Source organism: Elaeis guineensis, chromosome 15, assembly GCF_000442705.2.
Source record: "Elaeis guineensis isolate ETL-2024a chromosome 15, EG11, whole genome shotgun sequence".
Taxonomy (NCBI): domain Eukaryota; kingdom Viridiplantae; phylum Streptophyta; class Magnoliopsida; order Arecales; family Arecaceae; genus Elaeis; species Elaeis guineensis.
The window spans coordinates 46,917,790-46,989,878 of NC_026007.2; the positions used below are offsets into that span (position 1 = coordinate 46,917,790).

The window sequence follows — 72,089 nt, forward strand, 5'->3', positions numbered from 1 at the left end:
AGGTCGAACTTGAGAAAGTTCGACAGGTGAAAAAACTGACGCAAGTTGCTGAATCTGAATCGGATTTGGTTAGATCAGATCCGGAGCCCATTGTTCCTGCACTCTTAAGGCGGTCTGGTAGAGTACCACGTCAACCGGACAGATACTATGGTTTCTTGATCCGGGATGGCGATCCTGTCGAACTTGATAAAAACGATGAGGATCCGATCACCTACATGGATGCAATATAGAGATCTGACTCTAAGAAATGACTAGAGGTCATGAAATCCGAAATGGAGTCCATGAAGGTCAACGATGTGTGGACATTGGTTGACCCACCCGAAGGAGTAAAACCCATAGGGTGTAAGTGGGTCTTCAAGAGGAAGAGGGGCACAGACAGAAAGGTGGAGACCTATAAAGTCCGTCTGGTTGCCGAGAGATATCGTCAATGTTATGGTATAGACTATGACGAGATATTTTCTCCTGTGGCAATGCTCACATCCATTCGGATTATGCTTGCGATAGCTGTCCATCTGGACTATGAAATCTGACAGATGAATGTGAAGACAGCTTTCCTAAATGGAGAGCTGGATGAAGAGGTGTATATAATACAACCTGAAGAGTTCACATCCACAGATAAGTCTAAGGTGTGCAGGCTACAGAGGTCCATTTATGGACTTAAGCAGGCATCCCGGAGTTGGAACATATGTTTTGATAGGACGATCAAGACGTATGGCTTCGTTAAGAATGGAGAAGAGCCCTGCATTTATAAGTGGGCTAATTGTCCAGTAGTGATATTTTTTATTTTGTATGAGGATGACATTCTCTTAATCGGGAATGATGTCCCTGCATTACAGGGAATAAAGATTTGGCTGTCGTCACAGTTCTCCATGAAGGATCTGGGAGAAGCTTCCTACATTCTAGAGATGAGGATCCATAGGGATGATCTAAAAGGTTGCTTCGCTTATCCCAGTCCACGTACATTGATACTATGCTGAAGAGGTTCAGCATGAAAAATTTCAAGAAAGGCTATCTACCGATAGGCCATGGAATTTCTCTCTCGAAAAGAAATTGTCCGACAATACCTCAAGAGAGAGAGCGTATGAGTAAAATTCCATATACTTCGACAGTGGGATCTATCATGCACGCCATGATATGTACACGATCAGATGTGGCATACTCACTAGGGGTAGTGAGTAGATACCAATCTAATTCAGGGGAGAATCACTGGAAGGTTGTTAAAACCATCCTGAAGTATTTAAGAAATACTAAGGACCAGTGGCTTGTTTATGGTGAATCGAACTTGAGACTTATAGGGTTTACAGACTTTAGTTTCCAGTCTGATCACGATGACAGCAAGAGTGTGTCAGAATTTATTTTTATCCTTAATGGTGGGGCTGTCTACTGGAAGAGTTTCAAGCAGTACACTGTGGCTAATTCAGTTTGTGAGGCAGAGTATGTCACTGTATCAGATGCTGCCAAAGAAGCGGTATGGCTGAGAAAATTTTTCATCGAGCTCGGAGTACCACCCTCCCTTGTTGGTCCAGTTCTGCTCTACTATGACAGCTCTGGAGCCATAGCTCAGGCGAAGGAACCAAAGGCACACCAACGGACGAAACATATTCTGCATCGCTACCATCTTATCCGAGAAATTATGGATAGAGGTGATGTCAACCTTCAGAAGATCGACAGAAAGGAGAATCTGGCCGACCCATTCACTAAAGTCATTGCGGTGAAGGAGTTCGACGACTTCAAGTCGAAGATGGATATTAGATACTGCACCGATTGGCTTTATGTCAAGTGAAAGATTGTTGGGAATAGTGTCCTAAAGCCAATCGTCAGTCTGTTGACGATTATTTTTTTTCTTGTATTAGTATATGAATTATAAATTAATAAAAGTTATTTTGGTATTTTTCATCATAAATTGTTTCATCTTCTAATGAACTCCTGTGTTGTGGTGAAGTTCTTAGGACTATTTAGACTCGACAAAGGAGGATTTGTCGTTTAGTCCTTAAATCTATTCGCGATCAAATGATACGTTGTTACCAAGGACAACAATGTTTATCAGGCATAGGTCATTGTGTGCCATATGGGTTGGTTGTCCTCTTAACCAAAAAATATGAAGATACTGATATGGCATACAAGTGAGATGTAAGGGTACATCTGTATTGAACGTGACCGACTCCGGAGCTTTTTCTGCTGTCAAGATTTGCTCCGATGGGATATAGATATAACTGTTCCTCTGACCTGAGACTGCCACAGTGACTTGCAAGCAACTCACTGCACTTAGGCACTGGACTACCTAAATTTCTAATTCAGTGATGGAAGGCTGCTGGGTGTAGTCAAGTCTTGACTTGTCGGTGCGTGTGTCCAGATGGAATTGACCACTTCAGTTCAGGAGCTGTGTACAGTCGTATTTCAATTTAATAAAATCTTGACCAGGATAGTCCTAGTGAGGAGTCACAGGACTGTTTGAGTTGAGCACGATTCGGATAATCTGATCAGGGTTGACAGTTTAACCCTGAGTCGTCCTATACATAGAGGTCAAAAGGGATGAATTATACAATAACCATATTCGCGTAGGTTCTGAATGTTACGATTATGACTATTCGATCTATCCGAACAACGGGTACTATTGCTAGATGGTTACTTCGATTAGTACATAAATTGGTTTCTGTGCTACCGACTTAGGCTCGAACCTGCGGGGTCACACACATTAGAGGTTCCTATCAGATCTGATGGCTAGTGAAGAGTCCCACTGGACTGGGACTCTTTGACCAAGAGTCCTAATACTTGGAGACTCTGAGTCCTACGTGTCTGAGACTTTATGATCGAGAATCAGGATTCTCTGATCATGAGTTTCACACATTTTGGGTATCGGGGTGAAGAGTCCCACTGATTTGGGACTCTTCGATCAGGATTTCATATCGATGAACTTTGATGCCCGATTGTCCATCGAATTTGGACTCAGTATTTATGAGAGATTTAATTAGTGATTTGATCGCTAATTAACTCAATTTAATTGAGTAATTATTTTTGGATCAAGTCCAATTGAATTGGATTCAGTTGGGTTTGACCCGATTAGGTTAAGAGTTGACCTAATCGCCAAGGTGGTTTGGTCCCTGATCTGATCAAGGGTTGGGCTTAGTCAATTTCTGATTTGATTAAAATTTTATTGAGCCTAATTAAGTCAAATTATGTTGGGTTTAACTTAGTCTAATTGTGCCTAACCTATTTTAATAAGGTTGGTTCAATTAGGTTGATTTAATATTTGAAACCACTTTAACTTATCTCCCTGCGCCACCTCACCCACCTGCGCCTATTTGAATTCATAAGAAACAAGTTCTCATGAATTTTCTCCCACCCAGAAGCCTTCCCATGCCCTCCCTTGTGCGCCACTTGTGTGAATAATGATAAGGTTGGTTGGCCATTCAAATTCAAATAATGTTTGAATTTGAATGGGCAACTAATCCATGCGCCACCTTATCCTTTTATGTGTCCCATTCTCTACATGAGAAAAAGTTTCTCGTGTAAATTCTTTACGCACAAAGAACCCACGCCTCTTCTCTTCTCATGCCTTGAGTGGATGAGGATAGGTTGGTTGGCATTTGAATTCAAATTCGATTTGAATTCAAGTAAGCAACCACCTAGCTTTATCGTCTCACGCGGTAAAAATGCTGTAAAGACGCGGTCTTGCACCATTTTAAAAAGAAAGAGAAGGTGGGGCGTGCGCATATCTGATCTGAGAGAAAAAGGGTGGCATGAGAAAGGCCTTCTGCATGAGAAAAGAAAAGAAAAGAAGAGAGAAAGGGTGCAGGGTCTTTTGTGAGTACCCTAGGGTTTCTGCCTAGGGTTCGAAAAGTGAGAAGGTGAGCTACGAGTGTCGTGAGCCCATCAAACTTCAGGGAGAGCTTTATCAATCTCTCAAGTTCCTTTGTTGATGATCTAGAATATCTAAAGAGTCGACAGACATCGATCGAAGGAGTTCGATCAGCATCGGCCATCAAAAGGGTTCTACAACGAACTAGCATTCGTGAGGAACCGATCAGATCGGAAGCTTCGTGTGGATGATCCACGGAGGTCAAACATACTGTGTGACTATATTACGATGATCAAACCTTTTCGACGGTGATCAGACTGCAGCGATCGACTACCTGCACAAAGGTAATATGTTCTGAACACATAACAGTAAAACGTTTATTATAGAATTCAAAATTTTAAATTTAAATGCATGCTATATATATCATATTTAGATCTTTGTGTAGGGTTAATACATGTTAATTAATTAGATTAATTAATAATTTTTACTGTAAAATTATAATTTTGAAAAAATTTTAAAATTACCGTTTTACCCCTGCATTGAAATTCACTTCACTGTATATATATCAATTACAGCGGATTAAATAATCCAAGTCGAAAAAATTTTCTAGGCTAACCCATACATGAAAGCACTCACCCAAGCCCAAGTCTTGCATATTCTCACTCATGGACCTAATCCTAATCCAAACCTTGAGTTAGCCCCCTTAAGACTTTTCAAACTAAGCCTTAAGGCATCTAGGATCAAACCCAACCCTAGACCCAAACAAAAAATCCATCTCATTGCTGCACGTGCCTAAGTCGACTCAAACTGGGACTGAGTCGACTCATTTGAAACCTAGCCGATTCAGACTGGCACTGAGTCGACTAATCTGCGTGCTGTCTACAGTTTCTCCGAGATCCTATCTTTCTGTTTGGCCCCTCCTTTGAGACATAGTTGATTCACTCTGAGACTGAGTTGACTCACCTTCAACTTAATCGATCTAGTCTCAGAATGAGTCGACTAAGATCTGTTGGCTGGCTCTCTTGATCCTTGAGCCTCTCAAGGCTTGGAAGCACCACACCAACTCCTACAACACCAACCACCCCATTTGTCAGGACCTCTTTACCCAAAACAATGTCATTCGACTCCTCCTCAGCCATCTCACCTTCGAGGTTGTGCAGGAGCACAACAATTTCTCCATCATACCCACCTCCAAGGCTATGTCCATCTACTCCATCATCCTCACCATCACTACCAAAAAACCCAATTCTGATGATGATAGAAGCAGCAGCACCCAATTCCAATGCCATCCTAATGTGCGGTCCCAAATCTACTTCATGATCAATTCCACCATGGCCTCCGCCAAATCTTCCAAACTCACTACCACGGTAGCCAACAACACCATGCCCCCTCGAAGCCCCATCTCTCCTCCAGACTTAGAACCAAGTGGAGAGACTTAGGGTTTGGCTGCTCTAAGATCCCTTATCCTAGCCAAAAATCCCATCGTCACTGACATCAATCTTCTCCTTCGATCTCCCTCGGGTGCTTTCCTTCCTGTAGATCTCCAAAAAAGAGAAAAAATGAAAAGAAAAAAAAAAGAAAAAAAATTGATCAAACTATGCAGAAGAAGATCTTACCTTTTAATTTTTCCACTTTTTCTTTGTTTTCGTTGATTTTTCCTATGTTGTTCTCTGGCCATGAGTGCTGCTGAAATGGCCATGGAGATCCCTACCCCAATGGCAGCCCGATGGCAAATCTCCTCTACGATGGAGGATCCACCGCCTCCATTGCGGCCAAAAAGAAAAGCCCGCGAGAGCGAGCATCACTGACGATGGAGGAAGCAGAGGAAGAACAGCAAGGCTTCATCCTCTCCATCGATGTCGACGGACTCGTCGGCAAGAAGGGTCCATAATGCGGTAGTGGCAGCCTTCTAGATGGCAATCCATCAGGGGTCTGCCCGCCCCACATTCGCTTCGATCGCTCGAAGCCTCCCAACCAATTGGGACTCATGAGGATGGGAAAATAGAAGAAAAATAGAGAAATTAAGGAAAGTAATGAGGTGACTCGAGAAGGGTTTGAAGAAAGAAAAGAGAAAATAACATATCACGAAAAAAAAATATTATGGAGATTTTCAAACTTGACATGTGGCATATTAGAAAATTATTTTATAATCTTACATGTCAACACAAAATGTCACTCCTAATGCATGTTTATCATTTTATCTATTATTATATAGATGTTGCTATATTGTAATAGTGTTGTCTAACTTAGTTGATATACAATACTGTTACCTAACTCATCTCAATATAGAATACTGTTATAATACAATAATATAGTAAACAATACAATAACTGATTGCTTTTCATTAAGACACACAATACAGTAAGCAATCAACTCCCATTTGCATATGTAAACTATATTAAATACAAGGTTAATAGTCCACATGGATTTTGCAATGAATCACTGTAGTTTAACTACTCTAACAGTCCACAAAAATGTGGGTTGCTGCCTTCCTATCATCCTAAAGTTTAGGATTTGGGGTGGTGCAGTAATCCCCTACTTTCACTACTTTCAAATTCTTTAGATCCATTGTTTCCTTGCACTAAGGTTGCAAATGCCTTCCAATGTGTATGAGTGGTGGCCTCAAAAAAAATATTCCCAACTTCAATGGAGCAAAATTATAAAAAATTTTAGGGTCCATTTGGTTGTGGTATGTCAGATTACGGGGTAATCCGATAATTCTTGAGAATCATTTATCTGAAAAAATGATTGCGGTGGAAAATAACTTTACTATATTTGGTTGGTAAAAAAATTACTATGAAAAATGATACTGAAAAAAGATTACCATATTTGGTTGGAGGTAAATCCACATAGAAATATGGCCAAACTTACAAATATATCCTTTAGTATAAAATAATTTTTTAATACTAGGATAACATTGTCATCTCCAATTAATTTTTATGTCATGACTATAATCACATAGTCCTTTATATTATACCATCTCCATCTTAATTATTTTACAAAAGCTCTTTATTGAATGAATTTAGGAAGATATTAGAACAAATTTAATAATTATATATACAGTTTTATTGGAGGTATTTTTGTCAAATATGAATTACTGTCACTTAAAAATTTATCAATTACCAACCCTTCCATGGTATTTATTTTATCTTCTCTTTTTCAAAAATAAGCATAGGGCCCACCCACTTTTTTATCATATTTTTCTTTCCTTTTTCATACCAAATATGATAATCTGATATGAAAATCATCTTCCTATGCTATATTACCCCCAACCAAATGGGTCCTTAGAAAAAAAAATTATACAATTCCAAACCAGAATCGACTATAAAATTCATGAAATCCATCACAGTATCAATTACAAAGAAATTAGAAGCATGAAAATATAAGAAATCCACTGTTATCAAGCACAAACAAGTTTAAAGGGAAACGAAATTCCTTTCAAAATAAATTATCAAGCACAAATGCAAAAAATTTTAAAATCTATCTCTCGACCTCTTCCTTTCAATGAATCTATTGAAGAAACTATAACAACGAACCAATAGTTAATGAGGAATATGGCTTCTTCAAATATCTCGACGATCTCAGAGATGCAATTAGATGACCATCATCAATTAAGATGAAGAAAGACAATGGAATTCGAAAGGGCTCCGATGATTTTTTTTCTCCAAAAAAGCAATCTGCTCAGTAGACAAAAAGAGCAGAGGGCATTTTGGTCATTAACTCTTTTTCATTAACATTGTTAAAATGGAGATACGCGGCTGAGCCTCTTTACAATATTTTTACAGTTTTGGGGTTCCTTTGAAACTTTTAAAACTTTTGGGATCCAAGTATAAATGGGTCAAAATTTGAGTAGTGTCATTGTATTTTTTTCTCAATTTTTTATGAGGACAAGCCCAATATGGTGGCTTACCTTTGAGCCTTCACATGTCACTCATACATTGCAAAGTACTGGATCAAGCCAATTTATTGCAATCAAATCATTTAACTTTCAAAATATTATAATTACTTCTCTAATTACTTCCATCTAATAGCCATGATGAAAATGATCATGTGCCATCATGTGACAATTAATAGATGCTAATGTGGCATGAAACTAGATGATGTGAAAAAATTGCCCTAAACTCTTTCTTCTTTAGCTAGGGTATTTGCTTTTTGTTTTCCTCCATCGCTACTTCCTCCAAAACTCCTACCACCGACACCTCCAACTACACCACGGCTAGCTCCAAACCCTTTGCTATGTCTGCTGCCACCACCAAAGCCGCCACCACTATTACCACAATTATAACATGGCAATGATAGTGACAATAGCAGTAAGCATGGTGCAAATAGTACCAGAATTTCTTCATATGCTGGAGATGCTCAAGTCCACCCCGACAACCTTTATCTTTATCTACAACGTCAGTTGGTTCTATATTTTCTTCTCGTTTAGGCTAGTGTATTTAGTGCTCTCTACTAGAAGTGGCTAAATGGTGGTAGTTGTGCTGGTTGGAGGAATGCTTCTTCTTCTTCTTTGATAGACCCGCCACTTTGCAGGGAAAAATCTTTATAGCTAGTGTAATTATGTGTATTACTCCGCACAATTACTAAGGAAAGAATAGAGTGTGATCAACACAAGGGCCTCACTTCACCTCACTCATGTTTAATGCCTATATTATCATCAAATAACCGTTGTTGCTCATGCCCACTGCATATAGGATCACAACTTTTCCCAAGGTAAATGGTGGTGCCTCATTTGGCTTCAATCACTCTTAATAACTAAACCATAGTAAATGGATTAGTTTAAGAGATATTCTACTTTGCCTCAGTTGTCTAGATGTCTCCATGCAAGAATCTTATGATATTTAAGTAGGATGGATGAGTTTTAGGTGTATCATTGTGGCTTGCCAGCCATCCATAGCTAGTGTACTGAGATTTCAGCACAAAAAACCTATCTAGTTAACGATACTTCATAGTATTTACTATATTTTAAGCCTATCACTTTGCCGTTGTTACCACTTTCCATGGGTGAAGGGTGGTTTTAGGTGGGGCTAGAGGTGGTGGTGGCGGCTTCGGGAGTGAGATAAAATTTTTATAGTCGGACCGACCATAGAAAAAATTATAGTTGGACCGTCATCGTTTGCCACATGCATATATTGGGACATCCATAAAAAAAAAGAATGATTATGTGATGTTTATCTAAATTGTTCAAATATCCTTAAGATTTATTCATTCCTCATTTTTTAGTATCTTAATGCGCGTGGCCACCTATCTTTTGATGGATGTTTTCGAAGCATGCCCGACCATAATTCCTTCCATGGTCAGCCTGACTATAGAAGTTTTATCCTCGAGGGTGAGAGTGGGAGTGATAGTGGGTTTGGTAGTGGCTATAGTGACGTTCTTGGTGGCAGAGGTTTGGAGCTTGTGAGTATAAGCAAAGGTGTCAACAGTAATGCAGGGGTGGCTCAACATATATGGAGGCCCAAAACTAAATACTAATCTTCCAACGCACCTTTCTACTGCTTTTTTTTCCTCTTATCTCTCCTTAATCTTCGGCTCCGAAGTGGAAGAAGAGGAGAAGAATCAATGATGTCGATGTTGGAGAGAAGGAAGATGATGTCGGAGGATCGGCAAAAGGGAGAAGAGAAGGTGGAGAGGGAGCTAGACATGGAGGTCCCTCTAATGAGGCAGTCATCCATCTACTCGCTAACCCTGGATGAGATCTAGAACACGGTGTGCAAGCCCGATAAGACCTTCGGATCCATGAACATGGGCAAGTTCTTCGCCAACATCTGAAACATAGAGGAGGGCCAGATCGCCCACGTAGCCAAATCGGAGGTGTAGCCCAATGGCAGAGGGGTGCCGCCGTCGATGCCACTACAGCGGCAAGGGTCGATCACTATCCCGATGCTACTATGTAGGAAGACGGTGGATGAGGTTTGGATGGAGATCCATCGAGATCAGAAAGTCGATCACCTACAACAGCATGGGAGCGACCAATGACAGCGCAACCCCTCGCCAGCTCACCCTCAGGGAGATGATGCTCAAGGACTTCCTCATCAAGGTCGGAGTCGTGAGGGAGGGCTATGATCAGGTAAGGGCGGCTCAACACATGTAGAGGCCTAAAGCTAAATACTAATCTTCCAATGCATATTTCGACTACTTTTTTTTCCTCTCGTCTCTCCCTAATCTTCGACTCTGGAGTGGAAGAAGAGGAGAAGAATCAATGGTGTCGACATCGAAGAGAAGGAAGATGATATCGGAGGATCGGCAAAAGGGAGAAGAGAAGGTGGAGAGGGAGCTGGACATGGAGGTCCCTTTAATGAGGCAGTCATCCATCTACTTGCTGACCCTGGACGAGATCCAAAACATGGTGTGTGAGCCCGGCAAGACGTTCGGATCCATGAACATTGACGAGTTCCTCGCCAACATCTGGAACATTGAGGAGGGCTAGATCGCCCACGTAGTTGGAGCGGAGGCGCAGCCCAACGGTTGAGGGGTGCCACCACCGGTGCCACTGCAGCGACAGGGATCGATCACCATCTCGATGCCGCTGTGCAAAAAGACGGTGGATGAGGTTTAGACAAAGATCCATCAAGGTCGGACAGTTGACCACCTGTAACAGCATGGGAGCAACCAGCGATAGTGCAGCCCCTCGCTAGCTCACCCTCGGAGAGATGATGCTCGAGGACTTCCTCATCAAGGCTGGGGTTGTGAGGGAGGGCTACGATCAGGTCGTCGCTCTGTTGCCTCATGCGCTGCCTTCACTGATCTTGTGGCCTATGCTATGATTTAGCTTCCGACCTTCGGGGCACCTTTCATCTTCTCGCGGTGGATACGGTGGAGATGGATGGCTACAGGCTGCGAGTGGGGCTCTGGGGGCCTAAAGCAAGTTGGAGCCTAAAGTAAAGGCTTTGATGGCCTTACCTTTGAGTCGGTCCTGTGATCAGGTCATCGCTCCGTCGCCTCATGCGCTGCCTTCGCTGATCCTGTGGCCTATGCTATGATTTAGCTTCTAGCCTCCGAGATGCCGTTCGTCTTCTGGTGGGTGGATGCGGTGAAGACGGATGGCTACAGGCTACTAGTGGGAGGTCTGGGGGCCTGAAGCAAGTGGGGGTTTAAAGCAAGGGCTTTGGTGGTCTTACCCTTGAGCCGGCCCTGCAGTAATGTAGAGGCGATGAGGGTTTTGAAGGAGGTGATGGTGGAGGAAAATAGGAAACAAAAATCCTAATCAGAAGTGAGGAAAAAAGAAGAAATTTAAGATAATTTATTTTACATCAGTTATGACGTACTACATCAACATCCATTAAATATCACATGATAGTATATGATTATTTTCGTTATGGGTATCAAACAAAAATAACAACTAGAAAAGGAATTGTAATATTTTGAAAGTTAGATGATGTAATCTTAACCAATTGAAGTTCATCTTGAAAATTTTTTTTTTTTAAATATTTAAAATTTAAAATAAGTATAAAAAAATTAAATGGTTGGGTTGGACCGTGCCTGCAACTCAACCGTAATGTGGGTTAGCCCCTAACGGCAAGTCCCTTCGTTAAAACCAGACTCGGGTACTTAATTTCCAGTAATTTGAGCAAAATATCCTCCCAAATTTTATTGTTCTCCCAGCGACCCAGACCCACCCTTAGCCCCCCGTCTCCGCCCTCTGGTTTTCCTCGCGTCCTATTTAAGGTGGCGAGGTCGCCCATCGTTTGATGCCCTAGGACTGCTGCCGTAAGCGACCCGAAGTGGAGAAATAAAAAGGGCTCGAGTGGGAGCCTCCCCAGGGAACCAGAGAGGGAGAGAAAGGACGGTCGAAGATGCCGGACTACGGGGAGAGATACGAAGGCAACGGCGAGGGATACACCGAGTACGGAGGCGCCTCCCCTCTTCCGAAGAGCAGCGGCTTCGACGACTTCGGTGATTCCAGATCGCAGGTCTCCCTCGCCTCCAAACCCTCAATTTCTCAGTTTAATCGCTCTTTTCTTGCCTTCCGTCCATTTCTGTGAAGGAAAGATGTAAGATTTGGTAGAAACAATGCGTTTTTGGTTGAATTTTTCTCGTAGTTGATGTTGTACAATTGTTGCTGGAAATTGAGTTGCAGGTATTCAAGGTTTTGGCTGGAATTGGCTTACGTCTAGGTCTTTTGGGAACCCTCCAGTGGATTTGTTGAATATCAGGGTTTTTGCCACGAATTTCAGTAGTATCAGGATATTTTGACTATGGAAGACCTTTTTTTATTTTAATTTAATAGCTCTGATTGCGTTAATTGGCAGGCTAGAGTTTTGGATTTTTTTAAAAAAAATCGTATTGTCGTGTTCCTGATTTGCAGGAGAACCAGCAAAAGTTTTTTTTAAAGATATTCTGGATTGGGCTTGTATAAGGGTATTGGAGTTTTTATGATTTTCTGGGGACTGCTTGTTTTGAGCTTGCCTGATTTTTTTTTTTTTTTTCCTTTGGAAAATAATTTTGGAAGCCAGTTTCCTATCTAGCAACTAATCGTGGTTTGTTGCATTTTGTTGTATCTTTTTATATGAAAAAAATTACTTGTTGCTTTTGAATGATGTGTTTCTTGGTATTCATCAAACTTATGTTTTGATTAAGCTTCACCAACACCATCCCATGTTTGCAGTACGGTTCTCATGAACATGAGAAGGTGTCTTCACAAGGCAGAGACAGGGATAGAGAAAAAGAGAGGGACAGGGATAGGGAGCGTGACAGGGATAAGGGTCGGGACAGAGATAGAGATAGGGAGAGGGATCGCCATCACAGAGACCACCGGGACAGAAGTGAAAAAAGTGATCATGGCCGAGATAGATCTGATGATCATGACCGTCATCGTAGCCGAGACTACGATAGGTATACAGCTTTACAATTTCTCTCTTTCATGCATTGTAACATAATACACTTTTTTCTTCATATGCAAAATGAAACAGTAAACGAAATGGATTTCCATATCCTCCTGCCATGCATTGAAATGCAATGGAAATGGTAGTTAATAAAATTAAGATAAAGCAATGGGCTTTTCAATCATGAGTATCTTGCACAGGTTTAGCTTCGTCTTATGCATACTTTATTGTCATTATTCATTTTAGCAGTAAAAGCTATTTGCATCATAAATTATTGGGTGTCTCATCCAAGAATATATTTAAATATGCAACAGTCAGTATTTGTAAATGGTTGATGGTATGAGCTGCCTTTTGCGTTAGTTGATATGCAAACAACTACCTTTTGGGTTAGTAAATTTGTGAGATACACTTAATGTTCCCTCTTTATTGTAATATTTTTGAAAATTATTTGGAGTGCATTGTGGATCCAGATGTCATGAACATTATTCGTCCTGGCATAATAGCAGTCATTTGTAGTTTGGTTAACTCTATGTAAATCAGAAAAGTTTCGATCACCCTGCCCCCTGAGAAGAAGAGCCCACACATTTTTGCTTTTTTTTTTTTTTTCTGTCGGGCGTGGAGAGAAAGTTGGGGTTTGAGGGGGGGGGGGGTGTTGGCACGCGGTGGTGGTAGAGTAATCTGCAGATAATTATATATTGTCTTTGTTTGAGAGAGCAAGACACTGCACTTTCATATAACCATTTCCTTCCTGAAGTCTTCTTTGCCTTGTGATTTCCTTTTTGGATAGTCTATGCTTTCATGAATGGAGAGGTGCTGGAGCACATGAGGCTTTTACAACTCTACTGTATTGGTCTCAGATAACAATCAGCTCTCTCGCTACACAGCCTGCTTCCTCCATTCAGTAGATTTGAAATAATTATTATTAGGAAGCCATTACTTGGCTTTCAGTCCTTATAATTTATCCTAGGGATCCAGGGGGTGGGTAATTCACTAACTTTCTGGTCCTTTTCCATTAATCATGTCTTGTTCAAAGATTGATAAGCTGTTTCAAATTTTTATTTTTTTAAGATAGATTCAACCTGCATAGTGCCTAATGCCACCAATTCATGTAGCATCTTAATGACTCTTTGATCAAGGTTTTAAATCCTATGGGACGGGCTGTCCCGATTTTTCTATGGAATGGGACGCACCACCATCCTGCCCCGTTCGACATTTGGGATAGGGGATGTCGCTAAGGTTTTACGTCCCGACAGGATGGGGGGCTCCCGGCCATCCCATCCCATTCTTGTGAAAAAATGGGACCGAGATGGAGTGGGACTCAAAATCCATCCATGAAGGGAAAGAAGAAAAAAGAGGAAAGAGATAATGGAAGATGGAAAAAAAAAGTGAAAGGAAAGGAGAAGAAAAATAAAAGAAAGAAAGGAAGGGAGGAGAAAAGAAAGAAAGGAAAGAGAAGGATGAATAAAAAGGAAAAAAGAAAGAAAGGGATGACGAAAAGAAAGAAAAAAGAGGAAAGAAAGGAAGATAGAAGAAAAAGAAAAAGAAAAAAAAAGAGGGAAAGAAAGAAAAAAAGGTTAAAAGAAGCAGAGAGAGATGGTGGGATATTCACAGGGATGTACGTTCGGGACGACTGTTGGGACGAGCTGGGACGGTGGGGCATTCCGTTTTATGGAGATATCGGGACACCTTCATCCCACGGGATTTAAAACTTTGGATGTCGTAAGACATCCTGATCTGGACGTTGGGACACTAGCGGGACAGCCTTATCCCGACACATGGGATGGTATCCCATTTCGATGTCCCATAGGACCTCCCGTTGGGGCCTGAATTCTTGCCTCTAATCAAGGTAGTATGCTATATCAATACCCATTGCCTCTTAATTTATATATAAGATTCCAAATATCACTTAGATGAGAGCATTGAAAAATCGAATTTGCTAATCTCATGGCTGAGGTTTTATTAGGTCATTCCAAGAGCTACTTTTGTTTCGAAAACCTTAGTGTTTGTTGAAATGTTAACCTTCCAAATGTTCTTTCATGGCAATTAGAAGTTTCTCTCATAAACTTGTATCTCCTAAATGCATCTACTGGAAGTTTATCAGTAGAGGCAGAGGCCTTATCCTAGCACAATCCATCACCCAAAGCAGAAGGTAAGGTGAAGCTCCAATGGGTGATGTTTGGTGGATAGTGAATTATAGATTAATATTTCTATTCCTATTTGGGTAATGAGGGGCAGGATTTGATCACAATTTGAGGATGATATCCATTAAAATGAGTATGTTTTGTGAACCAAGATTTGTGTATTGTAGATGTATCTTTTCCTTATCAGGAGCTCAAACAAAACAACTTATGGAAATTATGTCACATTTATCAGTTAATTTATTTTTTTAAATCTAGCACCAACCTCTAATTTGATGCTTACCTTTCAAAGTAGCAGGCAGTCTGTGTTTGATCTAGAAGTTTGATTCCTAATGCACCTTGACATTTTATTGGGCGATTTCTTATTAATCAATGAAGTAAGAGCCCTGCTGTATTTTTTAACAAATTCTAATTAAGGTTTTTGGATTTTTCTTAATAACAATAGTTGATACCCAAGAGCATGGTATTGAATTTGAAGACACCATGTTTATGATAAAATTTTCATGAGTTACCTGTATAAGGAATGATTATGTTTGCCATCCCGCATTTTTGCACCCAAATGGTTTGACTTTGATAATTTGGAATTTTGGATGAATGTCCTTGCCGGTAATCACTTGAGGAAATATTAACATGTGTCATACTCTAATTCAGAACTGATAGCATAAGACTTAAAAATTTATGAACATTTTCATACCTTGTCTCCCAAAATCTTCATTGTTATGCATCTCAATCACGAACCAATGTGCATTATATATCTCAATCACAAATTAATGTGCATATTAATGACTCCTCTTTTATAGCTTGACAAGTAGGGATCTGTTCAAAGAAAAAAAATGAATGAATGTAGATTGTGGTCCTAAATAGTTGCGTTATGTGATCACAATCTAGAATTACAAGAGTTCTTTCAACTCTTTAGTTCAACTTGAAACATTTTTAGTCTAGGAGGTGTTGGTTTTTAGTGGATGCCTTGGGTGCATCTATGAGAAAGTCCAAATAACTTAATATGCTAGTCCTAGAGACTCTATAATTGTGCCAATATTTCTTCCATGTGAGAATTTGCACGTCTCTATGCCCCTTCTCCATTCTGAAGATAATCATCTTTACCTAAAATAACAAGGACAACAATCCAAAATTGCTCTTTTTGTTAGAAGCAATCAATATTAGAATATGATGATCGGTTTTCCTATGCACGAACTTTTCTCTTCCATGGTGTATTCCTGTCTTTGCTCTTCTTGTTGATGCTCCAACCATTGCATATTCCCTTCCCATATGCACCTTATATCCTTTTAACCTTGCTTAAGTATTCATGGAAATATAGACATAATACCGAATTGAGCGAACATGTTGTGATGTGGGTTACTGTAGCCACTTATGGTCCAAATCACTTTTTGACATAGGTACAAATTAGGTCGGCAAATGGATTGCAGTGTAACTTGATTCCAGTTTGGAACTATCTGAGCCAAAATTATTTGGATTAGGCTTGGATTGAAACTAGGATCCATTTTAAGTAGGAATTGGCTATCAATTACTAATTACCTGGATTTGAAATTACTCCAGCCCAAACCTAGCAAGAACTAATACGCTCTATTTATCACAATTTTTCATTAATTCAGGAAATTTACTTTCCCTCTTTTTGCCATTGGCTTGACTTGCATATGCGGGTGCACTTCAACTAGTAGATAGAAATGTTCAAAATTGCGAGCATGAATCTTTGAATGTTAGGTTGTGTTAGAAAGGAGAATTGAAGATTTGCCTAGTTGCTTTTGCACGTGTCAGTATGGCAAATCAAAAAAATTAAAACAAGATGTGGATATGGTGGGGAACCAGTAGCATATGCATTCACTTTTTTATTTCCATCTGTACTGCTAGATGGACTAAATTTTCTTTAGTTTTAGTTCCAGATCTCCTCGTTGTTTTTCGATGGGCTCTTTCTCTCATGGTTTGCATGCACACGATGGTTAAAGCCAGAAGGGGTGTTATTTATCATGATTGATTTGAAATCAGAAGTTGCTTGCCTTATTTGATTCAACCTATCACATGACAACCCCAAAGAGTATTTGAGATGTTCCTAGGATGTATCTTGAACTTGTCCTTGCCATCTGGGATGTATCTAGATTGTACCATGTCACTGTATACCTGTATATGTGTGAATCAGTAATTCATGCATATTAGATATTGATACATCTAATTGGTATCCAATCTTCTTATTTACAGGAAGTTGAATACTTTAGTCCTTTGATTAATGCATGAAGTTTCATTTTTGCTGAATTTGGTTCCATATCTTATTTCAATAAAAAGGGATGTGATCAATACCAGGCTTAAATGAATGTAATTTGTTGGAGTTGTTTCTGTGGTGTTAACATCAGCTTAGATTATAGGCTTAAACTGAGATCCCATATTCTGGCAAGTTTGTTTCTCCAATGTGTACTGACTGAGTTGATTATGATACCCAAGAAATTGTTATGTTATTATGTATCACAACATGTGGCATTGTTCTAGTACACATTGGTTTTTATAGATAATTACTTGTTGATTATTTTATACATTGTTCAGTTTTTTGATAAAGTATTCGTTGTTCATTTACCAGCTGAATTTTTTAATTGTTAATGTTTGCTGTGACCATAATTTTCCATTTTGAAATATTTTTTCTTTTAATATTTGACTTCATATCATCATGTTCATTTCAGGCGTAGGGACTATGATCGTGATAGAGAACGGCGCCATAGGCATCGTTCTCGATCTCAGTCTCAATCAAGGGGTAGATCTGATCATAGATCAGGATCTCGTTCTCGTTCCCGTTCGAGATCAAAGAGGTAAAAGCAATATCATACCGAATATCTGGTATTTCCTGGATAGATTTTTTGCCTTGAGTACTTTGTTTTAAAATTCTAATTTTACATAAGTTGATAACCGAAGGTTCTATGTTGTGGTGACTTTAATGAGTAAGAATTGTTGTATGTGAGACATATGACAGATTAAATATAGAGATTGAGAATTGCAGGTTGTCTTGCAATTTTGTGATAGCCTAATACTAATTTTAGAATATCTTGGAGGGTTCAAACTATAGCTTGTGGAAAAAGAGTCATGATATCATGCTTTTAGATTTCATGATAAAGTTTATGGTAACATGATATGGGTTTGGCATTCTTTGCATGGAAAAGAATAAGCAACTTAGGTGATTTTGTTATTCCGCCATTATGGGTCACTATCATGATTCTTATTTAAAACCTTTTTTTGTCTATGGGCTAATAAAGATGTCAGTGTTTCAAAACTTCAATGAAGCAGTGGAGTGATTAGTATTGCTGGACTATGGAAAGAGTGTAATAGGTGGCAATTTGAACACAAGTTTTAGTTGCTAGGAATTGGGAGAAACAACTTTGGAGGACGAAAAAAATTTATATGTTTGTTCTTCCAAGAAAGTGGCCTTTGTAGTTTTGAGGTTGATTATATGATTACATTTTTTTGCTATTATATGAATGTAAATAGTCAACTTTGTTGCCTCATCTAGCCCTTAAATCAAAAGGCAAACATAGTAATAGTGCTCTATTTATTTTTGTGGTCCTTAGAAGCATGGACCACAAACTCATTTCATCCAAGAAGATTTCAAATGGCATTATCACTCTTGGAGTCTTTCTGTAGAGCTCTTTGAATCAAAGGAAACAAAATGCCCCTGGATCCCTGCTTGTGCACCTTTTCCCATTCCTTTTTCTAGCTTGTAAGTCTGGAGGCTGATTGCAGGTGGATTGGTCCAACTTGTAGACCCGTTCATAGAGATCATGTATATGGTCATTCATATAAAATGTTGCTCAAATAGAGCGGTTTGAAGTACAATTGCTGAGTAAAACCAAAACAAATTGAAAGTAAATGCATTGTTTGGCATCACTTTCATTTTTCTATTTTCAGAAATAGAAAAATAAAAATTTTACTTCTATTCTTTTTCTATTTTTTTTTTTAAAATAGACATGTTTGGTGTAGTCAATTGTTTTTCAAAAATAAACATTATCAATAATGATGGGCTCAGTGGTAGTTGTAGTGGAGGCAGTGGAGGTGGTGATGGTGTTGGTGGTTGGTACTGTGGTGGTAAAGCGGCGATGATGGTGGCAATGGTGTGGTGTAGGCGAGGCAGTGGTGGTAGGCATTTGTAGTAACAATGGTGGCACTGAGGGCACTAATGATGTGGTGGAGGCAATGGCTGTAGCATCTGTGGTATGGTGGAGGCGATGATAGTAGTGATAGTGATGACAATGGTAGGGGTAGTGGAGGTAGCAATGATGGTAGGTATGGTTTGACAGCAGCGGCGGTGGGAAAAATTTAAAATTCCAAAAGTAAGGATTTGTTACTTTCATTTTTCTAGAAAAAATCAAAGTGACTTTAAAAAATTGAAAACAAAAACATTAGTACGAAATATGTTTTTATCTCTTGATGAAAGCAATACAGATGTGGAGTGTCAGCTTGCTTGTACCATATGTATATGTGCTTCTATGTTTGTGATGCCTATTTCATAATAATATTCATTTTATCATGACATCTGAGCTAAATGCAATGGGTTTAATGCTAGCCATGAACTTCATTGGCAGGTTCCCTTTATTTTTCAGGTACTTGTTTCCAATATTTATTGTCATTTTTTTCCTACTTTTCTACCATGTACTTTCCTGATCTTTTTTTTATGGCCACATCAATATTGGTTTCTCCTCCCTTCTGTTGCTGACACTCCCTTGGACTATGTTTTTTTGTGTTGCATTCTATTGTCACCTCCCTCTTCCCCTCTTTACAAACACCAGCCATGGAAGGTAAACCAACTATGCACCAGAGTGATTAGGCGAGGCTAGTTCGAGCCTAAGCCTGAATTTTAGTGGGCATGCTGATCTTGTGTCATTGTGTAGAGCTCTGATACCATGCTTAGTCCAATCCCAGTGCACAGTTGTAATGCTGGTCTTCTTATTGCTTGATGGGTAACCTAAGAAGCAACTTTTTGAAATAAGTTGTGTGAAGAATTATCATTGTATTGCGATGTCTGGTCTGAAACTCTGATGAGTAATTGTTGGAGGCTTGGAGCCCAAAGGATTACTTTTCCCTTTTTCTCCCTTAATAACCTAGCAGTTAAATTAAGAGTATGCTTGTCAACATTGCCCTATGTATATGTTGAAATCAGATTCATGAATCTTTAACTAAAACATGGGAAATGATTTGTTTATTGCAACATTATGGGTTACGACAGAGGTAGTCTAATAGAAATGCCTGGCAAATGAGGATTCAAAAAGCTGAGCCCAGATAGTTGGGACAAGGTTTTGTGGTTATTGTTATGGGAGATAATTATGCATATTGTGATATATTATTTAAATTTCCGACCCTTCTTATTTTGTAAAAGATATTTCTGCTTGTGGATGTCTTTTGATAATATTGGTGTTTCTTAGCCTACTATCTTCTTCCTTTTATTTATTCAAAATGTGTCTTTGTTTAATCTTCTACATATTAATCTATTTCTAATTGTTTCTTGCCCAAACAGCAAACGTATCAGCGGTTTTGACATGGCTCCACCTGTGTCGGCTCTGATACCTGGTGCAACTACTGCAGGTACATCTATTTTGTAATTATGGTTCATGGTTTTCCTGTCTGCAGTGTTGCTTACTTTGTTGTTAATGAGGGAAATTATATCAAAATTCATGGTGTTTCTTGGGTAAGCGGTTTTCATTATGTACATACCTTGTAGGATACTAGAAACTAAATCTGTTATATCTGGACATATTGTTTTTTCCTATCTATATATTTTTACTTGGAGAGTTAATTCTGAAACTGAGCACAATTTTGGTTGTTTCTTGTTTTTGGTGGCTGTTTGTTTGTTTTGTGTATATATGTTGTTGTAAGAAGGCAATGTTGGGCCACTTGTCCCACTGTGCTGCCAATGGGTGTGAGCCGACTACTGTAGCTTTTGTGTGCAAGGAGGAATCAATGCACCGGTTTGATATCTTGTTCGTCTTCAACCAACAACTATTTCCTTTTTGGTAGTCTTACAAATATTATCTTCAATACTTCAAAAATTGTATGATCATTTTTCTTTATGACGTGTTCTATTGAGGAGGCCATATCAAGTCTGTCTGTGAGGGCATAAAACAATGGTGCTGCATATATTTTTCTGTTGTTATTATCATAGGGATACTATTGTGTGCTGTGATTTAACTTACTTTGCTTATATAGGTCAGCTACCTGTAACCACACCAACCATTCCCGGAATGTTTCCAAATATGTTTCCTCTAGGAGCTGGCCAGGTGCTTTTTTCTCCCTTCTCCCTTTTCTTTTTTTTTTTTGGGTACATGCGGGTGGTCACACCACTCTGGTGTGAGAGCAGCCCACCCTTCTCCCCTTTTGACTCATCTAGAACTTCCTGTTATTACCACGTGCTTTTGGTGCACATTGGTTTATATTTTTTATCGACTCCAATGTTTATGTATTTTTGTATTTGCATTCATGACAGTTCCCAACTCTTCCTGTGATGCCAGTGCAAGCAATGACACAGCAGGTATGTTCATTTCTGATTTATGTGTAATGTTACATGGTTTATTCATGTTATATTTTAATCTATATGTTGGTACCTCTAGGCAACTCGACATGCTCGGCGTGTGTATGTTGGTGGCCTCCCCCCTACTGCAAATGAACAGGTTATTTACCCTTGGCATTTACCATAGTTTACATATATTCTTCTTGACTTAGCATAAACATCGAATTTTTTCTTATTTTTGAATTTCCATAGATTTCTTTTCAGTTTTGCCTGAAGCTATATTGTCCAAATTCATGAAATCAGTAATAGTGCCTTCTGCATCTGAAATCATTTATATGTGTATTCATTTACTTGTTTAAGTGTACTATGTCGACAGATGTTTTTATAATTCATACTTCTTTACTACGATTATTGATCATTACTCATCATAAGTTAAAGCGGTCAAATATTTGTTTTACGTGTTGCTAAAAGAAATGTCTAGTTAAAAAGTGGTGGAAACTTGTTCTAAGGAGAATATATTATGGTAACTTTACTTCGTGATTAATTTTTTTTTTTTTATTTAGAAAATCAAAATTAGTCAAATTAGCTGTTTCGGCCTTTAGGGTGTTGGTTGAGGATGCAAGTATACCATAAAATTATGGGACTTAGATGTTTATCTTGGTAATCCTTATGGTAATCTCATAATTTGTGAGATATTCTACTTTTATGTTAAGAAATCAAGTCAGCCAACTCAGCCTTTTAGGATGTTGGTTGGAAATGCAAGAATAACATAAAATTGTTTTAACCAGATGTTCCTTTTGGAAATTGTTATGGTGATTTCAAGGTAGACATTTTGCATTTGAAATTCTGATGTGTTGGGAACTTTGGATTTGTATCAGAACTGTTAACTTTTTAATATGAGAAGAATGAGGTGTTATATCTCCATGTACGATATTTTAGTTTACATACTTATCCAGTTTTTGCCCATTTCATTTATTTTTTTCCTGTTTATGAACAAAGTTCTTTGTAGAATTGTTATGAATGGAGCATATCCGGCTTTAGTTTTTCCCTTTTTTTCATAAACCCATCTTTGTTCTTGCAAACATGGTTTCTCTCTGTTTCAATTCTGCAGTGCACGAGCATCCCAAAGATGGTTATCTGTTTCTCTTGCCTATAACATGGATTAGCTATCATGATCAGGTGATGGTGGATGTAAGAAAAAGAATCAAATGAAACTGTTTCTTTATGTTTCAGCAAATCTCATTTAGAGACCTCAGTGAATCATCAAACTAATATCCCACAAGTTTGACGATTTAGTTCTCTTATTCATTCGATAAAGTCGTGGTGAACTGTATCTGGAGTCGCCTATCATCATAACACAATAAAAGCAAAATTGTGTCATTATTTTAAAATCTAGATCAGAATAAGTATGTTAGTAGGTGACTTTGAATTGATACATATACATACATATATATATGTATATACTCTTGAGACAAATTCTAGATCAATGGATATAACTTGATGCACCGCGGGGAGGGGGGGGGGGGGGAGGTGGGGGTTCACATCAGAATGAGGTTTAATATCCATATTACAAGGTGTACAAAACAATAGATAATATGTCATGCTTGAACAAGGAAAATTGCTGAAGAAATTTCACTTGCCGATGAAGAGGAAGTTTTCAGGAATTGCATGGAAGCAAACTCGGAGCAATTTGATCCCAAAAATATTTATTGATTGCTGGAAGTTATTGTATGATTTGGGATCTATTAGTGCTCATTTAGTTGAAAATTGTTTTAATACCAATTTGTGGACCCCAGTGGGTTGCAGTACTTTGTAATTGGGCTACTAATTTCTGAGTTGGCCCGGAAACAACTCACATTAGCTTATACTCTTGACAATTTATTTCAAAGTATTATGTTCTGGAAGTTGAAGCTATGTAATTTTTTGGTATTGGAATGAAGGATAGAGGGCTGAATTGATTGGCAGGTTGGCCTTGGTGTCGAATGAGAATCTGTTGTTTTCTAATCTTGGACTAAGCTTATGCATGAGATAACGATGGAAGTGGGAGTCAGGTTTTGTTTGAAGAGGTCCAGTGTCATGCAGCATGCACATATTTTGGTTTCTGGGCTCAGGAACGCCTTGTATGATGGTCGTGTTGTGAAATTCAAGGAAAACTTTTTTTTCGGAGATGTGAGGGTGCAGATGTAGTGGTTAGGCTACTTCAATACTATGTTATGTTTGACTCTGCCTTCTTTGGATAATGATGGTGGAAACCTCCTAGTACCTAGTAATTTGGGTTTTGCAGCGCGGTAAGGGATTGTGCAGTGGGTGCGTGTGTGTCATGTGCGGTGGGTGTGTGTGTGTGTCATGTATGTGCAGGTAAGGGAATTGCATCTAGAATGGAGAGTGATGATAAAGTTCAAATGTTTTTTTGATATTTTGGTTGGAATGATTTATTTCGACAAATATTGTGTTTATGGTTACTTAGGATCAGATTGTTTCCCTATATTATATATGTTTGTGTTTGGGAAAGTAGACATATAAACATGCTAAAGCACTCATATAATTGCATTTGTGAAATGAAGTCTGATTTCTCAAAGTCCTTGGTGACTCATCATGCCTCTTGTATGGTGATGATCATGTCCCTTTACTTTTGCGAAGACAATTCTGTTTGAAATTCTTGAGACCAAGTTTGAGGCTGTTTTTATACTTTTGAATGGCATAAATACTAAGGGATGACTGAGGAGCATGAAGGTCTTGGTTAGCTATGACAGAGGGTGTGACTGGATGACACTAGAAAAAGAAAAAGGACCTTTGAACATAATATGAACCGGTGGCTATTGCATGCAAATGGGTGAAACTGAATAACATCCAAAAAGTAATATACCTCTAAACATTTAGATCAACTTCAGCTAAAGACAACGGAGAATGGAACTGTTGGTGTTGGCCGAAGTTTAGAGGCAAAGATGAGAAGCTTTTGGATAAGTTAATACTTCAAGCCTTTTTATGAAGTCATAGATGTCACGTGAAGACAACTGTCTCTATTTGCATGCTCAACATCATTTTTCTTTAATTTGTCAGTGATCTGTTCAAGAAATAATGTCTAAAGTTTTAGGAGTAGGCTGACATTTTCATGCAGGTCTGTGGTAGAAAGATTTCTCGCACAAAGACTTGTAATGGATGGGTTTTTCCCTTTTACTTTTGAGCTCTAGATGAGAATGCATTTTTCTATTAAGGTGTGTTAGTAGCAAGGCAGAACTTTAGTGATTCTTGTTCTTGTTTGATGTCAATGAATGCTATCAAGCTGGATCCTGGCTCAAATATGCATTATAGTCTCTCTCCCTCCCTCCCCCCCCCCCCCTTCCCTTTCTCTGTCTCTCTTCCTCCCTCCCTGATTCTCATAAGTTGTTGGTTGGTGATGTGAACTTCCATTCTTTTATCTGATTTTGCAATGCCAGGCTGATGATTTTCTTTTTCCTGAATACTTATCTGCAGTCAGTTGCAACTTTCTTTAGCCAGGTTATGTCTGCCATTGGAGGAAACACGGCTGGTCCAGGTACTCAATGATTGTGTGCATCTAACATTTTATCACCTTAGATCTTTATCTTAAAGTCAAAGGTCGACTTCTATTATTTATTTGTTTATCTATTTTTGTTATTGAAGGTGATGCTGTTGTGAATGTGTATATAAACCATGAGAAGAAATTCGCTTTTGTGGAAATGAGATCTGTTGAAGAAGCAAGCAATGCAATGGCCTTGGATGGCATCATTTTTGAGGTTGGAGTTTGAAAAACTGGAATTACTATGGAAACATCTTGATTCTTTCACAGTTAAAGTATATTAGATGAGTATCTGCTGACATCTGAACACTTGTTGCTTTATTCACCCAGGGTGCTCCAGTAAAGGTCAGACGGCCCAGCGACTATAATCCTTCTCTCGCTGCTGCACTTGGCCCCAGCCAGCCCAATCCCAATCTTAACCTTGCTGCAGTTGGGCTTACACCAGGTTCTGCTGGTGGCCTTGAGGGTCCTGATCGCATTTTCGTGGGTGGACTTCCATACTATTTTACAGAAGCACAAGTAAGGGAATTGCTTGAGTCCTTTGGACCTCTTCGAGGTTTTGATCTGGTGAAGGACAGGGAAACTGGTAACTCGAAAGGCTATGCCTTCTGTGTCTATCAAGACCTCTCGGTTACAGACATTGCTTGTGCTGCTCTTAATGGCATCAAGATGGGAGATAAAACCCTGACTGTAAGGCGTGCAAACCAAGGTGCCCAACAACCTAGGCCTGAGCAAGAAAGTGTGTTATTGCAGGCACAACAACAAGTGGCTTTGCAGGTAAAGTGCAAATTACACTCGATTAATTTAGTTTAAACAACAAAATTTGGAATATTTCAACCTAATATTTATTATGAGTCGGGAGCAAAGTATGGGCAGTGGCTTTAATTCACAAGTTTTTTTTTTTAGGTGGCTATTAGATGCACTTTGAGCATGTTTGCCATTGACTCTCTTAACGGAGAATATACTATTCTATGTTAAATTGTTGCTTCTTGGAGTATTACTTCTAAAGTGTATTTACATATGAAGAACTTTCCACTATGTTCTGTTTGTAATAAAGTTAAGCAAAGAGAACTAAAGCATGGGAAAATTGGAGTCTACCTACGTCGACACAATTTCACCTGCATTTTCTGCTGTTTCCTTTTTCTCATATAGCACTAGACAATTTACATGTGTTGACTTGTGCTTGGTTTTCCTTATTATCTGTCTGCTACATCTGATGGTATCCCATTTTAAGTGTGTGTGTGTGTGTGTGCGCGCGCGTGTGTGGTATATGTTGCTAAAATCTGTGATTTATTGTTTGTTGAGGTATTTACATGATGGATAGAGAATGTTATAAAGTAAGAATATTTTAAAGAATGTAGATCCTGAATGCGAAGCACCATACTTTGAAAAGCAATACCGTCATCATTTTGATTACCATCATCACCGACCAGCTCAAGTTCTAGAGCATTTCTATTGGGTCTTTAAATTCACTTACATTATGGGGTCTTAAATTGCACACAGTTTTACATGTGTTTACAGATGTGATTTTTGTATTGTAGCACTCAGCTGCTGTCCTTTTTTACCATTTAGTCTCTTCTTTTATCCCATAACTGTAACCAGCAATCTATGTTGCAACTGGTAATGGTCAGGTTCATGAATCTCATTTGCTAAATATTCCAAATAAAAGCTGAATCATGGTTTGCTATATCTGTCATATCCCTCCCTCCTCTTCCTCTGCATGGGTATCTCACCTCCTTTCTTTATAGTGCCATCTAAAGGAGCTTCACCATGTTTATTCCTCAAATTTTTTCAACATTCTTTATTTCGGTCAGCACTTTTCCCTAGAGTTCTAATATTGTTCCCTATGACTTCCTTGGAAAGTATACATGTAACACTATTGTGGTTCGAGCTGTTTTGATTTTCTCTTTTTTTAAGGAGACTTGGTTTTTATTTTTTATTTTTTAATTTTAAACCTTTTTGGTGCAGAGGCTTGTGTACCAGGCAGGGTCCCTTCCAACCAAGATAGTGTGCTTAACGCAGGTAGTTAGTGCAGATGAATTGAAAGATGACGAGGAATATGAAGACATAGTGGAAGACATGAGGGGAGAGGGTGGAAAATATGGTTAGAACTTTTTTCAGAATTCTTTCTGTATATCTGAGTCATTTTGATGGCGACGGCAAATTCTTATTTCTTCCTTTTTTTTTTGTTTTTGCTTTGTTTTACAGTCTTTTGTTGTCCAAACTTATGCAATTGAGAATCCGGCCTAACCCACAGAAGATCCTATTCTCTGTGTTCTAACCTGGGACCATCTCTCTAACTTTTAGTAATTCTTCTTGCTGATCTCACAACCCTGTACTTTTTTGCAGGGAAATTAGTGAATGTTATCATCCCTAGACCTGGTCCAAATGGAGAACCAGCTCCTGGTGTTGGAAAGGTTGGTCCATAAATATTTGAAATTTAGATCGTTTTTCTATTATAACATGAAAGGAACTCTGAAGGCCTTGCAGATTCATGAATCCATGCTTACAAATGCAAGCAGATCCTCACCCTGTGCATTCCTTATTTTTCTTGGTAAAACATGAGTAGTCTACACTTTTGTACCTTCTCTGGTCTCCCTTTTCTAGTTTGTGAAAGTGTGGGTGTACCCTCCGGCTTGTTCTGTATTTGTGAACACCTGTCACATGAGGCCGAGTACATTTGATCTCCCTGTGAATGCTGCACACATCATGTACATTATGTAATAGTTCTTAATCATCAGTTCCTTTTCAGGTATTTTTGGAGTATGCGGACATTGATGGATCCACAAAAGCCAGGCAAGGGTTGCATGGAAGGAAATTTGGGGGAAATCAGGTTGTTGCGGTTTTCTACCCAGAGACCAAGTTTGCCCAAGGAGAATATGATGATTGATGGATAGTTACTTAACATCATTGTTTTCTAATACTTTATTTCTTTTTACTTTAAGGTTGTATCTTAGACTTTTTTTCTGCAGAATTGATGCTTTACTTATCGTGATCGGACATTTTAGACATATTAGGGAGATATGCTAACGAGTTAATTAGTATCCAAATTTGGTTCTCTTATATGTCTAGTATACTCCAATTATCCACTTGATAATAGATTGTGTCAGCAACAAGGAAATTTGGTAGACTGTCATGGTATGTGCATGCAGCATCTGATTCAATGATGTTCAGCCCAGATGGCAAAGTGCATTGGGCCATCAGAATTCTGAATTGGTAGTTCACTGTATCTTTCTTATGAGGTATACACCAGAAGGCACCGACCAATATTCATTTACTGTCTCCCACCTCCTGGAGTGCAAATAATTTATGTTTAGCCACCGTAAAATAATTTGTTTTGCACAGCAGGAGGCACGCATGAGAAGTTTTTGAAGCTTTTGATCTTTGGCTGTAGGCTCTTGGATGATGCAGGGTGGAGTTAATGGTGTCCATCATTGGTTTGGAAGGTTGGCATGCATGGGCAATGCGAATCTGTAGTAACTAATGTTATCATCTGATGATCTTATTTTGGACCAATCACTAAGTTTTCTTATGGATCTCAATGATTTAGAAAATGACAAATTGGGCGTGTAATTTTATTTTTTTTTTAAAGGTGTAGTTGTACATTATATGGCCTGATGCATTGTTGAAAAGCTTTCCTTATAAGTTCCGTGTTATTTTCTTATACAAAAGCTACTGCAGATGCCAATATTTTTTGCGTGTGATGCAAGGGAGCATTCGGATGATTGAAGGAAATGGAGGGCTGATGTCTTTAGTTTTACATCTGAGTGATAAACCAATGCTATTCATTCTTTTCGCCGTGTGAACTTTGACCAATGCTTTCAGAGAAATGATTGTAACGTATGGCAATGTTCTCTGACCTGTTGGAAGTTTTTGAATTGTTTTAAGATTTTTGATTTTCCCCTGGGTGGAATGATTGCAGAATTTTATCTACATTAACAAATCCATCCAGGACTAAATTATTCTTCAGTTGTACATGAATTTTGCGATCATTCTCGAGTTGTGGAGACCATCTTATAGAATGTGACAAGCTAATAATTCTATATGTTGTTGCGGATGATTGTTTATAAATGAATTTTTTTCCTCGCATGCTATTCCCGAATTACCATACTAAAGTGAACAAGTATATTAATGTTTTAGAAATTTACTGTTTTAGGTTAGTTATTTAAGTCATAATATTTCTTTATCAAGAGGCCTTCCAAACTTTTGACTTTTTTTTAAAATTTTTATTTGAATTCCTTTTTTTCTTTTAAGCTTTAGCCAAATTGTTTCCAGCCACTGCGCTTGTGACTGTGCAAGAAAAATTGGTACGCTTAAAAAGAAAAGAAAAAAAAAGGCAGCAGTGTTAACAGGATGTGATGACAGTTTCTAAATTCTCAAAAATCTTGCCTTCTGAAGTTGCGGCATGATTAGCTTCCACCAGCTGTTTCAGCTAGTTTCACAGCAGCTCAATTGTGGCCTCTATTTGCAATTTGCCGGTTCCTTTAAAATAGAATTATGGAGGTAGGAGATGATTTAGAGAAGGCAAAAGTGGAATGGTTGGTAATGGCAATGATGAAGGTGAACTTGTGGCAATAATGACGGCGAGTGGCCTTTTGCTGGGTTAAGCGGTGGAAGTGAATTGAGAGGTAATGCCTGGTTTGGCTGCAGCAGTTGGAAAGGTGATGGACGAAGGGATTGCATGATGGAGACTAGGTGGAGAAAAAGAGTGGGAGGATCCAGGGGTGAGAAGAGGATGGGAAGGAGAGAATCCAAAGGGTGAGATGAGATTAGCGACGTAAAGACGAATGCTGAGATGAGATGGATTCCGAAGAATCTTCCCCTCAAGCGTTGTTTGGATGAAATTTTCCATTGTACTTTAAGCCACTTGTCCTAGATGTGGTCGGGGACGGGATGCTTTTCGGGTTATAATTGGACAGGAGAGCTCCATGCGATGGCTTAAGAATTAAGATTAAATGGGTCCACCTTAGAAGCAGGGCACTATCCCATGTGTGGTGGCCAGGTCCATGAAATCACAAACCATCGTGAGATGCATGTATTAAAATAAGGGAAGAGAAATTACCGTCCGCCTTCCATCAGCATGGAAGATAGTGATTACTTTGTATGCTATTGCGATATCCTCGCGAGATCAAAAACGGGATCTTTATTTCTACCAAAAAAAAAAAAAAAAGCGGATCATTTATGCCTCTTCAATGAAGGGTCTAAGCAACCAAAAGTATAGAGAATTTAAAGAGTATTTTGATGTTGGTCCTCATTTGACAAATGGCCACATCATCGTTGATCAATTGTGTCATCCTACCACATTATCTTTTAACCAGCCATATGGCTTGCTACATCAGTGCACCAATATGTTACCACCACCACATGACAACCATGGTAGTCAATCACGTGGGTAGATACATTAGCCCAACGTCAGCATTTTCAAATATATTAACTTCTATTTGTTTCATCGATATGCATGTCAATATACAGCGTAACAATATGGCTAATAAGGAAAGTGTACTCAGACTAATAAGGAAATATTAATCATATTTATATTAGTGCAGTAACCAGATAATAAATATGCTCAACATCCTCCCTCAAACTTAAGGTAGTAAAGTAGAATACAACTTGAGTTTGAAAATCAAATCACAAAAACATCTAGACACTAATGTGGTAGATCAAGAGCTATCATAACAGCTTAGAAGCTGACACGGTAAACTAAGGCAGCAAGCTAATGTAGCAGGTTAGTGAACTGACATGATAAGCTGATGAGTTTGGAAATGCTAACATGGCCTCCCACATGCCTAACTAACATAGCAAACTAGCATGCCTATCTACATGGCTAAGCACATGTCAAGCTGATGTATCTACTCATATGGTTGATTGTCATGGTAAGCTGACATGTCTACCCGCATGACTGACGTGGCAAACTGACATATCCACTTGACTAACGTGACTTACTAAAGTATTTAATAATGTGACAAATTGATATTGCTGATTTATGTATCCCCCTAATATGGACTACTATGTTTGATTACTGGCTGCCATGGCTGTTGTGAGGTGGTAATATAGTGGTATGCTGATATAGCTGTCCTATGTGGCTCATTGATGTAGTGAAATAACATATCTATCCATATGGTTGAGTGATGCAATAGATTAAAATATCTGCTAATATGTGTGTACCATGATAGATTCGCCATCATCGAGGCACTTGATGGCTTTGGACTGAAAGGGATCGAGCTCGAAAGGAAACTCTTTGGTCAGCTTGGATTTTTCATCAGATGTGAGGAGTTAGATGTAAATGCTATCCTCGTATGCCCCCCAAGCATGGTGACTTGGCAAGCCATGTGACTGGTAAAAATATGTAGCAGAATAACATAGCTAATGAATGATGATATGGCAGGATAATGTGGTCGCTTATACATTAGATGAGGCCCAACATCAAAGAACTCTTTAAATTCTCAATACTTTTGGTTGCTAAGAGCCTTGCTTGGAGCTATATAGATGACATATTGGTTTCACAAAGATATAGTAATAGCATACAAACTATCTTTTATGCTGATGTATATGCTAACTCTATGATAGATTTACCATTATCGAGGCACTTGATGGCTTCAGAGCAGAAGAGATCAAGCATGAAGGGGAAGTCCTTGGCTAGCTTGGGCTTCTCATTATGGGTTAAAGGTGGATGGCTGAGTCGGAACATAGCCTTTAGGATAGGAGATGTCATGGAGGCAAGACACCGGCTCCTTGATATGGGCAGGCTCCACTCCTCCCTTATTGCCTTTTGAGACTAGCAAGGTCCACGACCAACTCTTCTAGGGTTTTTTTCTTCATCGATGCCATTTGAGATAGAAGGAGAGAGAGAAGGAGATTTGGGGGTGATGGGGAACTCTAAAAGATGTGACATTGGTTGGACTAGAATACATTTAATTGAATTGGATCTAGGTTTGGATTGGATTCTTCTTCTGGATCTGCTAAAGGGTCCAATTGATTCTAATCCTTCTTCCTTATAATTAGGGCTTGGATCTAAGCCCTCATGAGGTGGCGGCCTGATAGTAGTGATGAGAGCTTCGCTGAGGACAAAGTCATCAAGAGCTCACACCTGCGAGTTGTGAGGTGGTTATAACGAGAGAACAGGGGTATCAAAGGCTCGATGGTGGCGTGTCGCTAGATGGTAGTGATGAGAACATAGAAGACGTCATTGTGAGAAGGCGACGTCGATGATACTCAGGCTCTATCATAGGTTCAAGGCCTCACTATAGGTGTTGGGCTTACTTAGTAGGAGCTCGCCGAGGTGTCAAGATGTTAATATCTTATTAGAATTGGAGGAACATTGACGATGTAAGTGAAAGACATGCTAGATTTGAGTGGAGGAATATCGTCTATTAGATCCATCAATATCATGATGATAGTTTTTGTGGATATCTCATATGGGCGTAGGGGTCGGGATTGAGGAGCTTTTCAGAGAAGCTAGACGTGGAGAGGAGCATGAGCAGATTGCTGAATGCAGAGAGTAGGACATGGACATTGACCCTCCATATCCCCCTCCCCATAACACATGGGCCAATGTAGGCCACTAAAGAGAGGGCATTGATGTCATAGTGAAGGGCATCGATAGGTGAAAGGAGGATGAAGTGGTTGCCCTTGGGCTTAGAGATGGACAGTAGTAGATGATGACAAAGATCAGATCAGCAGTTCTGATACCATGTTAAAATAAGAGAAGAGAAAATGTATATTCTTTATATCTTCTGTATGTTATACCAATATGCACATCAATATATAGCCTAATAATATGACTAGTAAGGAAAGTATACCAAGATTGATAAGAAAATCTTAATCATATTTGGACTAGCACAATAACCAGTTAGTAAATATGCTTAATAGAATGAATATTCCAATCTTGCTATTAGGGTGTCTCAATGTCATGTCCTTACACATGAAATAGCTCATGATTACATGGATTTATTTTAAATATAAAGCGTTATTCTATGTGTTAGAAAATTCATCACATGGCTTTTCATTACGCATATAGAAATTTCAAAAACTAATTACATAGCAGAAGAAAAATTTTAAAAACTATTTTCAACATCGTTTTAGGACAATCATACAACATAGCATTTCACTGTTATGTCAAAGCAACTTTATATCAAAATAATGTTAAAATTAATGTTTAATCAGATCTAATCTTAACTAGTATACAGAGAGATTATATCTCCACATAAAATCAGGCATCATCATATGTACAAGATTAAAATCTATACAGAAATAAAAATCTGATTTTTACCTTTGCACAGATAGATCTTCACCACGATCCGATGATCCGTGGATGTCTTCAAGGTCTATTAAAGCCGCGATCCGATGATCCATAGATGTCTTCAAGGTCTATTAAAGTCGCATAAGTGTCTGATCTCGACAGATATCTACTCAAAACTGATCTGATTAGGAGATTTCAATCTCACTGAAATAGTAGCTCCCTTGCAGAGATCGCTCTTTTGATTGTTGAATCTTTTTTTTCTTTTGATTCTCTTCTCAAAGGAACCAAATAGATCTGTAATAAGAGAAAGAAATCTTCTCAAAGGAACCAAAGAGATCTGTAGTAAGAGAAATAAATTAGATCTAATCTGATTTCTTTTCCCTTTTTCTCTTATCAAGAGAAATGAAAGGAGATCTAGAGAAGGAGGAAGATGAGAGATTAAATCTTTCTTCTTTTTATTTCATCCAAATCTTAGACTGAATTTGGAGGAGAAGGAGATGAAGATGGCATGTCCAACTCTTAGACAAAGAGAGAGAGAGAGAGAGGAAGGGAGAGGCATCCAACCCTTTAGACATTTTGAAGGGCAAGAGGGAGAGAGGTGAGGTGTTAAACTTTTTAGTGCCCCGCCCCTTATGTGCATGAACTCTTCACACCCTCCTTCTTATGCTACGCCCCTCTTTTTTGTGCATATGCTTCTTTCTTTCTATCTTACATGCTAACCTCTCATCATCTTCTCTATAGAAGTACCCCTTTTATCTCCTTTTAAACCACACATCTTAGGGTCAGTTAGGGTTTCAAGAGATAAGAGTCCAAAAAAGCTAGGACTCTACGAGAAAAGGTGCCGGCCCTTCACTTTGTGCGTCCTCCTTTATCCATGCAAAAATAAATCTCATGGTAATTCTCTATTGTGCATGGATTATCTTGGGGCATGAGGCTTGCTTGGACCAAGTCACTTGGTCCAAGTCCAACTAGATTTGAGTTTGAATCCAAACTGATTTAGGTTTCCAAATAAGTTAAAACTTAATTGAGTTAAAAACCGTTTTGAATTTATAAAATCTAATGTGATTCAAACTCAGATCAAGTCCAATTAAATTAATTCTTAATTTAATTTGACTAAGACTGAATTTCATTATTTGATCAAATCAAATAATCTAGTAATAATTATAAATTAGTCCTTTTTTAACTTACTAACTCTTAGCAAGTCCTTCATGTAACTTTTACAAATTAGTTCAATCGTCAATCATATTGATGATTGAACCTTTTTGAGATTCAAAATCATAATTCAATTATCTAAACAGTCAGGATTTCTTTAAAGTGCGACTCGAAGACTCTATTCTATTTAATAGTGAGATATATTTTAATCTCTATCAAAATATCATTGAAATTTTTTTCAATGGATTGGAATAATTCCAACTCATCAATTAAAAATTATTGACCATCAAAATAATTCTCTATCGTCTCACAATCTACCAGTGATACCTAACAATATGTACGTAGTGACAACTTAGCAGAACAGAAGGAATGAATCTCTAGGTGTAGTTATCGTGTGATTAAATTTTTCTATCGTAAGTTCCGACAAGATGAAAATTATAAAAAACTCGTCAAATTTTATCATCTATCATATATAAGATTTATTTAATTTTTTTATATAAAAATTATAGAAATACTTTTCCATCATTCACTCTATCCTGGTCAAGATCTTCTAAACTCAATCTCATAAATCATATGGGACTTGTCCTTTACTATTAAGGTCGATAGATCATTTCTAAGTATGCACATACTCCTATAATGAACTTACTACAGCCAACATACACTGCAAGGATCCATATAGCTAGGAGACTAAGTATTTATGCAGTCAAACTACAGCAACCCTATTGTGAGTAACCGAAGCACCATAGGTCAAAGAATTACTCATACTACTATAGCATCGAGAAAGTCACTGATGAGTGAGTAGATATCCAAGTGATTTCTCATGTTGGTTACGTTTGGTATCTTTGTTCTTTAACCTCTTTGTTTTTTAACCAACATCTGTACTCTCGCTTCAGTATCTCCACACTGTAGACTCGAGACTCGTCTATCTAAAAAGAAGTAATTCGTGCACTAATCTAACCGGATTAATTACCATCTCTATGATGATCCATCGATCAGGAGCAATTTAAGAATTAACTATCAATGATACATACCTCAAATTCTCAACTCTTATGAATATATGTTATTATCTTATTAATTTTCTAGATGATTCATGGACACATACACTACATGAATGATAATTAACTATCATAATTAATTAGGTTAAGTACAAAATTATATCCTACAAAGAATTAATGTGTCAGTTTGATTGATTTCTAGGATATACATCTAACACTATATATAGTGATTAATTATAAGCCATCATATGATACACGACTACTTGTGATTGTTAGAATGGATTTCTAAAGCATAGTTGTAGGTTAGATAAAACATCAACCTGAAATCTTGGAGCGGGATACTCTCCAACTCATGAATAGATTGAAATGTGCAATCTTGTAAAATCGGGCATCTCTATGCAATGTTTTTAAAATTGGATCGAATAGCAAAATAGCAAGCTGTTTGGTTCCCGAATCAATTGGTCAAAGTGGTTGCTCTAATTGGTGATGTCATTATAACATCATAATCATATTTTTATTTTTCAAAAAAAAAGTCTCAAAAAAAAAGAAAAAGAAAAATAAAACATAATTTTTTATCCACTACCTTCTTTTTAATTTGCCTTGGGATCAAAATTTATGTTCCTAAATTTTGCTTTAGATCTTATAGAAGCTTTAGAAAGAAAAGAGATAAAAAGAATGGCATCCAACTTAGTAAACGCCATTGAGCGGAAGAAAGAGGAATACCACCATCACCATCATTAGCTCTCATTGCCATAGACATGGTCCTCCAACTCTTCCTCTTGCGGTCGTGGCTCAACTTTTACTGTCCACAAGTGTTGTTCTGCTCTAAAAGCCAAAATGTCATAAGATATATTTAGTGGATTAGTGAAAATATTTTTAAACAAAATACTTGACTATAGAGATAAATATATAATAACTTTATGCAGTAAGCATAGATAGAATTAGAGAATAGCATTCTTAGAAGCTAAAACCTTATCGATTATTTTTTTTAGTGAAAGCCATGACAACCCACCATCCACTATCTTTTTTATTGCCTCTGCCATTTTCCTCACCCTTTTTATTGTCTCCGTTCCCTTCTCCCTTGCTAACAATTCTCTCACCTTCCTCTCTATCTCCTCCAATATCACAAGTCCATAATGCATCCCATCGCTCGCCTAAATCCTTAGTCCAATTTTAAGCTCATCAACTACCAACTTGCATTGAGTATCTGCTCAACCATCATCAACCATGCAAAAACACACACACCCATGGACATTGCTTTCTATCATGGAGTCCATCCATAGTGGATCATAAATTTCTTTTGAGACTCCTATGGTGAAGAATCATCATTTGATCACCCATCCCCAAAATCCACTCTTTTTGCTCAAACTAGTAAACCACTCATAAAAAATATTGCAAGGAAGCCAATGAAGCATGAGAAGCTACAGACGATTGGAATAGGGGGAGAAAGACTGGGGAAGAGGGTGCTTGCATGAAAGAAGAAGACAATAAAATCATGTTGCTTAGGCCTTAGGGTTTCTGTTTCATTCAAGAAAAAATCAAACTAAATCGGATTGGCTGATTCGATTAGTTTTTCTAGTTCTTCTGGGTTTGATCAGGTTTTAATCACTTCTAAATTTTTCTTCAAACTGAATAGAACAATGATCAATTCTCGATTCAACTAGTCAAATTGGTTAGTCCTGTTTGATTTTTAAAATATTATTTTTATGTCACATGATGGCCCATAATTTCGTGAGGCCTTTCCTGATTGCTGGACATGGTCTCATGTATAATAACAAGAGCCATCACATAATATATGAATGTCTATGATTATAAGATTGGACCTCTCCATACTATTTAAGAGCTAGAGAAAATTTCAGAACTTTTAGTTTGGGACTGATTGTCTTTAAAATATTGTTCTTATGTCACATGATGGCCCATAATTTCGTGAGGCCTTTCCTGATTGTTGGACATGGTCTCATGTATAATAGCAAGAGCCATCACATGATATATGAATGTCTATGATTACAAGATTGGACTGCTCCAGACTATTTAAGAGCTAGAAAAAATTTCAGAACTTTTAGTTTGGGGCTGATTGTCTCCCTAACTATGCCAACAAGTTAGCCTAAGTATTTAGGTTGTTCATATTTTCTCCTTAGTTTGTGTTTTGAGCTTAAGCAGAGTTTAATATTATTTGCTCAAGCTTGGGTCAATTAAGTTTTAAGCTGAGCTGTGGTCTAGTTGAATCGATCTTTTGCATTATTTTAGTACAACATAAGTTTACAAGCTTAACTTGTTGATGAGGCAATCTATGAAATATGTTTGAGCTTCATTTATTCCTAGTTGGCTAAGCTCAAACGAGTCGTGCTCAAATGAGCTTTTAGTGAGTTGAGGCCAAGTTGTTTATGAGTAGCTCATTTTTTCTGTAGACCTACATTTCAGTTTGTAACTAGGCTAAAGAGGTCCAATCCTATATGAGCATTCTATATCATGTAATAGTTTGTAATTATATTGGCCCTACATTAATTATTAAGGAAAGTCCTATCCATAGCGACAACAACCACACAATCATAGCATTAAGTGATACGCAAATGCTTGTAGTTGTAACATTAAATCTCTTCGATCTACGTTGAATGAAGGTAGCCTTATAATATATTAATGAAATTTTTCAAACATATTTTTCTCTAGGAGAAGAGATCTTCAATATAGTTTGTTTTACTTTATATATTGATCTTTAAAGTATAACCCAACAATCAAATCATCCTTCACCCTTCTCGCTACATCAATATCCAGTTCATCCTCCCTCGGCTCACTAAAGATAATAGAGGTATCATTTTCACTATCCATGCTATCATTGCCAGCTAGCTTCTTTGCATCATTTTTAGATTTAGTAAGTCCCTTTCTTTTATTAGTATTTGCAACTCCTTCAGAGGGTCTCTTCCCTTCAACTGCAATCATTTTCTCAATAGTTTTTTTTACCCTTCCTTTGGTTAATCACCTTAACATCACTTCTTTTTTTGATCCCCTTATTAGTAGATAAATCAACCTAATATTTATCAACATCAACTCGAGCTTGTTTACATTCATTAACTTTGGTTTGTTTGTATTGCCTTCTTGAACATTATTATCGGTTGCCCCCTTTTTTAGAGGCACATGATCATCACTAGTATTCTTGGCATCAATACTAGAAGTAGTTACTTGTGAGATCTGAGTGTTATAACTTCTCTCCTCAGAATTACATTAACTTGTGGGCACATCGGATCAACCTTACCTTAAGTTAGCTTTTCATAAGAATTGGTATCAATTATCTCATCAACCTCAATATCAATGACTATTGGCTAGGAGGTTGGTAATAGAATTACAATCTTCTGGTTCAAATTTGTTTCATCGATCTTATGTTCAATATAAAAACTTTCATAGTATCATTTTCTCTGACTATCTCTAATATTTCTAATATATCCTGTCACAGTTCAAAGGTTTTAAGCCAATCTCAAAGCTCTCTCAAAATATTAAATAGTAGAATTTGGTATAATTTTTGTACCCTATTTGCTCCTTCATATCCTCCATCTTTATTATATTCACCTGGGGGTCATAATTATGGTAGTGGCTCACGAATCCTTCACTATAGTATATGTGAGAAAAGAACTTTACGGACCACCATGGTGGAGCTTTATAGTGAAGCGATCAGTTTTCATCCTTGCAAGCACTGACAAGACAAACCAGATAAGGATTGTTAGTGCACAAGATCCAAGATGATATTACAATACAAGACTAGATAGATTCTAAACAACATGCATTGATCACACTACAGGGACTGCAAAATAAAATAAAATAGAAGTGGGGCCAAAATATTATTCTATTGCATGAAAGTCTTTATGTGAAAACAAAAACTCTTTGTTGTTAGTTGTTTATAGTCAAAGTACATGAATTAAACAATTGAAAGACTTAAACAAAGAATAACATGATGTTAAACTAACGTGGCAATTATCTAATACTTTTGAACCATTTAGAACTATTGTTTATTGTCTGCAAAGAGCTCCATCATTATCATAGGATATATAGCTTTGTAACCAATAAATTTTTATAGTCATTAGAAGATAGTGCCCTTCTAATTATCAAAGAGAAATGTCATGCCTTCGATCCGAGATTATGAGTCAAGGATCATGGCAACCACCACATACTTATGAAGAACTCTCTTCACAAGCATGCAAGACATTCCAAACACGACATTAATGCATCACAGCAGAATTCATAATAAATTTAGTCCAAAATTTAACTAATTAAAATTAACTTTAATCTATCATAAAATTTCAACAATATTTAAAGATCTTACATCAATTATACTTCAAATAATAATCCTATAAAAATATAATAATAAATCTATGTTGTCGATTCTTGCTTCTAACTCACTCTCAAAATAGTGCCCATATCCATAATTAAAAATTTGAAATTAAAAAGAAAGGAGAAGTAATGAGCTCGATAGCCCAATAAATCATGAATATCTCAACTAGATATTCCAGATATGTTCATAAAATATGACATTCGAAATTAAATGCCATGAATATCATAAGAACATATATCTCATGCTAATTAATGTAAATCAAATCTTTTTAAATCTTTATATTTATATATAATCATAAGTCCAATTGAAACAAATCATATATATTTTATTAGCCTTTGACTATGACTAATGTTTAACCCCCATTGATAGGTCCACTGAATACGAATATTTAACCTTTATTGATGGGATTTACTAAGTACCAATGTTTAATCTTTATTGGTGGGATCCACTGAGTACTAACGTTTAATCCCTATTAGTAGAATCTACTAGATACCAATATTTAACCTCTATTAGCAGAGTCCACTGAAATATAGTTAGGCCAAGAGTATAAATCTGATCCATATCAAAATACTTTTATAATATAATATATAGATTTCATAATTTTATTAAACATATACATATTTCATAATAAATAAATAAACTATAATATTTCAGAAATCTCAATTTTCAAATCACTTGCCATTCAAAATATAAATTCATAAATCATACATCATTCAAAGGATAATTATTTGATTTCAAAATAAATTATAAAATATCTTGAGAAGATGATTCATTACTTATCTCTACGAAATACTGAACAGATAGATTTAATCAATTTTAAAAGCATCCTTCAGAATCTATTATTCAAAATATATTCTTCTATCAGTCTTAAGCCACAACCAATAAAAATTTTAAGATTTGATACTCTTATAAGGCTGGCAAAAGTTATAGCATCCAACATCCCAATCGATCTAGTCAAGGCAATTTTATCAAATCATGATCAAAATAGAAAGCAGATGGTTCAACAGAGATCAAAGATGATCAGATCAGTAATATTCGATAAAAATCAAAGTGGAGATCGATACACTGATTGACAATCGGAGATCAATTTAATCAAGTAACTTTTTTTAATTAGGGACTTAAAATAATAAAGATTTGATAGAAATCAACAAGGATTAGATCTTGTGATACTCAACAAAAGCTCGAATAGATATATTGTTCGACTGATTGAGCAGTTCAAAATTCTGTACTGAAATCAACTCAGATTCAAAGTAATAGATCATATTCACTGAGTTCATAAATCACATAGAGAATATCAAAAAAGAGAGAAATTTATAAAGTGGAATATGGCTAATTAAACAATACTGTCCGACAATCCGATTGATCTAATCAAGATGATTTAATTAAATCATAATTGAATTAGTGTACCGCTTGTTCAATAAAAGTCATAGATGATCAAGTCTAGAGGTATCTAATCTGGTCAAGATGGATGCTAGCACACTATCCGATGACAGTGGATCAGGACTATTTTTGTTAAGATCAGATCAGAATTATTGAAATTTTTTTTTTTTACTGGACCGATCATAAAGAGAGAAAACTCTATAGAGAAAAATAATTTTAGAGAAAAAATTCGTACAAAGTGAAACTTCTAGAGAGAAAAAATCAGACTTTTATAGAGAGAACATGGAGATGCAAGCTCAGAGAAGGGAGAGAGGGAAGAGAGAGAAACTCTCTCTTCTTTTTTTTTCTTTTCTCTTTTTCTTTTCTTCCTTTATTATTATTTTTTTTTTTTCATGGAACAGAAGACCTGTGTCCTCTTTCTTCTTCCTCTCTTCTTAATGGATCAATAAAATTCTTCTTTTTCTTATTCCCAATATAACGGAGGCTCTCCTCTCAACCAAAAATACTCATGGCTGAACAAGCAGGCCACGACGGTGGCTACTGACCCAGGTTTGGTGACTGATGATGGCCAATGGCATTGGAAGGTCAAAAACAAGGTGCAGAAAAATAGGAAAAACCAAAAATCAGTTTTTTTTTGTGAATTTTTAGCAATTGTTCATCCTAAATTAGTGATTCCGGGACTTAGAGGGATGTGGAGGAGGATCAATTGAAAGCTTAGAGGATCATTACCTTCATCCCGACGATTGATGATCCTGATTTTTGGCGAATACAATGAGCTTAGCCAGCGGTGATCCAAGAAGAAAAGAGAGAAAAAGGGTAATGAATGGCGGCATTTTCGATGGCTATTTCAAGGGAAGGGCTGATCCTTTATATAGAGAGCGAAATCAAGGGTTAGAGGCTAGGAAAATCAACTTCCAAATGGATCAAAATCCTTGTTGAAGAAGGAAAGAATTCCTTCGTGAGTTTTGATTTTTTTCTTCTATCATGATTTTCAGTTTCCTAGCACGTGCCCATTTTTTTTAAATTTTATTTTGATGCTTTAAAAATCCTGCCTTAGGTAGGTTGGGGTATCACAAGAAAGGTAGATCTCATGACCACTATCATATGGTGAGGTAAAATCGAAGCATTTATGGGAAGACTAAGAGGTTTTATATTGAAGCCTATGAGCCTACTAGTAGGGATGATGGTTGGCCATCTCTACTCAAGTCTATAAAGCTTTTCTATTTCATACTCTATTGGCTTTTGATTGTTAGTCAGGGATAAAAAAATTAGAATATAATCTATTGGTGTTTTTTTTTAGGTTGGCATAAAAAAACTAAAACACTTTCTCGAGTATCCAAAATCCTAATGCTTTTCGACTACATTATATTGAAATAAAAGAAAACAAACCATATAACCCTAAGTACTAATTAAGGATCATTTTGCCGATATTAGGGCTTATACTAGTTGGTCAATGGCACGATTTGATAAATCCTTGTGTAGCTCTATACCACGCTCGTACCGATACAACAGAGAGGGTGGGGAAGAGATAGAATAGGGGAGAGAAAGAGAGAGGAAGGAGGGAGGGAGGGGGGAGAGAGAAAAGGAGGGAGGGAGGGGGCAGAGTGCGGTCCTACATGGTAGAGAGGGTGGGGGAGAAGAGAGAGAAGAGGCAGGAAGGGGCAGCGAGAGGGAGGGCTGTGACCGCTAGTTGAAGGGCTGTCAAGGGTCAAGGAGGGCCACCCTCCGTCTCTCTCCCTCCTCCCTCTCCATCCTTTCTCTTTTTTTCTCTTTCTTTTTTCTCTTTTTTCATCAGTTTCTCATTTTGAATATCAAAACTGTCCCGATTTGCTACCAATATGGCTTGGTGTGCTCTGAATCAGTTAGTTCAGGATAATTTCTCATTCTTTGGTACTAATGAACGCTGTATTAAAAAATAGCTAAAAGTATTTATAAAAAAGCACATGTGCAGTAAAAATATTCACTTCACTAATAGCATTACAGGAGAGATATTCACCCATATCAGAAAGGGGGTCACATAACTCAAAGTCCTAATAAATCATGCATAGAAAGTATGTCAAGACATCAATAAAGGAATACATATAGAAGTAGAGAAGCATGTGCATATTAATCGTAAAACCTAGGTTATAATTCATATTGCTCAATTGAGCTTGAAAGACTTCAATAGAATAAAGCATTGAATATAATATAAAATTAAGATTTTAAGGAGAAAATTAGAGACAGAAGGTTTACCGTTTGAAGTTGGGAGATACACTCTTCATGGCTCAAAGAAGAAGATTAGATGGTCTCTTATAATAGTTGGATGACTGATTGAAAGATCATTAGCAATGGCTAGATGTCTGACCAGATGATTGCAAGCAAATACTGGATGATCATTAGAGAAGAGAAGATATAAGCGGAAGATTGATTTGGAGTGATGTAATTAAGAAGAAAAGGAAAGAACTTTGAAGAATGGTGAGGAGGAGGATACTTTTGTTTTTCAACATAACAAACTAAGGCTGTTGGGTGCTGGATGAGTCGTTAGATCGCATTGGTCGAAGGAACTAGTAAAAATTTTTTTTAACACCAAGAGAATGTTCGTAAAATTGGCTAAACTAGTGAGATGTTTTTATAATTTTTTTTAATTTAAATTATAATAAATTATTCTATTTTGTAGTAAATATGGCTGGATCAGACAAATCATTTTCCTGCGCAAGTAGTATGTGGCTGAGAGCTTTTTAGACAAAATGGACGGCTCATGTTTTACTTTCTGGACAGGCCAATGGATACCACCCTTTGCTTTTCGACTCTGAGTAATCTAAAATAATCATGCTGGCCTGATATGTCCTCATGGGGCTCGGATCACCAGAACTCTAAAATCTCCGGTGCAGGTCAAGTAATTTGTTCCTGCGGAGAATCCGAACTGCCTTTATGTTCCCCTTATATAGAGTAGCGAGAACGAGACATGAGACACCCGAACCGAACTTGAGTCACTGTTACTTAGCGATCGCCGGATCGAAGAGGAAGGATGGAGAACGCGGGTACGCCTTAGGATTTTGCGAGTCTCTTCGTTCTTTCTATTCTATGTACCTTTTTGGATCCCTTGTTCGGCTTTCTTGTGCTTTGCTTTAGGGTTTCTGAATCAGTTGGATGAGTATCACTGTATGGAATGACGGTTTCGCGAATTGGTTGGAAAGATCTGTGAACTAAATTTCGTTGATTGATTGATTGTTTTCAATGGAAAAATCGCAATGTTTATGTGATTGAAGGATATGATTCCAGCAGTAAGATTGCCGGTTATTGTTGTCCTTCTGTTGCTGTATTGGTTAATTGTCGTATTTTTATCTCAGTTTCAGCTTTTTTTACCTTTTTGAACGTTTCTTTGATCTTTGAAATTAAGTTTTACCTGTTGAGGCGGTGAGTTCTGGTTATTGGCTTGGCTGGGTGTTGTTTCTTTGGAAAAGATTATGTGCTTTATCTGAAAAGCAAAAATTCTTTATTAATTGTGTGGTTGAGGTTGGTATTACCAAATCCTAGTTCCTATTCCTTCCCTATAGAGGATGACATGTTTTGTTATTGTCACCTTTTCCAATTAATTTTTCACGATTTTCATCCATTTTAGCTTAGAATCTCACTGGGTTTTTCTTCAAACATTTAGGGCTTGTTTAGAAGCCTTAGCAGGAAATACCACAAGATGGAAAAAATATAATGAAATGATTCTCTAGTCCTTTAAAAATGATTGAAAGATACTACATGACAATATTTGCTCTGGTACTTGCTTTTGGACGATTGCAGGAAGAGGCAAGAAAAATTTTCATGAATAGGCTAGCTATTTGGAATGTGTGAAATGCTGTCATGAAGATCTTCCAAATATACTCATTGCTAGCTGGCCTTCTTGTTGCATATAGGAATTTGACAATCATCATGTATGTAATCTTGTATCGTGCATTTTGTGATAAGCATCTTAGAGTATTATAGTGGGTCAATAGATTTACAAGATAAGCCTTCTAGATGTCAGGTTAAATGCTTTTTCCTCAATTTTTCCTTTGCTTCAGATACTGGGATTATCAAGCAATTTAGGCAGCTGTAAGTGTGGAGCTAAGAGACCTTTGGAAATCCTGGGATCAAAGGCTCTTGGTAGCTAGGCAAGTGAATACATTATAAAATTAAGATTTTTTGTGTGTATATCCTCCTAAACATTCAAATTTACGTGAATATCCTTTCAAAATTGATATTTGTATGTACACCTTTATAAAATACTTGTTTTGCATGTATATCCTTCTTTTTTTTTTTTACATATGTACTCACATCATTTAACGTCGTTAAAAAATTAATGGATTAAAATTTAAATGATTAAAATATCCTTATGGGTACATGTACAAAAAAAAAATTTGTAAGGGTATATATACAAATAGTAATTTCATGAGGATATTCATGCAAATTTAAATGTTTAGAAGGATATATATGCAAAAAATTTTAATTTAATTTTTATCTATTTTATCTAGATGGATTCAGGCTCTCTTACTCTACAATGTAGTAACATATTACATAATATAACAACACGATGATGATATTATATAATATTTTATATATTAGAATATTATATTGTATTTTATTTTTATGCAAGATGGGACGATTATATCCATCTTATAACAACATGATATACCTTATACAGTTCACAAAGATATTTTTGATAAAATTTTTTAAAATAAAATATAATAAGATTATAAATTTTTATTATTACATAATGTCAAATTCACAATTATGTCCATTCTATGCAAATGTACAAGCTATTCATCTAATATCTGATTTAGATATTTTTGCTAGAAGCATATTATTATATATTAGAGGAAACATGAATTGTTATGATCTGTTTATGTTTTAGATAAAATAATTTTGATCTATCATTTGATAAAAAGATCATTTTATCTATATAAATTAATAAATTAAGTAAATTTATTATTTTATTTGTATATGTTAATTTTTCTCTATTAGAATAAGGAAAGAATTAACAAATCAAGAGAGGTGTATTTATGATAAGAATTTTTTGCGTGTATACCCTTCCAAATATTCAAATTTACGTAAATACCCTTATAAAATTATTATTTGCATATATATCCTTATAGATTTTTTTTTTGCACATCTATCCATAAGGATATTTTAGTCATTTTAAGTTTTTAAACCGTTAATTTTAGTGGTGTTAGATGATATGGGTACATATGTTAAAAAAAGTATTTTATGAGGGTATACATGCAGATATTAATTTTGAAAGGGTATTTATGTAAATTTAAATGTTTGAGAGGGTATACATGCAAAATACCCATAAAATTATATAAATATTACAATCATAGTTTTACGTGTAGGTTCGAAGTTTCCAAACAATCCAATCTGAAACTTCAACAAATAATATTTTTCTAAGACTCAAGAGCACCATATAAACATTCTACAACCAGGTGCCTATAATGTCAATTAATCCATGAAAAATTCCAACAAGAAAAATTGTATTTAATGGATGGAATGTGCATAAGATTGATTCAAAGAGAAACAAGTCTGCAATGAGTGGTTGTTTGTGATGTAAAAGCAATGACACATTTGTATATGTACATATCTTGCTGCTTAATTAAAATATAATTTGGAAGACAGTAAAAGGAGTTGCTTGTGAAAGAAGAATATATTTTACGTACTGTGATTGGTGTAAATCTTAGAACTTTATTTCTAAACTACTGTTATATGTATGTGTGCTATCCATGGGTTTATATGCATACGTGTGTTTATAGATATTTATATTTGTGTGTCTGCAGATACATGTCTGCACATGTTAGTTTATATATATGTATTGTAACCCTTATGTACTATTGGTAAGGCTTGGCCTCATGCTATCAACATAATATTAGTGTTGGCCTTTCAAAATCCTGATTTTCAATCTTCAAATTGCCTAGAAACCAAAATCAAGTATTTCAGGTCTCTTGCATATCCATCAAGTGGATAATGGGCAATTGCAATATTATTTAGGGAGTTAAACAACATTGCAGGTCATGTAATTTGAGAATCCAAATTGTTGATTTTAATCTAAACATCTTAAAACACATACAAGCTAGAATTCACTTGATTTTGATACTCCTAAACAATAAATCAAATCAAAGCACTGGGTGATACCATTAAAAATTTAAAACTATCCACTTGATGCATATGTATTAGGTAGGTGACCTCCAAAACAAATGATTTTTTGTGTGAGTTTTTATTTTTGGAGGGCTACCATTGATTTCCAGTTGATAATGCATGGAAAAATGTAAAAGATAGTGTTCTAGCTTTACTCTCTTTCTCTCTCTCTCTCTCTTTGTGTGTGTGTGTGTGTGTGTGTGTGTGTGTGTATTTGTCTGTCTTTCAAAGACATGCCTCTAAGTGGTGGGCTATAATCAAAGTGGCTAACCAAGTACTAGGTGGCCTTAGGTGCTCTCATGCATGTCTAGGTGCCAGCTTATGTGTTTCAGTGGCTGTCTTGCTTAGCCCAAGTGCCTTGCCTAGGATGCAATAAAGCAGCAGTTACATATGCTGTGGTGCTATCCAACCACCCTTCAGGTACTACCTTTGACCACATATTTTTACACCTATATCCAATGGGAAATTTCTCAACTCTTTGAGAGAACAACACATGACAAGAATTTGAAACCATTTTCTGATAAAGATAGTGCCAAAGGACAACAAAAATTTGAAACTGTGTTAAAGTGGGGACTCTTGAGTAAAAGTGTAAAACAGTAAATTCAAGAAAATGCTCAGGTAGGCATTTATTCTATTACATGCCCTCTAGTTAAGGTTAGACTTCCAGGCTGTTTTATGATCAAATGGGTCTGAAATGAAAAACCCAGAAAAAATAAAATTCAGGTTTATTTATGTTTAGACTTCAAAGCATGTTTATACCATGTGTCTTCCATTGAAAACACACATGGTCTGGTTTAACTGCTATATTGCATAATTCTTTCATCTTGTTCCTTTTTTTTTTGCACTTCTCTTTTCTGTACTTCACTCTTGTGCGCTAGATTCAACTGCTCTCCATCAAACTAAGTCTAGTGTTCAACATCTGTATTGTTATTTTCAACATCTTATTTTTTTTAACTTAAAGAAATAGGATCTCTATTTCAGATGTTATTTGTATCTTTTGTTCTCTTCTCAATTTTGATAATGATGAATCCCCTCTTTCATTTAGATAAAGATTAGCATTTGTTTTCCTTGTATGTCAAGAGCAAACTTGTTTTATTTTGTTTTCAGGGAAGCTGTATTAACTCCATTTTTTTTTTCTATAAAAGTTGAATGATGCTCAAACTTGTCCATATCAGGTGGAAACTTGCAAAATTTTGTTGTGCCACCAGTTGAAGGTGTTGCTGGAGGGGGAACCGGTTATGGTTGGAATGATGGTGGTTTGCAATGTTTGAATTCATTCACAGGAGCGGTTGATCCCACAAAAATCCCATCAGCAGATCTATTGCATGTCTGGTGCATGCCAAGCACTGCAAATGTTGGGCAACAAGAAATGCCAAGACCTTTGGAGCCTGTAAGTTCTGTTGTTTGTTGATATTCTTGTTTTGCATCCTCTCATTGAATTTACATGTAAAAAGTGAGTCTGGTTTATGTCAAAGCAAATTTGCATGTGTCTCCAGATTAGAATTTGGTTGTATACGTGGATAAGTGGGGGTCCAGGTTTCATTCTGATGCACTTTGGTGCGGTTGAGTTTCAATATACATTTTTGTGTAATTACCTACTTTCATGCATTTCCCTTCACATGCAATTTTCATGCAGATTGGGAAATATACAACTCTAGATATTTGTGTATTTGAATAAACACAGCACAATAAGCTTTGTCCAGTTATGTAGTGTTGGCTGCATGTTTTCTACCTTGTCTCTGGTTCTTTTTTAACATTGAAACCCTCGAAGTTGAACATGTTTATATTTTGTCAAAAAAAGAGGACATGTTTATATACCTCTTTGCTACTTATATTTTTTTCTATTTTTAACTCTTCTGTTCACTCCTTGGCTTGAAGATCTCTTCCTCACTGCTATTACCTTTGACCTATGCTGATTCATGACCGAATCATCTCTGGTGCTTCTTCCACAGCTGTCTTTCAATAGTATTGCTCATTAGCTTCATACTTATACAATGCACTCCTACCACACTGATATTGTGATCATTTCCCTCTTTATTGCTGAATGTTATGATCAATAATATATAAAATCAGCTTTATAATCAAGGATTCATGTCTCGGGGGAACGTCCCGTGGGACAAGGGATGGGGTACCATCCCATGTGTCGGGACAGGGTGTCCCACTAACGTCCCAGCATTCCAATTGGGCCATCTTGGGGCATCCCCTGTCCCAAGTGTTGGGATGGGACAGGACGGCAGCGCATCCCATTCTATGAAAAATTGGGACAGCCCTATGCCAAGGGATCTAAAACCTTGTTTATAATGATAACTACCAACATTCTATTTCTATTATAATCATGTATTTTTTTTAGTAAAATATTATAATCATGTAGTTGCTTATGCAACTGCAGCATTATAAATGCAGATCTCCACTTTATCGAATCTGATTCTCCATTATGTTTGAGGCATACTTGCCATCTCCTCTTTGTTCCTTATAATGAAACTAGGTTGCGAAGATGTAACAAGAGAACTACATGTCCCTTGATTCGATGCCCTCAATATTACACAAACTCTCCATACAGTTGCATTCCATGTTTGCTATTTTCTTCCAACTAAATTATGAACCTTTATTTTCTGCTGTGATATTGATTTAACTTTTGTCTCTTCTCCAATTTATCAGTGAAGACTTGATTTTTACAGAAAATGCACCAAGGACACAATTTGGCATAAATACCACACCAAAGGATGTCCTCTTGAATATAAATGGTTAATGCATGCATGAAATAAGTAAAGGGTAAGAGATTAAGGTTGGCATAATTTCAATTTGTCATTCACCTCTTGGCCAATGTATAAATGAAGATACTTCTTCCATGCATAATGTTTATAAATGTGGCCCTTTCTTGAAATATGCATATATAGAAAGTTTAAGATGGAAATACTTCTTTTTTTCTTCATCTTTGCTTCCTTTCTTTCCTCTTTCTTCTTCTCTCTCTGCATGGATGTGTTTCAGCATGCCAAACCCATCCTGGTTTTATTTTCTCATAGGAATGGGACAGGATGGTTGGGACGCCCTCCATCCTAATGGGACTTAAAACCTTGGACTGAGATTTATTGCCATTGGAAACTCCAATACTAGGTAAGGGTAGATCTTACACTTTTTAAATGCTTGGTCTTATTTGTCTTTAAAATAAATTGGGGACATCATCCATCAGATTTTTCGTTTTCAAAGTAATTATACAGTTATTTTATATAAAGTTTTTCCTCTTCAATATTGATAAATTTTGTATTAAAGAAATGATCTAAGTTCTTGATATTTCTCTCATCACTTCCAATTTATTTTCTAGTATTTTTGTTATCATTTTTTTTGTCTTTAATTCTATGCAATCTTGTATGATGCCTTAGTTTTAACATTAATATAAAGTTTTGAAGGGGTCAAATTGGTTAATGTTTTGGTATTTTAGATTAATGTGCAAGGCTTGATATGAGAACAAGAAGCAATAGTAACATGGGGGAAGTAGATGTTCGAGTTTCTATTCGTGCTTATAAAATTGGACCAGGCAGCAAATTAACAAGCTATCGATTCAGGTCCCAGTGGGACATCTCGCGGGATACCGGGATGGGGTACCATTCATGTGTTGAGACAAGGCTATCCCGCTAGCATCTTAACGTTCCGATCGGGATGTCTTGGGACATTTTCTGTCTCAGGTGTCGGGATGGGGTAGGATAGTGGCACGTTCTGTTCCATAGAAAAATTGGAACACTTGTGATCTATCGGTTTTAAAACCTTGCTATCTAATTCTTAGATCGATTAGTCTAACCGGTCCGATTCATGACATCGGCAAGATGTCATTATTTTTTCAAAAATTAAAAAAAGAAAAAATCAGGAAAAAAAGAAAAGTTCCTGCTCCACTCCTAATCCAATTGTTAGCTGGAATGGTTGCAAGCAACTACTAAAATGAGGATAGAAACAATACAACAGCAAGCAGGGTTCGCCGTATCGGGCCGAACTGCCCGGTACGAGGCGTACCGAGCCGGACCGGTAGTTTACTGGTCCGGTTCGGATCTTTTTTCGAAATATTCTCCGAACCGTCCCGAATCGCTCGGTTCGGTCCGATTCGCATCCATACTGCCCAAAATCGGACGGTGTGGATCGGTTCAGTTCGGTTCGGCGTGAACCGAACCGTACTGACATGCCCACATGAATAAAGTGGGGAGGGGAGAGGGGTCGGAGACTTTTTAAATCATTGAGCCTGTTAAGAGTTCTCTGAGAAGTCTTAGAGAACTTCCGAGGACCTGAAGCTTATGAAGGTCTCAACGAAACCGTTGAGACCTTCGAAAAATTAGAAAAAAAAGAAAAAACTCCGTCAAATTGTAAGAGTGGTTCGAGGAGAGACTGATCTTTGGCCGGAGGTAAGATAATATGTTATTTTCTTAATAAATATTTTTTTTTATTTTTGTTAAAAATAGGATAAGAATGAGAAAATGAAAATAAGAGAAAATCATGTCAAAATCTTGTGATTTTGGTATGATTTAATTATATGTGATAGATCTTTGGAAGATCTACACGATGACATCAAAATTGTTAATTTTCATTAATTATATATTTTTTAAATATTTTTAAATATTTATTTATTTAAAAATTTAAAAAAATAAATTTTAGAAAAAAAATCAAGAGTTTTTGAATCATGTTTAGAATGATTCAAGCTACTTAAATCTAATTTTATTTTTTTTCAAATATTTGAAATAAAAAAAATATTTTTTTAATTATTTAAATTAAAAAATTTAATTATAAAATAAAAAAATATAAAAATAGTGTTATATTTTAGTTAATTTAAAAATATTATTTGAAGCATATAACATATTTATTTTGAATTTATAATTTTTAAAATAATTATTAAAATTATTTTAAAATTATTTTAAAATTATATATAATTATTTTAATTATCGTTAAACTATCGTGTTTTGTTGTACTTGCATATATTTATAAGAAAAAAATTTAGAGCATGACGTTTGTTCACTTTAATTAATCAGCTATTTTATAGTATATATTTATTTATATAAAAATTATTAAAAAATTAAAAAAATAAAAAATCAGTGTTAGTTTTGAAATTGAGAATAATGTTTAGAATGATTCAAAATAATTGAAATATTTGAATCTAACTTGAGATTTTTTTGAAATTCTTTTTGTAAATATTTAAATAGTAAAAAATATTATCAAATAAAAAATATATGTAATTAGTGTTATATTATAGGTAATTCAAAATAATTAGTATTTTGTTATACCTGCAGAAATGAGTAAGAAAAAAGATCCAGAGCGTGACATCGGTTGGGATCATGACGAGATGCTCTCGGCTCGACATCATTGGAGATGCAAATGGTGCAACACAGAGTTCAAGGGAGGAGGGGTGATTAGGTTGAAGCAGCATCTGGCTGGTGGTTATCCTGATGTGTTCATGTGTCAGAAATGTCCGCAAGAGGTCTGACAATTGATGAAAAAGCATTTTGCTGATTCAAAAGCAGCGAAGGAAAGGGTAAAGCAGAAAAAGACCGAAGTAGACTGTCGAGCTGCAGAGTCACCTTCTTATCACTCTAGAGAGTCAGAGGAGGCTTCTGCTCCAGATGATGAGGCACAGATTGAGGCTGCCATTCAGGCGAGCTTGACGGATCAGTACCAGCAGGAGGAGATGGCCCGGTACAGAGAGCGATTCGGACCATCATATTACGAATCAGGATCTGGATCAGCGACTGGTAGGGGAGAATTCGAGTTAAGGAGGACTACCTCAGTCAGAGAGCCTGGTGGTAGAGGGAGCAGACGTAGCATGTTTTCTTTATTGGGAGTTTTTGGCAGTAGGAGGAGGTCCTCCAGAGATATTCCAGTAGGAGCCAGCATTCAGGATTTGGATCCACATGCTTTGCCTAGCAAGGATTCAAAGCAGAAGAGAATTGACAGTATGCTGAAAAAAGATAAGAAGAAGGATATGTGGCGAGCTATTGGATCATGGTTTCATTTCAGCCATATTCCAGCAAATGCAGCAGCCAATCCTTACTACCGATCTGTTATTTCAGCTATAGAGACTGCCGGTCAGGGTGTAGATCCTTCAGGACTTAAGGACATCTATGGTCAGCTTCTTGACAGTAATAAGGAGGATCTGCAGAGATTGATTGCTTCTTATAAAAATAAATGACCTACATACGGTCTGACAGTGATGTGTAATGGTTGGACAGGTCCTACTAGACAGAGCATCATTAATTTTTTGACATATTGTGATGGAAAAGTATTTTTTTACAAATCAATCGATGCTTCAGATAAGATGCACGATGCCACATATATCCTTGGTCTGATGGAGGAGGTGATTGATTCAGTGGGTGAGCAGCATGTTGTGCAGGTCATCACAGATAACGGACCACAATATAAGACTGCCGGAGAGTTGTTGATGGAGCAGCGACCGCAGATATACTGGACTCCATGTGCTGCACATTGCATTGATCTTATATTAATGGATATCGGAAAGATTCGCAGGGTGCAGCAGGTAGTGGAGATTGCCCAGATCATTACTAGATTCATCTACAACCACATATGGGTTCTTTCATTGATGCGGACGTATATTGGGGGGAGATCTTACGATCGGGTATCACACGGTTTGCTACCAACTACATAGTACTTGATAGTCTTCTTCAGAAGAAAACAACCCTACGTCAGATGTTTGTCAGTGCCGAGTGGCAGGAGAGCAGATATGCGAGGGCCGGCACTGATGGAAGTCGTGTGGAGAACTTGATGACGAGTCAGTCATTTTGGTAGCGGGCTGAGAAGATAGTGAAGGCTATCAAGCCTTTATATGAGGTGCTTCGCGCTGTGGACAGCGAGAGATACCCCCAGATGGGCTTCCTATATTACATGATGGAGAGGACAAAGAAACAGATCAGTGAGAATGATCCTAAGCATGCTCAAGAATTCATTAACATTATTGAGCGCCGTTGGGACTATCAGATGGGCAGAGATTTGCATCTAGCTAGTAAGTTTGGATTCAAGAATGTTTTAAAATATTTTTTCGAAGCATAAAAATAAAATTGTGCTTAATCAGTCTTAAAATTTATCTGCAGCTTATTACTTGAATTCGAGATTTCAGTATACTATTTCGGGGATAGATATGGATAGCGAGCTTTTTGCTGCTCTTCGCAATGTCATATATAAGATGGTGTTCGATCCAAAAATCGCGTCGTTGTGTCTGCAAGAGGTATGCTAGTTTAAAACAGATGTAATTATTCAACTGAATTCGATCTGATATATTTATAAATAATAAATATATTTTATTTCAGACGAAACAGTTTAGAGAGGGATCAGACAGTTTTGGAGTCCCATCAGCTGTCGTAAGTAAAAAGCAGATGAATCCAGATAAATTACATATCAATAATGAGCAATGTAGATTGATATGTAATTTTGCTTAATAATATCATCAAATTTGATATGTAATTTTGCTTTTGTAGCTGAATGGTGGATTCATTTTGGAACGTCAGCAGAAAATTTGAGACATATGGCTGTCCGTATTCTTTCTCAGACGGTCTCTGCTAGTTGCTGTGAGCGTAATTGGTCCACTTTCGTCCTTATCCACAGCAAACAGAGAAATCGTTTGACACAAAAATGCCTCGATGATCTTGTATATGTTCACTACAATCTGAGGTTGAGGTTAAAATATATTCAGGAGGAAGTTCAGTTGAAGTACATTGATCCGATGCTGGATGATTATGCCGACGAGGATGATGATCCGATCGTCGGATGGCTTGCAGGTCAGCAGCAGGAGTCAGAGCTTGATGAGCCAGGATCCCCTCCACGACCAGTCAGTGTGGTGGCGAGGGAGATTAGGGTGGATCCAGGGCAATGGGCAGAAAAAAATATTCCACATAGGGTTCCAGCTGATCAGCTACAGTCTGAGGGGACACAAGGGACTCATTCATCACATGACTCGTTATCCGATACATCTTCTCAGAGATTCGAGCGAGAGATGTATAGACGATCCTCCCGGCAGCCAGCAAGAAGGCATCCATCCTCCCAATCACAGGAAACTCAGTCACAGAGGGGTACAAAGAGGAAAAAAAAAAGACAGTTGTACGTGCACCACTCTCGAGAGTACAGGAGCTATCTGGTTCAGATACGGACACTAGGGAGAGTGATGATGATACTGGTAGTAGTAGCCATGGATCTGATGATCAGGAAGGAACTGGAAGACAAGAGACCACCGTTTATGAGACAGCCACAGGGTGATATTCGATTCACCGGTGAGTCTCAGTTTACGCATGTCACACAAGATAGGGATCATGGTGGACGAGTCAGTAGAGATCATGGGGAGCCGATTTCATATAGACGACGGTCTCCTAGAGGTCGTCTAGCACATGATGCAGCTGCGGACGATCTTGCACGTGGAGTAGGGTCCATGGATGTATCTGGATCATCCTCGCATTATGGATCCTATTTATTATCTACAGTCACCTTATGATTCATATGCATATGGTGCATCCGAGGTATCATCTTTTAGTGGTTACTACCCTATGCAGCCTGGAGCATCTTATGGATCAGATTTTGCTACTGGCATATTTGGATGGGCTCCTCCACAACCGTACCATTACCTCGAGGATACTTCTCAGAGTCAGAATTTTAGCGAGAGGTCTGAGATGTCTTACAATCCAGAGAGGATGCCTTATGGGATGATGAATATTCGAGAGTATGGTGTAGCTTGGCTAGAAGGTTGGACTGATGTCCCTTCAGACTATGTTGATGATCCAGACATCTACGAACGTCACAGACACTCGACAAGAAATTAAATGCAGAGTATATCTTAAGATTCGTATATCAGTTATTGCGCTTTGTACTTAAATATTTAGGTACATTTTAATGCGTATTTTATATATTTTTTTTAGTTTTAAGATGATATAGTTGAAATATAATGTAAATAAATATATATTTGAAATTTTGGATCAAGAGTCTTTGTACCGCAACCTAACTCCAAATTGAATCCAAATATGTCAATAATATGCAATATAATGCCATATTGAGGTTGTATTTATCAATTATTAACTTTAAAAATTCAAAAAAAATTAAAAATCGAAAAAAATTTTGTGTACCAGTATCGGACCGGTACGTCTGGGCATATCGTATGTCGGTACGGTACCGTACCGGTCCGGCATCGGCATGCCGTCCGGTACCGGTACAGCAAACCTTGACAGCAAGCCTCCCCAAGTCCTTTGGGGGTGGGGGCGCTCGTCGTGGGTCATGCCGGTGTTCTATGGTGGGCAATCAGCATCCATTAGTGGGAGCATTGAGTCATCGAGCTGGATTGAGACAATGGTGGCAATGCTTGTAAGCGAGATCACCTTTGTGAGGTTGAACTACTTTGACATCTATGGGGATGATGTCGGCTCCTCCCAAAGGGCCATGAAGTGAGAGAGGGGCCAAGTAAGCCATAGCCAGAAAGGAGGCTGGGAAAAGGGGGAGGGAGAGAGAGAGCAAAAGGAGAGAATTTTTGAGTTCATAGAAAAGGTCAATCTTTTACTCCCTTTTCCACTCTCTCTCTTGCTCTCTCTCCTTTGCTTGCTTGCTCTTGTGGATCCAAAAATGGTAGAGGATCTTGAGGCTGAGGCCGAAGATCTCCATAGTAGGGTACTAGTGGAGGGATCACGAGCATTAGATCTCTAGTTTGAGGGTTTTAGAGAGGGAAATGGTGCAAGTTTGTGGGAGGGGCAGGGTGGGAGGGAGGAGAGGGCAAATTCTTGGGTTTCATTGCCCATTGGGATGGTGTACAAGTCGATGTAAAAAAAAAAGGGTCAAATTGGATTGATGATCCGATTTGATCGGATCATCTAGTGCTCCTGGGTTGATCGAGTTTTGACCATTTTTAAAATATTTTGTGAATCGGATTGGACGGGCGAGGGATTTTTGGTTAAATTGATCAAATTGGCCGGTCTGGTCTGGTTTTAAAAATGCTGGTTGCTACAGTGAAAAATCTCTTTATGCAGGAGTTTGGTTCAAAAAAACTTGTGCTAGTGCAGAGATGGTATACACCTTTTTGAAAGAGCTTCTTATCTCATAGGCAAGAGTTGCATTTGTTGCACTACATTGTCGTGATTTTGGGAAGTCAAGGAGCCCATGACAGGTTAAGCATAGACTTGTCTACATGTGCTCTCTAGGTAAGACAATGAAAGCTTTAATGGTTTAGGTTCATTGTTTAGATTAAAATCAATATTGAGGAAAAGATCTTAGTGGTCTAAATCAAAAAATTTCGTATCGATCCGAACCGGCCGATATACTCGTACCGAGCTGGACTGACGGAAAATCGGGACGGTTCGGCCAGAAAAAGCGGTATACCGGAGGAGGAAGAGGAAAAGAGAGGAAGAGAGAGAGGAGAGGGAGAGGGAGCAGATGCTGTCGGAGGTCGGCGGTAGCCCGCTGCGGCACCGGAGGGCTGTGGAAGTCTTCACGGCTCGACTGTTGCTCGATAGGGCTTTTAAACGAGCGAGAAAGAGAGAGGAGGGGAGTGACGTATCGGAGGGAGGCGTAGCTGACGGAGGGGCCGCTGAAGTTTGTCGGATGGTGGAAACTGCACAGATGGAGCCGCAACTGCGGAACAGGGGCTGTCGTCCTGTTCCTTCATCTTTTTTTAAAAATGATGATGAATAGTGAAGCCGATAAATCCATTGTCGGCTTCGCTTTTTGAATTTTTTTAAAAAAAAGTCAATAGTGAAGCCGGTAATGGGTTTGCCGGCTTCACTTAAGTGAAGCCGGCCAACTAATTATTGGCTTCATGCTTTTTTGAATTAAGTGAAGCCGGCCAACCAATTACTGGCTTCATGCTTTTTTGAATTTTTTTAAAAAAATACCTGTTGCCCCTTTCATGCCCGTGGCGCCGCATGCATGGAGTGCACCGTCCGACGGCCATGGCGGCCAGTCAGAGGCTGTTTGACGGCCTCTCTGACGGCTTTCCTTTCCGCCTTTTCTTTCTTCCCCTCTCTCTCTCTTTCTTTTTCTCTTTTCCTCCCGATTCGCTTTTTTTGCCTATGTCGGTTCGCATCGGTCCGGTTTGATACAGATCTATACCACCCCCTATCGTCGGCTAGTCGGCACGGGTTCCGATATCGAGTCCGTGAATCTTGGCCTAAACCTTTTATTTGCTTGGTTTTCTGAATATTGCTAATAGTTGTATCTAGTAAATGGGGGAAATGTCTCTCCTAGTAGATTCCCACTACATTCTTTGAGGCCATCTGCATACTTATGCAACTTTAAAAGAATTACTATATTAGTTATGTATGTGGCCTAAGATAACTTAAAAGAAGATCATGTTTATTGTGCCTCTGTCTTTTACGAGCCCATGCAATGTGTACCTTGTCGCATTAACATTTGACATGCATTGACATAAGGTGGTGTTTGGTGCATCGTCAGACAATCTGGATTGTCAGTAATGTGGATTGCCAGTAATATGGATTACTAGTAATGTTGATTACTGTGTTTGGTACATGTAAGTAATATTGCAGTAAAATTACTAGAAATCTTGATTGACATGTTTGTATGCAATCACATTATCGAGAATATGAAATCAAATTTTCAAAATATCCCTGAGTCAAATCTATTAAAAATTCATATACTATGGCTTATACTCAACATCATCCTAGCGTTGTAGCTGCTTGGCAGCAATATGCTTGACCGCCGACCTACACCTCTACCATAGCCACTGATCCTCGTCGCTGCCCCTGCTATAGTCGCAGACCATCACCCTCCATTGCCATCGCCACCAACGGATGACCATAATTTTTATTTTTTTATTTAAAATATATTTTATATCATTATATAAAATAATGTTAATTATCGGATATAAAGTCGAATGAAGTAACAATGATTAACCTCCTCTCTTTATATGCCAAGGTCGGATCTCTTGATCGTGGAAGATGGGTTCATGCCTGCATAGACGAGCAAGGAATAGAATCAGATGTGCTCGCCATTGCCTTGGAAGGATAGAATAGAATGGAAATAATAATAGAAAAAGCCTAGTCTTTTCTTTTATTCTTCTTGGCACTAGTAACTAATAAAAACAAACTAGACATCAGCTTGGTTCCCGAACGGAGCACCACTATTTGCGAGAGGGAGAGAGTAGCAGTCGAGCTCCCTCAACCTGAGGAGAAGGTAGAGTAGAATCCCACTGGCACCGTGGCAGATGGGCATCGCCCCGAGCCAGCACCCCGCCAGATTAATCAGCCCCACGTTCATCGACACCACCGCCGCTGACACCTCCCACTCGAGGAAGAGGTCGGCAGAGAGCTTGCACAAGGCGATCACTGAGATGAGCACCGAGAGGGGGATCTGCGGGATTTGTCGAAGCGAAGCTTCCAGTCATCCCATGTCATCCTCACGATTTGGAGCTTTGAAGACCTGAATCTGAGGTCTTCGATGATGGATGGGTCTTGAATGAAGTAGAGGACCAGTCCTAACAAGAGTAGCAATAGCATGGCAGGGATCCTTTGAGGAAGGGATGCATGACCTCCTCCAGTAGCGGCCATGAGGGCGACGGGAGGAGCTGTGAGGAGGGGATTCGAATCGTCGTTGTTGATCTTGATTCTCATCGTCCCTGTCAGAGCCGGTGATAAGGATGACGAAGATGAGGGTGGATAGGGCAAGGAGGCCGTCGAGGTCGAGCCAGGTGTGGGGGTCGTCGGACTTGGTGGCTGCGAAGTCCTGGTCGTAGCAGATGTATCTGATGGCGGAGAAGGCAAAGGAGAGGCCTTGGGAGAACTGGACCCCACAGACGACGGCAGCGGTGGAGAGATCGGTGGCCATGATCTTCGGGATGGAGAGGGGTGTGGGTACTTTTGTCTAAAGTTTTATTGCAAGATTGCTAAAGAAGTGGTAATTTGAATAGCCACCCTTCCCTAAGGCAATGTGGATTACCTCTTATGAGGTAATATAGATTGCCAAGGCAATCTAGATTGCCATCCAAAAAGCATATCAAACACAGCAATCTGGTGGGTCCATTTTAAATTGCTGGCCATCTGGATAGATGGCCAGCTACCAAACGCAACCTAAAAATTAACATGCTGAGACAAATAGGAAAGGATTCCCCACCATCCCCCAAGTCTAGGTTACTTTCAATTGTGTACAATGCGGAAAAAAAGGAATTTTTTGAACACTTAAATATAGTTATTGTATAGTTATTTCAAAGAAACTATGTCTCAAATTCTAAAGTAAAAAAGGTTTTCTAATGTATATTATTATTTTTTGGGGGTGTAGAGTTATATGGTCATAAAAGATAACAAATGAACGAATAATACAAAGCGAGCTGAGAGGACAATTTACCTTTCATCAATCGTCATACTGCTTTGATTCATTGCAGTATATTGGTTGATATTTTATATATCAGTGAATGACACGCACCTCTTGTATTATGCTAGCTTTCTTGTGCGCTATGAGTCAATTTTACTAAATTTGTCTTCTTTCTCCACCTCCTCCTCCTTTTCGATAAATATATATCTGAAAATCTTATACCCCTTGTTGTCAATGAAGACTGTACGTCTAAATTTACTCATGAGCTTTGTTGGTGGCATGAAAGCCACTATCTCCAAGGTGGAGAAAATGGATGGCTACACCTCTTAATAGGATAGTCTGTAGTCTCCTTTGGTATTAACAATGTTACTAGCATTAATATTTAATACCACATAGAATCAGGGAACTAGTTTACGAAGTGATCATCAATTTAAAGTTTTATCACACAAAATTGACCTGGCCAAGTATTGTCTTTTCTTTTTTTCAAGGGGCATGGAACTACCAGTTACATGAATAATGAATGCATTATGGAAATCCAGATGTGCTTAATATCTTTTGCATGCATTCCTAAGAAATGGTTATTCAGGTTAGGTGTTGGCAACATTTTATAACTATTAAGGCATGTCGACTTTGCAAACCTGCTGGGCCTCTCCTCCTCGTGATTCCAGATGATCAACTGCCATATCAGTGGTAATTTTATTCTCGATCCTAGTACTGCGCTGAAGGGATATACGTTGATAAAGTGAAAGCATTGAATTTTTGAAAATTTTAAACAAATTCATTACAAGGGAACCTTTTTCCAAAAGCAAAATGTTGTGCATTAAACAAAACTTGCCTTTAAACTTTCAGTTTTTGTAGTCTAGCGTTGAAAAATCATTACTTTCAAGGGGAATCCCTAAATTTATGCTGGGTAGTTATTTGATTTTTACTGAAGATATTTTGAAACGGCTTGCAGTTATTATAATGCCTGTAATTATCATTTGGATAATGAATATCTTTATTCTGGTATTGTAAAGTTGTAGAAACATCATTTCAAAAACCACCAAAACAGGATGGTATGACAAATATTATGCCTTTCTAGCATGAAACCAGCATTAATATGGGTGCTGAGTGTCAAAATAGCCATGCAAGTGTGTATTGGCCCATACTGGGGGAACTGAACTGACCATACTGGTCGGTACTGATGACTTTTCAATTTTTAAAAGCTGTCAGTTTTGTACGTACTGTTCCTGCTGTTACAGTATGGTCACAGTGGAAAAATGGTAGATGCTTCAGTACCGATATTTAAAATCTTTTGTAGAAATAAGGTACTTGATGAATCTCTATCAGATTCCTTTCATGTTACATGAGACCATGACTTCAAATTAGATCACTGTTATACTCTTATCTGGAGCTTCAATTGTAGGAGAGAAGATTGGTACTGTTTCCACAGTGAAAATGCTACTCAATAGGTTGACATCCAGTTGGTCAATAAGGTTTTGATGAGGCTCAGTTTCTCCATATGCAAATGAAAAATAATATCTTCTAAAGTTGATTTCATTCGCATGATATGGATAGCTAGTGCTTGCTTTGTTTATACTTGTATTGGTTTTCTGGGAAGTCGAGCTGTTCATCCTCAAAGAAGGAAGGCGAAATTTTTAAGCAGATGATATTTTAACTACTTTAATGTTATTTATATTATTGAACTTGGTGCATTTTCCCCTCATTTATTTGTGCTAACAGCTCATTCAGCATTATTAATCCTGTTTCTTTTGACTTGTCCCTCATGTCATTCTTTCTGTGAATGTGATTTGCATGAAAGATGTCTCTTTTGGTGGCAAGAAACGAAAGGGAAAGTGCTCAAATTGCTTTACGCCCAAAAGTTTCTTGGGGCAGTTCAGGCATTGCTGGAACTGTGCAAATTCAGTGCACTGATCTCTGCACCTCTGGTGGTGATAGGTAAACACATCTTCTGTCTTCCTTTGTAATACTTCTGAAATTCTGGTATTATGTTTTTGTTTTTGTTTTTTTTTTTTTAACTCCACATATAGAACATTGCTTATAATTCTGTGGCAGTTTGGTAATTTCTAAATACTTCTGAAAATCCTTTTTTTTTTTACTCCATTATAATTTTGTGGCAGATTGGTGGCCGGGCAATCTGTGACTCTGCGGCGTGTGGTACCTATCTTAGGTGTGCCTGATGCTCTTGTACCTCTTGATCTACCAGTCTGTCAGATTAACCTACTTCCTGGGTACTGTTACACAAAAAGAAATTGATTTTTTTATAGAAGCATTGATGCGCAGGTGATATATTATTTCAAATTGTTTCTCTTTCTCCATTAGTAATGTTTCCAATTTCATTTTTGCAGAGAAACAACATCTATCTGGCTCTCAGTTGATGTCCCTGCTGGACAACCACCTGGCCAATATGAAGGGCAAATTTTCATTACTGCTGTGAGGGCAGATGCAGAGTGAGAAGCTATCTATCCTCACTTAAATATCTTCCTATTAAATGACAGTTGCAATTATTGTATGCCTTTCCAATGACTTTCTTTTTCAATCATGTGCAACGATCTTGATTACGCTGCTTATCATTGTACTCATAATACCTGCTTAAGTTGAAGATCTTTTTCATTGCAGATCTTCATCAAATTCTGTAGCTAAAGCCGAGAAGTATCAATTATACAGAGAACTAAAAAACTGCCTTGATGTAATCGAAGCAGTGAATGGAAAACCTTTCGAGGAAGTGGTAACTATCTGAACTTAATGATGCAATTTTCTATGATTTTACCCATGGTATTTCGTACTAACTCGAACCGGCCGGTACATCCCATACCATACTATACCGATGGGGAATTGATCTGTTTTATGCCGGATTTTCAGAAAATAACCTGAACCGGATCGAATCGGTCAGTTCAGAACGGTATCGGCCTAAACCACCCGATATCGAATGGTTTGGTCCAGTTCGGTACGGTTTGGGGCTGGTTCGGTTCGATTTTCTTTTTTTTTTTTTGTTGCTGTTGGATGGGATTTTTTAATGTTTGGTACGGTATGGTAAGGTATCGTTTTGGCCGGCAATCGGCATGGGTTCCGATACTGAGTCCGCGAACCTTGATTCTACCTAATAGTATCATGCATTTTATAACTTGTTTATCACGTGTAGGTGGAAAGAGCAAGATCTGCTACTTCAACTTTAAGGAGAATTCTTCTGTCACCAACATTCCAAGAGTATTATGAGGAAAATGGCTCAAGTGACATGATGGATGAAGATAATTTGATCAGCATATCAATCCGTTTGAAACTTAGTGTTACAGTCTGGAATTTCACTCTTCCATCAACACCATCTCTTCCTGCTGTATTTGGTGTATCCTTCCAATTTTCTCTTCCTGTGCTCATAAGACTGGATATGTCAGCTTCATAAGAAATTGTTTCAACATATTGCGTATCTGTATGTATGATCTGGATTCCATTCATGGCATTGATGGTGGTCGATGCAAAGTATACATACTGTTATCATTTTTTTTTTTTTTGAGGTATGAATGATGTGAATCGGTTAGGATTGTTACTATTCTCTTGGCTATTGTAAAACCTTGAAGTACCTGTTTGGGAAGATTCCATGGGATCCAGAGAGGGAGAGGGAAAGGGGGAGGGAAAAAGCGAAGCGGTTGTGGGGCCTGATCACCATGGGATTCCCAAGCAGGCCCAAAATCTTGATTTTTAGCCTTAAAGATCATTTCATTTTCTGGATCCTTGAAATTCAGAGGGTTCTTATCATTTTAGTTAAGTAAATCTGAATCCATTATCACTTATTTTGAAACAGAATTCTTGAACGTAGGCAAGAAGTTAATGAATGCACTGTATACCAGACCCTTTTTAAATCTGGATAACTTGCCGTATCTTCTTAATGGACCTCAAATAGAAAAAGGGTGCATATATGATACCCAGCATCTATCGGCTCTTCTCACCTACATTCATGTTTCAAGCACAACTCCTTCTAGGCTTTCGAAGTGGCAATCCATACCTCAACTGAACTAGTTACCGTTCCTGTTCATTGTGAAATTACATTTTCCTTTTGTTTAATGGTCTTCAAATTATTACTCTCTAGCATTTTTGGGCTAGTGGAATATCTGATTTCTTTTTTAAATATTCATAGAATACAGAGATAGTGATATTTGTCTAGAGCTGACAATTTACATGATTTTTTTTATTTTATTTTAATAGCTTCAAATATCGACAATTTTGGTCCAATTTTTGACTATAAAGTAGATATCTGAAACCGTGATTGAGGATCGCTTTGGTCTGGAACATGGGAGTGAAGACTGGTATGATGCATTGGATCAACACTTTAAGTGGCTTCTTCAGTATAGAATCAGTCCGTATTTTTGCAGATGGGGTGATAGCATGCGAGTGTTAACTTATACCTGCCCCTGGCCAGGTAAATTGGCTATGTCAATTGAAACATGGCTTTAAGGTTAAGTTTGATTGTTTTTGTTTTTTGGAAAAAAAAAGAAATACACATTGTTGTTTTTTCTTAAAAGTGTCATAGTACTAGCATCTAATCTTCTTTTTCCTTTATTTCTATTTCTGCACAGCTGATCATCCAAGATCTGATGAATATTTTTCGGATTCAAGATTAGCAGCATATGCTGTTCCTTATGCTCCCATTCTTACATGGTATAACAGCAGTTAACTCATGTGCAACAATGATTTGTCATGTTCATTGGTTAGTTTAACAAGCTACCATGGGTATATTCACTTGCAACAGTAGCGACACAGCAAAAGATTCTTTGCGCAAAGAGGTGGAGATCTTGAAGTCGAAGAGCCATTGGCAAAAAGCTTACTTCTACTTGTGGGATGAGGTATGAGTATGCTTTAGAAGATTGCCTTGATGCAGTTCATTTTATGGCCTCCTAATGCAGCTTGAGTTGCATGATTTTAAATCCAGTCCTGGAAGAATGCAGCAGTCATTTTATTTTATTTTTTTCTTTTCTGCAAAGCTGATAATCATAGGCATGATGATCATTATCTTGATATTCCTTTTCCACATACATTTTCTGCTTTTTTTGCACCTGTCATGTTGTTACTTTCTGATGGGTAACACATATGCTTAACTTTTCAGCCTTTGAACTTGGAGCAGTATGATTTGATTCGCAGCATGTCTGGTGAGATACGAGCTTATGCACCTGATGCCCGTGTGCTAACCACTTACTATTGTGGTAAGAATTGAAACTGCTTGTGTGCAACTAATTTGGCATTAGAATTGCAATTTTGTGGTTAAGTAATGTGGTATCCATATCCTCTGCGGTGGTAGGAGTATTCAGGTGTCTTAACTTTGATTGAGATATCATCACTTCTTGAAGCAGATTGATAAGAGAAAATAAACCAATCTTACTTGTGTAGAAGTTACTCCACTAAACAGTAGATAAACAGTTAATTACAGCAAAGTATGGAGGCAGAACAAGTTCGAAACAATAAAGAAGACAACTTTCCCACTAGTTATCATGATTAAATGTCAACTTAGAGCACAGATCAAGTATTTCCTCGGATCCATGATGGTTCCTAAGTTCTGGAGCTTCATAGCTCAGAAAAGAAATAGAAAACACTGGTAGAATGCTGAGCGCTTGTGCCTGACGCAGAGCTAGGGGGATTGGAAGGTGTTGCAGAGTCGACTCCTTAAAACTCTCACTTCAAATGCTTGAAACCCTAGCCAGGAGAGCAGCAGCTCTGGATATATAAATAACAGCTGAAAAGTCCCCTTAAAGAACCCTCAAGTTCCCTTTTAAAGTTAAAGGCTTCTTGGAGAAGCTTCACATCTCAAAAGTTTAACCTCTCACCTAACCCCACCCAACACCTTATGCCTCTTTCCAAAAACCCCACAACATACTTCCAGGAGAAGGCTAGGAATTCGCATTCAGGTTATGTAGCAGCCCATGTATTGTTGACAGTGGGATTTGTGATCTTTAACATTTTAGTTGGGGTCAGTGAAGTAGATGAGGTCAGGGAGTTAGACAACGAGCATTAATTTGCCACAAAACTATATACATGGTTAGTCAATCTTCTTCCTGGAGGAGGGTAACACATGATAGTTATGTGTAAGTTTTATGAGCAGAGTGAAGCACATTGTGAGGTTTCAATGGGGTAAATTTTGTTGGTCCCATGAAAGCAGGGCATTCTGAGCATATATATTTTAAAGAAAATTAAGTTAGTAACACTAATGCAAAGTACTACTATCTGATTGCTTGGTTGCAATGGACACACAAGGGGCTTGCTTCCTAGAATTAGCTCTTTTTAAACTTGTCAGAGATGAAATCGCTCCTGACAGTTTTTGGTGCCTTCTGGTAAGTTGACGAGGCTAGTGGTGGCATGAAGCTAGACTTCTGACCTTTCAGCTCAGTTTGATGTTAGAACCCTATTGTATCTAATGTTTCTTTTCCTTTTTTGCTTTTTGAGACAGAGAGAGAGAGAGAGCTACCTTTATTTTAATTGATTTTACCCTTTTTCTGTTTTTTTGGGCAGGGGGGTTGGGGTTGGGGGGACATGGCTATCAGTGCATTCTTGGCGAACTTCCTATTTGAATGCTTGATGAGCATGTCAGGGTTAGCAATGTAAGCAGGTCCTACTTGGCAAGATCAATCCCACAGGCCTAATAAATTCATTGAGCTTGGATTTGGGTTTGGGTTTTAATAATAGACTTCAATCTCAGTTGAATTTCATAATGATACACTCTACAATCTCTAAATATACTTCAGACATTGTTTTCATTTTTTTATTTAAATTTTCTTCGATGGCTTTGCTTTCATCATAAAACAGTACAATGTTAAAGTGGTTAATTCAATTTTGGATGTTCATGTTTGCAATATCATTTCGATCTTTATCACTGAATGGTTCCCACTTAACAAAAACTAGTACTGTGGCTTTTATCTAAAATTCATATTTTAAATTTTTATCTGAATCCAACAGATGTTACTTATAAACGCAGTTCGTGAGTATGAAGTGTATATGATGATACAGATGAATTTTTTATGAGCATCACAACCGGTATCTCCGCTGGTAGGCTTTAGGCACCCATCTCTCCAAGTGAGAGGTGTTGGTCTCAGGTTCAAACCTGAGCGGTGGCAAATAACCACTGTTTGTGTGTGTGTGTGTGAGAGAGAGAGAGAGTATAAAAAATGCAACTTTTTATTTACATTACTTATTAGTCTATCGATTTGGATATGGCCAAGTTTCAAAACCAACTTGATACCATTTTCTGATGGCCTTGCCTAAATGGCAGGCTATCTACCTCCATTGCAATCTCATATAGTGATAATACCAAATAATAAAAAGGTCAGTGGTGTGTCCTAGAATACTAGTGAAAGATGCCAAACATTTTTTTTTTTTTTTTTTTTCAATTTTTTGATGCCAAATCTTCAGGTTTGTTACATAGAGTTGCAATTTAGGCATAGATAGCCAAAGAGCTGGTGGGGTTGCTCTCAACTCCTCAACCATGTTTTCTGTTTCTGATCCGAATCTGTGCTACAACGCTTTCCATGGTATTATCCCAATAATATGCATGATAAATGCTTGTTGAACACGTTTCAATTTCTTATTAAAGGTGGCAAACCTCTGCTTCTATTTCAGTACCTGTGGTTGATTTTTTTTTTTTTCCTCAAGTGAAGCAGTTCTTGGCAAACTTAAAGGCCTAAAAAATCAATACCTTTTCATCAAAATGATATTCAGTCGTTTTGAGCAGTTTTAAGCAAAATGCATTCAACTGAGGCTTGATTTATCTTTTTGCCTTTAACTGTTTGCTAGAGTCTAGTGAAGTGTCCAATTCCACCATGTCGCCTTATATTCAGAAAATGTTGGCACGCTACCAATATTCTTTTTGCAATGATTGGTTATTCAGCATCCAACATGGATGACTAGAATGATGCATTGGGCACCACTACAAGCCAATGGTTCCACATCACAATTGCTACAAAGCACAGCATAGGATTAATAAAATATTTAACACATATCTGTAAGTTTCTACATCAAGTACCTAGGATATGCATTCTTTCTTTCTTTCATTTTTAGTAGATTTTGATATGCATTCTTCACTTTCCGTCAAAAAGAAAAAGAAGATATGTATTCTTCACTTGGTGAACTGCTGCATAGTTTGCAGTATTGTTTAAAATCAACAAACTTGTCTCAGTCTCTTGCTTGTTGATAGCCCCAGTTGTTTAATTTCTTCCTTTCTATACCTGTGGGATCATGAGTGCAATTTAAATGTGTTTATATCATGCATGATACCCTAGTGGCATAACATCATCAGAGCCAAAAAATTTTAGTCCTTATGGCTATTAGAAAATTAAATATTTTTCTTTTTTCTGTACTGATTGTACTAGTTCTGTTAGCAACCAAATGAAATATTTAGGCTTGGTATTTTTTTTACCTTTTTTTGTAGAAGCCTTTGGAGACAGAAAATCTGTTTCCATTTTTTTCAGGTTTCTTATAATAGAAAATATGTTCGGTTTCCCTTTCTCTATTTTTTAAAATAATAAGAGCCCATTCTTTGGTGGGTGAATATTATCATAATTATAATATAATTATGATATATATTATATAACCAGAAAAATCTACCTGAAATTATTATAATAATTATAATATAATCAGAACAAGGAAGAAATATTTTATTTATGATTTTTGAATATTATTTTAGTTATTATAATATTTTATATTGTTATATTATAATTATAATATTATATAACATTTTATATAGTAATAATTATTTATGATTATTTTTATGGTAATATATTATGTCATTATATATTTTTAAGTATTATTATACCATAATAATTATGTTATTATTATATTATATTTTAGTATATATTATTACAACAATATAATATAATATTATAATATATATATTCTTATTATAATATTATTATAACTATTGTAATGTAAAGGTGTACATTAATGTAATTATAATATCTCCTTAACAATTATATAATAATTATATTTACTACTTATGATATTATAATAATGGCTAATAGTTACTATAACTACAATATATAAAAATACAAATTATTAATTATAATCACAATATCTTATTATATATTTAATAATATTATTATATTATTTGATAATCATTATAGTAATCATCATTATGGTTATAATATTAATATAATTATATATTATATGAATTATATAATAATATTATAGTTAATTTTATATAATTATTTTAATTATATAATGATAATATATATCCTAATTATTCTATAGTATTATTTGGTTAGTTATTATTATATATTATTTATAATAATATAATGTAATATATAATATGATATCTCATATATAAATATACATAATATAAAAAATATATTATAGTATTATATATAGTATTATATATTATTGTTGGTTATAATATATATTAAATTATATATGGCAGAATGGCTGTGCTGAGATTGAGAGGTTGGGTAGAGTGATGGGAGGGCTAAAAAAACCTACTTTAAAAAAAGTGGAAGTGAAAAAATTTTACTTCCACCTTTTCAGAAAAAATGAAAGTTATTATATAAAAGAAACAGAAATAGGATAACCAAACATGTTTTCTGCATTGGATTCCATGTTTCTGTTTTTTAACAAAAGAAAAAAGAGATACCAGATGTGGCCTTAGGAAACTGTTTCAGGATTGTTTTTTAAGGTTCTAGCTCTTGAAGTGCTCTTTCAGCTGTTGTACCCATATGGCGACTGGATTTCTTCCCATTTGTAATTGGATTTTTGATGTACATGCTGTTTCCTTTGAGCAAATGCGGTTTCAACTTTTCTTCCCTTTGTCGATTTCGACCAAGATGAGAAAATGTCATGTCTAGATATCCATTCATGGCCACTTGGCATTCATTGTTTTAGAGGTATAAAATATCTAATTTTAGCTCCTCTTAGGCAAGGGAATAGGTATGGTCTAGCTGGTGTTCATATCATTCTGGACAAATTCTAAACCTGGAAACCTTAGGCTCAAGCTGTGCATCCATATGCAACATCTCAATCTCTAGATTGTTGCCTATTACTTTTTCTGACAAGTAATAATCTAACCTTTTTTTTGTTGACTATTTTGTTGGTAGGTCAATCATTATATTTATTTGACCTATGAAGTTCCTTTGATGTCCTATAGTTCTTTTATCTCAAAAATGTCTTAAATGAGAAGGATCTCTTATTGACTTCCACTTGGATGTGGTTTGCTGAATTAGTCTTTATTTGATCTGTCTTGTATTCAAAACTTGGAGAGTTTTTGCTTGAGCAACGTAAATGTCTGTTTGTAGCTTGTTGCAGCTTGATAGATTGTTGAGCTTTCCATCATCTAGGTTCTTCAAAGCTGAGAGGTTATACTAAAATTGATGTGATCGGTATGACACGGCACCTCAGTTTGGGCAGGTACGATGGCTGTTCAAATCAAATTGCAGATCCAGTTATGACGAAGAAACATATATAAGAAAGAAACATATTTGAAAAAAGATAATGAACTCACTGTTTAAATTCAAGAAAGAGAAATAGAAGAGTATTTATGAGTAAAAAGAAAAGAACACACTGCTACAAAAACAAAAAACTGCATTTGCAATTAACGTTTTTCCATCATGTACTTTGAATAGTAGAAGGTTGACCATGGTATGTATCTAAACAATAAATTGAAAGTTGAAACATTATAGAGTGAAGCTTTGACCATTTGGAACAAATCTGGATGATTTGTGCATTCTTTTCCTTCTTTTTGTTCTTTATGCCATAGCCACTTGCCAGAATTGCTCCACAGTCTATCTATCCTATCGATCAAGAAGCTTCGTGCATACAAAGACAATGATGCATGACTCAGTAGCCTTTGATTAATGAAAATTGATATGAAGTAGTCAAGTAGTTAACCGATTCCTATCTCGTCTCAAGATTATGAGCATTCCAAGTTATAAGCTTGCAGCCTTACTGTATCTTTTCTAGTATCCGACTCTTGATGAATTATAAATTAAAAAAAAAAAGAATGCTGTAATTGGTCATATCAGATGATTACTTCCACCAATTTCATTATGGTGTTTTTGTAGTACACTTTTTAAAGTTTCATTAGAGACCGTTGCAATGATATAAATACCAGAATTAATCCACACTAGATTATTATATCATCCGGAATATGGCTCGAACATGATTGGTCTATACGCAAGGGTATCAACGAGTCGGGTTTTGGTCATATCTGCAGCCAAATATGAAATATATTTATTAGATCCAAACCCAACCCCATTTGAAACTCTACACATACCCAATACTTAATCCAACAGTGGTCAGGTATCAGGTTGGAATTGGGTGATCAACAAGTTATTTTGCTATACTTTGACTATTTTCTAAATTATTTAATTTACCTGAAATGCCATCTTATGAACTACAAAACCTAAAATACAAAAATATAAAAAATATAGCTAAAAGGGAACATCCATTGAACTATTATTCTTGTTACCTAAGCATCCACACCAAGGAATGCTGTACTGCCCCGAACCACTTGGTTTGGGATATATTGAGCCATATCAGAGGCCAACCAGCACGGTTTCGTCCCTCAGTTTGAGAAATCTGGTGAGAGGGAAGGGGGGAGGGGAGAGAAGCCCTTGATTCCCCTATTTCGAGCGAAACAAGGGCTGGGGGCCCTTTTTTATTTTATAGTTTGAAATGGAGTGCACAAGTGCTGCCGACTTTGCCTTTTTTTTTAATTGTTTTTTTGACTTCACTTAAGTGAAGTCAGCAGCACTTGCTGACTTCATTTCGAACATATAAAATTAAAAAAGGCCCCCGGCACCTATTTCATTCGATTAGGGGAATTGA

The 72,089-nt window shown here is 37.2% G+C and overlaps 3 protein-coding genes and 1 pseudogene across 10 annotated transcripts in view; 3 read left to right on the plus strand and 1 right to left on the minus strand.

Annotated features, from left to right (window-relative positions):
- Positions 1-11,404: 11,404 nt before the first annotated feature.
- On the plus strand, positions 11,405-27,859 carry LOC105032340 (splicing factor U2af large subunit B). Of its 7 annotated transcripts, XM_010906771.3 has the most exons (14): positions 11,405-11,712; positions 12,408-12,634; positions 17,450-17,575; positions 20,269-20,336; positions 20,958-21,028; positions 21,235-21,279; positions 21,359-21,418; positions 24,733-24,793; positions 24,901-25,013; positions 25,127-25,573; positions 26,765-26,900; positions 27,146-27,213; positions 27,287-27,350; positions 27,549-27,859. In XM_010906771.3, exons 1-14 carry the CDS (start codon positions 11,596-11,598, stop codon positions 27,572-27,574), a joined length of 1,629 nt encoding a protein of 542 aa, XP_010905073.1. In that variant the 5' UTR covers positions 11,405-11,595; the 3' UTR covers positions 27,575-27,859. The 7 variants fall into 7 exon arrangements, 5 of the variants coding, with proteins under 5 accessions (XP_010905073.1, XP_010905071.1, XP_019701817.1 ...); XM_010906769.3 differs by lacking the exon at positions 27,287-27,350 and having other exon boundaries at positions 11,407-11,712; XR_829795.3 differs by lacking the exon at positions 27,287-27,350 and having other exon boundaries at positions 11,408-11,712; positions 27,005-27,213.
- Positions 27,860-43,742: 15,883 nt separating this feature from the next.
- LOC105032341 (uncharacterized) overlaps positions 43,743-72,089 on the plus strand; it is a 42,447-nt gene continuing 14,100 nt past the window's right edge. Inside the window, exons 1-12 of one of the 2 annotated variants that reach the window (XM_029260994.2) lie at positions 43,853-43,903; positions 44,918-45,007; positions 48,197-48,411; positions 62,101-62,237; positions 62,420-62,530; positions 62,648-62,749; positions 62,919-63,027; positions 63,442-63,642; positions 64,545-64,713; positions 64,871-64,952; positions 65,044-65,137; positions 65,398-65,494. In XM_029260994.2, coding sequence (XP_029116827.1) covers positions 48,358-48,411; positions 62,101-62,237; positions 62,420-62,530; positions 62,648-62,749; positions 62,919-63,027; positions 63,442-63,642; positions 64,545-64,713; positions 64,871-64,952; positions 65,044-65,137; positions 65,398-65,494 — 1,156 coding nt within the window. In that variant the 5' untranslated portion in view covers positions 43,853-43,903; positions 44,918-45,007; positions 48,197-48,357. Of the gene's footprint in view, positions 43,904-44,917; positions 45,008-48,196; positions 48,412-62,100; positions 62,238-62,419; positions 62,531-62,647; positions 62,750-62,918; positions 63,028-63,441; positions 63,643-64,544; positions 64,714-64,870; positions 64,953-65,043; positions 65,138-65,397; positions 65,495-72,089 lie in introns of both variants that reach the window. The other variant, XM_010906772.4, reaches the window with a different exon arrangement.
- Positions 52,119-54,399, plus strand: LOC140853947 (uncharacterized). The gene is made up of 2 exons (XM_073248980.1): positions 52,119-54,012; positions 54,101-54,399. Exon 1 carries the CDS (start codon positions 52,489-52,491, stop codon positions 53,182-53,184), a length of 696 nt encoding a protein of 231 aa, XP_073105081.1. The 5' UTR covers positions 52,119-52,488; the 3' UTR covers positions 53,185-54,012; positions 54,101-54,399.
- LOC140854087 (molybdate transporter 2-like) lies at positions 59,079-60,071 on the minus strand (annotated as a pseudogene).

Excerpts from the sequence above, each read along its gene's own strand:
- LOC105032340 (XM_010906769.3), top strand. The coding sequence starts at position 11,596 with ATGCCGGACTACGGGGAGAGATACGAAGGCAACGGCGAGGGATACACC. Across the intron at positions 21,280-21,358 it reads TGCAAGCAATGACACAGCAG|GCAACTCGACATGCTCGGCG; the intron begins GTATGTTCATTT and ends TGGTACCTCTAG. Across the intron at positions 25,014-25,126 it reads TGGATGGCATCATTTTTGAG|GGTGCTCCAGTAAAGGTCAG; the intron begins GTTGGAGTTTGA and ends TTATTCACCCAG.
- LOC140853947 (XM_073248980.1), top strand. The coding sequence starts at position 52,489 with ATGAAAAAGCATTTTGCTGATTCAAAAGCAGCGAAGGAAAGGGTAAAG.